The sequence below is a fragment of the Urtica dioica genome, chromosome 3 (assembly GCF_054948205.1).
Source record: "Urtica dioica subsp. dioica isolate 48M chromosome 3, U.dioica_male_clone48M_v1_H2, whole genome shotgun sequence".
In the NCBI taxonomy this organism is placed as follows: Eukaryota; Viridiplantae; Streptophyta; class Magnoliopsida; order Rosales; family Urticaceae; genus Urtica; species Urtica dioica.
In genome coordinates this window covers 46,975,009-47,047,097 of record NC_142758.1, presented here as the reverse complement: position 1 = coordinate 47,047,097, position 72,089 = coordinate 46,975,009, and the positions used below count along the sequence as shown (strand labels likewise).

Here is a 72,089-nt window from a genome sequence, read left to right as displayed (position 1 = left end):
AGGTATCTGAAAACAATCATTATTGAATAATTTACGAATTTTAAATATGATATCGTCAGTCATAAATTTCCAATGCTTTTCAAACAACTTGATAGGATCATTTACATTACAAAATAATAAAATCAAAACAAACAATTGTCTTAGTTGTGTTGATGTTGACATAAATGTAGCTTCAAAAATTGAATCGTCCCATTCTTTATCGTCACCTAATAATCCTAAAGCGTTGCATGTTGATTGAAATGTTGGATATTTAATATTGTCAATTGTTCGTAACGATTCAAAGCTAGTACGTAGCACCTTTTTTATGATTTAGTAGTAATCTTAAATAATACAATTCTCCTGAATTCGGATAAACGTAATATGTTCGTCCAATTGTATGGCCAGAATGTCTTGGAGTCCATATTTTATCTTTTTTGTTCCAAACCCATTTCTTTGGAAATTCTGTATGCGTAAGTTCTCTAGCCTCATCATTAGATTTATTTATTTCCATCCATTCTGTTAAAGATGTTTTTTGAATCCCAGGTTGTTTTAAAATATTTTCAAGTTTCTGATTGGAATGGTACGTAATATTTTGTGTACATGGTAAATGAATTGATAACCTTTGAATAGCAGGTATTCTATGGTGTATAGGATATTCATATAGTCTCCATATAGCTTCATAAGGTGTTATATATCGACAATTAATATAATTTTTAATTTCATCGACTTCTGTAATATTTGCTTCATTAGAGTTTTCTGAGCATATATTATTTTCAAAAACGGCTCTTATACGATCAGGACCCTTTGTTAAGTATTTGAATAGGTATTTAATTAACATTGACTGTGAACAAATTTTAGTGTTTATATGAGCACAAAACTTGAGGCAAAGTTCTCTATTATAAGGTACAACAAATCTATTATCTAATTTGATATGTTCTTTTTCTGAATATAGATTTGTATCTCTGCGTTTATAATTAATAATGCCATTCTCATCAATTGTTGTTTCATTTCTAATTTGTTTAGGGAATCTTTTAGAACATGTTGAATTCTTCATACATGCAGCATTTGTTTTTGCAAGACCACATGGTCCATGTATCATAAATTCAGTGACGATATTGTATCCTAATGAGTCATCTGTTGGATTTGGTATCTCGGTTGAAATGATTTTATCTATTTGTAATGGATCATGTATTTTATTTTCGGGATGTAACCAAAATAAGAAATGACAATGTGGCAAGCCTCTTTTTTGGAATTCCACAACGTATAAATCAGCAATAACCGGTCCAAATATATTTCCCAATTTTATGGTTTGAAGTATTAAATTTAATTTCATTTTAAAAACTCTTGTTGTAATATCAGGCCTATCTTCTGGTTTCTGGCCTGGAATTTTAGATAACGCTCTTGTGATTTCTGACCATTTTGGATTACATGTAAATGTTATAAATAAATCAGGATTTCCATATTCTCTACAAATTGCCATCGCATCTTGATAATTTTGTATCATATATCTAGGACTTCCGGTGTGACTTGATGGAAGAATAATTCTTTTTCCTATTGTATTTGCATCAGTCTCTCCCCTATTAATAGCATCTTGTATACCTTGATATATTTCGGACCTTAAAGTTTTTTGGTTTCTTCTTACGAAATCTAATCGATCTTCTTCTACAGAGGCGTATGCATCAACTAAATACTGTTGAAACAATCTACCACTTCTCAATAAAGTATTTTTTGAATTAGAGCGTTCTTGTAATTGGTAGCAATAAAATGCTCGCATAGGAATTCTTTTCCTGGATGGTTGTTTCTTCAAATGGTCAGTATTCCATTTTAAATCTGGAGTGTAGCCGTCTTCCCCATAAGGAAATAGTAATGGATATTGCATCGCCATATATGAAGGGTGTAATTTTGTAATCCGTTGTAAAGTATTTGATTTTGTTTCTACTATTATATCTTTTCCTTTTTCATATTCTCCAATGTCACCAACTATTAATCCACCAATGTCACTTGATGTTGGTAAATCATATTGATTCGAATCAGAGTTTCTACGACCTAAAAGTCTCAGTCTTATACATGGAAGATTGGTTTCTTTAAATCTATCTCTTATTATTCTAAAGATTTGTACTAATATATTTTTTTCATCCAACATATTTACTAACTTTGTAATAATTGATTCAGTAATAGATCTTGAAGAATCATCAAATGTTAATGTTGACATTCTGTTTTGGATTTCATTTTCTGTATCGTGTATATATAGTTGTGCAAATCTCGGACGATTGTCATCAGTAGGTAGTAAAGATCCTAGTAGATGATACACTTGACCAGAGATTTTAAAAATGTATGGGCCTTGAGTATTGTTTATATTTAAATCTATGTTTGCTCCAAAAGATGTAAAAGCCAACATTGAATTCAATGTACGGATATTTTTTTTTTATAGTAAATACTCTCTGATCCACCATAGTAATCTAACAAAGTATCTAATATCGGAGGACTGTCTTTTGGTAATGGTAATTTCACTTTCCCGTTTTGACAACATAAATTATATTTTGGTGTACAATTATCGTTTACGCTTTCATTTAACCAAAAATAGGCCCCGCAATACTGACAACGATATTTACAATCACCCAAATCTAAGTATAAGTCTTCTTGTGATGGTACTTCTTTTGTTATTGTTTGCATATTAGAAATCAACGACAATCTTGTTTGACTGCGAGTGGGTAGAGTTGAAGTTCCGGAAGTACAGTCTGAATTTTCATTGTGTTGGTATTTAGTATTCTTTGGAATATGCTTCCTCATATTATTAAATTTCGGGGTTTTGTTTTTTACGGTATCGGAATGATCCAGAAAAGGATGTGTACGTTTTCTACCCATGACTTATAAGTACAAAGAAAACAACATGAGATAATGATTAGTTGAAGAACTTAAAATAAACAAAATCATATTATAAAACGAAATGAAGTCAATTTATCTTCTTATAAAAAAGAATTAAAATTTGTTACACACTTAAGCATCATGCATACATAGCTTAAACATGATTATTTATTACACACAATAAGTAATCTTAATTAGTTAAATATAATAGTTACAAATGAACCTAATATCTTAGTATATACAGTGACCCAATGTAATTTTTTAGTAATTATATTTATTTATTAGTTAAAGTATATATATTTTGTAGTTAATTATATGGAAAATGATAAGTAAAACAGTTTAATCTAAAACAATAGTATTAGGATATAATTTCAAACTAACACATGAATATAAATAAAAACTTACGTGAATGACGTATAGTTTTATTGAAGTAATCAGCACTCTACCGACGACCACACTAAAGGCCACTATCTGAAAAAAAAAAAGTAGTAATGATATATATGTAATTAACTCCGGGGAAAAAAAGGGGTTTAAAGATTACACATTAGCAATATACTGACTTCGCTAAATCACAATTGAAAGAATAGATTCCCAAAAGGCCCTTATTATCTCATTTCCTAGAGCCTTCAAAGATACACAAAAAAAAAAAAAAAAAAAAAAAAAAAAAAAAAACCCGCACACACACAATAAGTATATACAATTTCAAATAATAAAAAAAAATCTTAATATACTTAAAAATGAATATTAATTATATGTATATTCATATATATATATATATATATATATATTATACATAGACATAGATAGTTTATATGTGATCAAATTACTTTTGGACTACTATTTAAAAAAATAAACTTTTAGACTATATCTATTGTTTGCGTAATTTAAGGGGGGGTTTTTTTTTCCCCTTTTTTTGACGTAGATAATTCTTGCATGATCGTGTAAGTATTGTTTGGTTTTAACAAATTATTTTCGCGTTCATGAGGGTACTTTAATAACGTAGCTAACCCTTCTCGTAGTATATTTTAATTATTTCCTACAAATTCATTTTACCCCATGAAATTTAAACCATGCTATCATTTGATTAAAGAAACTGAGTTTTATCATAGCACTAAAACATCAAATAAAATAATTTTGGGTTTCTAAAGTCAATATCCCCTTATTATAACGATACTTTTAAGAATTATAACAAAATTATTTAAATTTGGTAGTTTGAATAAAGCGCTGATAATGCATATGTAACTGATCTTGTTGAGAACTAATTATATGATCAACAAATATAACACAGTAGCAATATAGTGACTTTGTTAAATTAACAGAAGAATAAATAAATAAATAAAAAACAATCCTCATGCAAATAACAAAGCCAAAATAAATGTATATAATTTTGACTATTAATTTGTTGAAGAAATAAGCACCGTTAGACCGACGACGAAACTAAAGCTATCTGAAAAGAAAATAGCACCATAAATAAGCACTCAAGATATACATTACATACTTCATACTTCTCCTTCTCGTATATGGCAGGATATTTTTTTAATTTCATAAAAGTAATATCTAAACCCTTATTAAAAAAATGTTGACGTTTTTTAAAAAAAATTCATAACATTGATATATTCATATGATTGATATATTTACTGATAAATTTACTGACTGACGACCACCGAACCATTTGAACTTGGTACTTGGTATAATTCCATTTTTTAGCAGGCTGAAATATTATGCACAACCTATGCATAATATAGACATACATACCATCTCCTGAAGGGGGAAAAAACCCATTTTTTGTGTGACAACTTTGATTTCAGAAGACAACGAAACTGAATGTCAAATATTTATGTACAGCCCATATATCATATCGACATATATACTAACTCCTGAAAAAAATAAGATAAAGCTCACATCTTGAAGAAAAAAACCATAAATATAACATCATATTAACCTACAAAGTTGGATAATCGGAAGTGTTTTCCTTTTCTTCAGAAAGTTTTTTTGTTTTTTCTTGGTGCGTGTGTTATCAAATATTTTTTAATTGTTATGAATATATATTGTATTTTGAAAAAAGTGATGATACTCATCATCCAAATGATGGCATCTGCGGATAATAATCGCTGATAAAAATAAGTGTAAACTGTGCTTAAAATTCTTTGTGGTGAGACCTACAGATTTTCTTTAATTTTTTCTCTCTGTGCATTAGCCGGATGATGAAAATCATCTCATTTCGAAAAATGTTTACAATTTAGAACATAAAAGTGAACTCCAACGATGGATCAACGCTCTCCGAGTACTCGTTATCTTCCACGTTCTACCCAAAACAAAACAACACAACCACTCACACTGAGCTCCCTGATGTTCATGAAATTTTCAGTTTAACATTCCTAAAGTGCTGCTAAAAAAGAAACGACGGGCAGGAAAAGTAAAATTCAAAACGATCATAAACAAATATGCGAAACCACCAAAGCTTATAAAAAAAAGTGATTCAACTCTTTTTTAGAGTATCATCAGATTAAAGCTCAGCACTGAACAACTAAATATCAATACAGATACATAAGATTAAGCAGCAAACGAAGAGAAAAACAACCGCAAAGGCTCTTTTTTTGTGTGTGTGTGTGTGTGCGCGCGCGCGCGCAAAGGTTTAGTTTTCATGGCTCTGAAAAGATAAGGATTCCAAGATTAAATTCCCTTGCCATTGCTCAACAAAAGCAGCCATGAACTTGGCTGCCTCTGCCAATGTTTGCTAAGAAAGGACAGCCTTATTAAAATAACACAGAGAAGTCAAGCCATGCAAAAATTAACTTCTACAATCTTATCTTGCCAAGTTCTTATCGCCAAATTCAAAAGGAAAGAACAGCTTTGTTCTAAACTGAATCAAAATAATGGCATGAGTCTTTGTTAATACCACAAAACCTGCGACGATCCTAATTCGTTTCCAATTTTCGGTGAAATCAAGAAATTCCAAACAAAACAAATCCAATTCAGAATTTCGAGTGCTAAACAACACCAATCTAGCTGAATCAATTTCACTAAAATTATCAAGGATATCAAAAACTCCCAATTTTACAATCTCAAACCCTAATTCCTCAATTCCAATCCGGGTAAGAGATTTTCACCTTGTTTTTGTGGAATTGAACTCTCCAACACTCTCTCTCTCGTTCACCGGCGGTCGTTCTCGATCGGCGGCTCGCGGCGGCCGTTCTTCTCAGCCAGAGCGCGGGCTATGGGTCGGTGATTTCGTGGTAGCGCGAGTAAGAAGAAGAAGGTAGGACATGGAAGAGATGATTGATGATGGTGGTGGAGTTGTTTTTGTGGATTGTTGTTTTTGATCGCCGACTATTGTTGTTGTTCGCTTTTTTTTTTTCCCTGTTCTTTCTTTTTTTTCACTATTGTTGTTTTCTGTTCTTTCTTTCTTTGGTTTATTTTTTTTTTCGGCTTGTGGTTGTAGAATTAGCAGCACAATAAAGAGATAAGGATGACCAAACAAAATGGTGGGAGTGGAGATAATCATATACGGCAAGTAAGGTTGTGTTTGGTATTTAACTCAAAAAGTTTTTGTTTTCTATTTCTTAATTTTTGTAGTTGTACTGAAAAATTATTTTGGAGTTGTTTTCAAAAAACTGTTTGGTACAGTTTTCATTTTTGTTTTTGAGAAAGTGAAAAAACTGAAAAAAGTGTTTGGTACAGTTTTCATTTTTGTTTTTGAAGAAATGAAAAGAGAAGATGAGGAGAAGGAGGAGAGAAGAGAAGAAATTTTTTTTCCAAAAACACATTTTATTTGTTTTCAGTTTTCTTTACTTTTTTACAAAACAACTTCAAAATTTTTTGAAAATTTTTTCCAAAAAATTAAAACAAACACATTTTCACTTTTTGTTTTCAAAATTTTCAACTAAAAAACTCAAAAATTGTTTTTGAGATAAGAACCAAACATGACCTAAGAGTCTAACATAACACTGTTTTTTTTTTTATTATTCAGATTAAAAAAAAACTTTATTCACTGATGGGTTATTAAACTTTCTACAGTGATAGTGTACTCTCTTTTAGTATATATAGAATAGAATGATCAAGTTTCTTGTTCTTATCCGGACTGAAATAATGTTATTGAAGTCTCATGAGCCATGATCAAGTTTCTTGCGCGCGCGCGCGTATATATATATATATATATATATATATATATATATATATATATATATATATATATATATATATATATATATAATATTTGATAAAGCAGAAAAAAAACATATTTTCAATTTCTATTTTAATGGCATCGTTTGGCATAACTTTCTTTTAAAAAAAAAAACGCTTTCAGAGTTTTTTTTTAAACTGACAGGTGTTTGGTAGGCTGTTTATAAAACAGTTGTTGCTGGTAACAAAAACTGATTTTGCGTTTGGTAAAATAAATATATTATAATAAAAGGACTAAAATAGACATAAATTAAATATTTAACAGTGCTATGGATAATCACGTGAGGATATTAAAGTTATTTTATATCAAATACAAAAACGCTTTTTCTAAAAGCTAAGATTCGTAGCTTTTGTGACTCATGTACAATTTTTAAAATCGTTTTTGAATTTTTTTCCAAAAACTGTTTTACCAAATAGTAAGATTGCAGTTTGGTTTTTGCTAACAGCAAAAACAGACTTAAAAAAGCTGTGCCAAACACGCCCATCATTAGAAAAGTTTCATAATCAAGTTTCTTGCTCTTATCCCAAACGAAAATACGTAAACGTGGCCTAATAATGAACTAGCATGGTGCGATTAGTTTTGGATTTTCTTGCTCTAAATCATCGTTGCTGTGTGAGTCACATTGCCATTATGTACGAACGCAAGAAAATCAACGTCTTATTCTGTACATTTAATCATAAAAGGAAAGAAGAAAAAAAGAGGAAGCTTTTTATGATTATATGTATATTGTATTTCACGTCTTATTCTGTACATATTTCTACTTCAAACAAGTTAATCAAATATTGTATTTCATTTTTAGACGCATTCCGCTCATGTATCATTCAATTTTTCAAATTAAAGCCGAGAAGAAAAGGTCAAGAAAACGACGGTCACTGGTGATCTTGATAACATTTATTTTGTGGGATTTCGACAGACTTGCTTCGTATCTTTAAATGGTATTTTGTCTCATCTAATGTTTATTACTATTATCCACATTTAATATTGAATAATATGCAAATGTTTAATTGTTTCGTAAGTACTTGAGCTGTTATTTTGGATGAAAAAACATATGGCAGCCACATGAGCTATTTCATGTCATCTCAAGTTCACGTTAGTATATACGAAAACTAAGATGTGTAGACAGAAACGAAGATTCTTCATCATTTTTTCTTGTTCCCAGCTCAAAGTTTAGTGCAACTATTAAAATGCTGAAAAGTGTTAAAAGTATTTTTTTAGTTTTTAATTATTATTTTAAATTATTTTGTATTATAAAATGATATAGTTAATGTTTAATTAAATTTTAAAATATTAATATTTCATGTATAAATTTGAGCTTGCGACATGTTTTTTTTTCATCCAACAAATACTTACGGCGCAGCTGTAATATAACACGAGTTATTTTTTCCGCCAACTAATATCGCAAATAACTTCAACTTGTGATTCCAACAGCTTGTTTTGTAGACGATCGAAATTGCAAATAAAATTTGAAATAGAACAGGGTGATCATTCTGTTATTACAATAAATTAATGAATAAAATAAAAAGGAAATTACAAAATTGCAGCATTAAATGTGAATCTGGCTGATAAAATATCCCCCCATCCGAAAAAATAGCTTGTATTATGTTTTATACACAACCCACACAAATCTTTCTTTGATCATAATAAGAAGAAAAAAACAAAGGAAAAAGGAAAGAAGAAGCTTTTGCCACAATGTGGATGATTCTTCTGCTTTCCTTACTTCCAATTCTTCTATGTAACCCTAATACTCACACTCCACTGGTTTTCTCAAAATAATCTCCCTAGAATTTATTGTTCTCTTCCGCCACAGGCTTGCCAGAGAAGAATTTGACCACATATTGTAGTCTTAATATGTAGTTGGGCTGTCTGAAAGAAATAAACATGTGTGATTTGTTAATTATGTTATGATGATATATCTTTATTTTTATTCACCACAAATAGTATTATTAATTCTGAACGTGAAATTTTTGTCAAATTCCTATTAATCTCCAAACTAACTTCATCTTGTGACCATACAAATCATTTATTGGTTGGATAATATTATATGCCTCCAACCAAAAAAATAAAAAAAATAAAAAAAAGCAAAGCTACAATGTGGGCTATTTTTCTTCTTTCCCTACTTCCAATACTTCTAATCTTTCTACTACAGAATAAGGTTGCAACAAAGAAGAATGATGAGATCAAGCCTATGAGTGAGCTTCCTGGTCCGCCGAGGATTCCGATCATAGGCAATCTTCACCAACTCGGCTCACTCCCTCACAGATCTCTATGGAGTCTCTCTCAAAAATACGGCCCGGTAATGCTCCTCCAGCTCGGGAACGTGCCCCTTATCGTAATTTCCTCTGCCGAGGCTGCGATGGAAGTTTTGAAGACCCACGGCGCCGAATGCTGTAGCAGACCTTCCCTCACTGGCCCGGCAAAACTCAGCTACAACAACAGAGACATTGGCTTCTCGCCTTACGTGGAACACTGGAGAGAAGTGAGAAAAGTGTGTGCTTTAAAGCTCTTTACCTCAAAAACCGTCACTTCTTTCCGGTCCATGAGAGAGGACGAGGTCCGGTCTCTGATGGACTCGCTTCACCAGTCCTCACTGTCTTCGAGCCCCGTTGATATGGGCGAAAAGATGATGGCTTTGTCTGCGAGCATAACTTTCAGGACCGCCTTTGGGAAGCTCTTCTCCGGGAGCGGTCTAGACAGCAAAAGCTTTCAAGAAATTGTTCACCGTGCGGTAAAGGCCTTGGGAAGCTTTTCAGCCTCCGATTTCTTTCGTTCCACAGGCTGGATTATAGATAGACTCTCGAGTCTCCATGCAAGTCTCGAGAGAAGTTTTTCTGAGTTGGACAGTTTCTATGAACGAGTGATCGACGAACACCTCAGTCGGACGATGCCAGAAGAGCAGGAAGATTTGGTCGATTTGTTGTTGAAGACGGAGAGAGAGCAATCTGAGATTGGTCAAGAGGTTGTATTCACAAGAGACACAACGAAGGCCATCATAATGGTACATATGCTACAAAACTCAGATGACTTGTTTATAAGTTTATGATTGATATTTTTTCGTTGTCCGATAGATGTATCTTGGTGTTTAATTTTATGATTGTTAACCTCTAAAGAGTAGGGCTAGGAATGCTATGCGTAAGAGATTTTAAAGCTAATGTGCGGGTCAACGAATTGGTAGTTTGTTTGTATAGAAAAAAATAGCCTGTTCGAAAAGATACAAGGGAAAAATGAAAAATATCTATTACCTTCTTGGTCTTCTTTGAATTTAGGAAAATTTAAGGGAACTTAGATTGAGGTGTGTATAAACTAAGTGATTCCATTTTCTTTTAAAAATAGTGAGGAAAATCAGAATTCATGAGATTTCACATGTGCAGTGAAATTACAAAAAAAAAAAAATGTAATAAGATGGTTGTTCAATTTATAGGTTAAATAAGTAGTTGAAAAACTAATTACTTATGGAAACACGCTCTTTGTCTTCTTTGAATTGAGGAAATTTAAGGGAGAGATTGAGGGGTGTATAACCAAGTGATTCTATTTTCTTTTAAAAATACCGAGGAAATCAAAATTCATGAAATTTCACGTGTAGTGAAACTACTAAAAATATAATGATATGGTTGTTCAATTTATAAGCTAAATAACTAGTTGAAAACCTAACTACTTATGAAAGATAAATAAACTAAGCAATCGACAAAGTAAAAAAAAACAATAAATGGACAAAGAATTGGTAATGCACTTCAACCTAAATAATTTTCATATTCTCTGCACCAAGTTCCTTTTGATCTCTGTCATTTGTGATCTTGAATAATCTTCTTATTCTCTTCTGAAAGTTACCCCCTCTTATGTTCAGAAAGTTCAGTGAAGATTGTTGTCCATGATTAAGACATGCGATTCGGCTTGTTCACGAATTTGCCAACTTTTTTTGGCCAAGATAACAATTTTCTCAGACATATATTTATCTTTCTCGAAATCACTCGTGATTTCCTCTTTGAGTCCTATACTTCTAACTTTCTTCTCTTGGTCATCATTGTGAAGCTTCATTTCAAACTTTTTCAAAGATACATCTAGCCTCTTTTCCTTCACATCATGTGCATTCACTATAGTATAGAGGGCGATGTTGGATCTTTAATCCAATATGTTGGATCCTTAATCCAACGTTAGACTTATATGTTAAATAATTATGTGTTGTGAGCTGTCAATAAAGATGGCCCGTTAAAAGTGATCTAATTTGGTGTACGGTTATTGGGCTTTAATGTATCTAACAGGCTGTGGGCCTTTAATGTGTAGACAACTCATTATGGGCTTCTATTTCAGTGATAAGTTGAAATAGGAAGCCCACTAGGTAACCTAGGGTTTCTCTATAAATACGGCTGGTCCCCAGGTCACACGTAACATTCTTGTCATTCTTGATATCCCGTCGTCAGAGTGAGCCAGAGAGAACTGAAGGGACTCTCAAATAAATACGTGTTGATCTGGAAGATCAACCGTCATGGATTCATCAGGTACGCTTCCGCTATTGTTTTATGCTTTCTTAATTATTCAACATGATTCGGTCATGGAATTAGGTGATGGTTTTCACCCATGATATTCGGATCTAACAATTGGTATTAGAGCCAATCATGTTTGAATTCTTAAGAATTTTTGGGTTAGTCCGTTTCTTTGAAAATTGGGATATTTGATTATCTGTCGAACTGTGCAAAAGTATTACGGTTTACATAGATTCAGCCTTTGATTTATTTATGTCTCTGGTCATCGCATATATACATACAGATCTGTTTTATTTTACAATTCATCATATGCATATATGCATGTATATGTATCGGATTCAATTTATTATATATATATTAATGGGGTGGCATATTGTGCCCTTTACTTTATTACACGAATATTGTTTCGTTCAATGGTATCAGACGAATATCAATAGTAAAGGTTTCTGTATAAAGTTTTTGGCATATTGTTCATCATTGATATTGAAAATTGCTTTTGTCAGACCATTGTTGTTTCTTATGCGTTATATGGATTCGTAACTTTTGGTATATAAGAATATTCCTTTTTGTTTTATTAGGCAGTTTGCTGCATATAAAAGCATACGTATATATGTGTGAATAGGTTTCAGACTCTTGTTTATAAGTTTTGCAAATTAAAGTTCGTTCAGTATTTCAGATTGGCGGCCATATTTGGTCATCACAGATGAAAACCTAGATGAAAACCTGCAAAGTTTGGATTTTGGCCTATAGTTTATTTTTGTTTGGGCTGTGTTTTCAGCCCACATAAAAAAAAAATTTAAATTCAAATCATGGTATTATTTAGTATATATATTTTAAAATAAATCAATTAAAGCAACATGTCACCAAAGTGGCCTCTCTTGTGGAAATTATTTATTTTTAAAATATAAAAAGTTTTATACTTGTAATTATTGTGAATATTTATCGGCCCAAAGGAAGGTAAATGTTTAACGTGATTGCATGTATGTTTGCGCTAATGAATACGTGATGATTCTTCGGTTTTACATGTGAATATTAGATCGGCCCAAAGGAAGATCTATTATTTGATATGTTCATTATTATCAGTATTTCATTAGTGCACCAAGATATCACTTACAAATCATTATTCTTGTCCAAAGACATAATATTGATGGAGTGCACGATATCTTGAGATGGGTTTTACCATATTTGAATTTGAATTTTGAGTTTCGGTTTAGGATTTTTCTCTAAGCATGTTTTGTTTGTTTATTGTTCTTTGCATCAGTTACGACTCCTGGAAATATTTCTGCCAACATCAATTCAATTCCTTTGCTGAATAGCTCCAACTTCAAGTCATGGAAGGAGAACTTGTTAATTGTTCTCGGGGTCATGGATCTTGACCTGGCGAGAGCCGGCCCTCACCTCCACGGCCGCCTCAGAGCCGGCCCTCGTCTCCATGGCCGGCTCAGAGCCGGCCCTCGGCCAAGGGGACGCCCGAAATACCCCTTGGTTGCCTATAAATACTTGGGTCCCTCCCCTGGTCCAGGTAATCCGAATTTGAGTACTGAAACGCTGTCGAACTCATACCTCGCTCGTTTCTCTCAAGTCTCGGCCTCTAAACACCTAACTCTCTACAATCTACCTCAACCCTACTAATGTTGAGCGTCGGAGAGGTAAACAGAGGCAACCCCTCTGTTTCCCCTTTGTAGTTCATCGTTACCTTCTCTTGCAGGATGAACGACGGACGAAGCAAACACCAATCACAGCTAAGGGAAGACTCGGGATACCGAGTCCGACACGCTCAAGCCCGAACGCGACCACTTGGTCCGTTGGGTCGAACCGTTTGGGGCTTCTAAATAGTTGTCCGAAAAACAGCGACAACAAAGAACGAGACAAGTTTTACGAAAATTGTCAAAATGGTTTTTCTGTCCTTTTGGACATAGGACGAAATGAATGTCAATAAATTTTTTGACAAGGTCATTTGCTGACAAATGAAACTTAAAACACTCAGCCATTAATAGTTTATTGGGCCTTGAGGATTACTTTCATTTCATAGAATTTTACTTGAAAATTCTTAATGGGCTTTTTCTTATGTTGTCATGAACAAATGAAGAAACATCTAGAAGCTCCTTCTAGAAGCTCAAATTTCATCAAACCCAAGGACAATAAGGCTGAATTTCGTTCATGCCATAGTGGGAAAGAGAGTTTATTTTGTGCATTAATGTATGAAGATACTTGCCAAAAGAAAAAAGAGGAAACAAATTTCCTCTAGAAGGAAAGTGCAATTTCGGCCAACTAAGAGAGAAAGCAAATGAGGAAACAAATCCAAAGGCTTCTAGAAGCTCATTTGGACGTGCAAGGGGTATGAGGAAACTACATTTTGAAGGTAATCCTCCTCCTATAAATACCCCACCTCATTCCTCTCATTTCATTCATTCCACATAAGTTAGAGATTGAGAGACTCTCTCTCTAGACCGTGTGGCCGATTTCTCCTCTCTCTCTCTCTAGTTATTTTTTGTTTTTGTTTTGGCACCTAGGTCCTCATTTGACCTAGTGTTTAGCTCTGCGACTTTGAGACTTGTTCTTAATTCGTTGTGTTTAAAAGTGCCCACACACTAATTCCTTTTCTCTCGAGTGATTTAGTGATAGAAACTTTCGTGGTTGCTCGAGTTGCCGAGGAAGAAAGAGAGACGTGATGCGAGGGGAGACGAACGTTGCAACCTTATTCCAAAAGCTTCTCAACGTTCAAGCGTCTAAAAGGTTAGTAAACTTCTATGCTCATATAAGTTTTTATTTACATGTGCTTGCTCTTTGTCTAGGTTAGTAAAAACTGTTTTACTTGAAAAAGAAAATTTTTAAAATTCCGCCGCTTAACGAAGCGTTAAACTTTTTCTTAAACCCTAGATCAATTTCAACAAATGGTATCAGAGCTATGGTCAAAGATATGCATGTACATGTAATTAAAATTATGAGCTTGAAAATCGTTTTCGAAAGTTTACTAATTTTGTGACAAGTTAGAATTGTTTTCTTAGCTTTTTTTTAATTTATTGCTCTTGCCTTTAAATTAAAAATCATGTTGATTTTCTATGAGTTTGGGATGTTATTAAAACACATTAGAATCAGTTCTAAAAGTTTTTAATTTTTTATATTGAAAAACGTGTTATAAAAGTTTGAGAAAATTTCGAGTAAATTTTGTGACTAGTTTTCTTGTCTTACTAGTTTCTTTTATTTACTTGAATCGTTTTATGCATGTTGTTATTTCTTTTATACCATGTTATTACCTCGCTAATAAAACACAAATAAAAGCTTTAACAACTTCATAAAACGTTCTGTTACACTCGATTCTTTTTCGCACCTTAAAAGACCGAACTTTAATTATTTCATTTTCTTTGAGCTGGAGTAAAACCCGCAGTAAAAGTGGCATAACTCTCTGCTCAGAAATCGAAATTTAATGATTCTTGAATCATATTAAAGGTCTGTCTGTCCTGTTTCCAATGCCACCGGTTTTGGGTCAAAAGGACATCGGAGCCGCCAGTTATGGCGATATTACTCCGAGATGCGCGGCTGTGCTGAAACTCCAGTTTTTAGAACTCTGGATTTTCACCCCACTACCATGAGTTATAGAACTCTAATGAGAAAAATTTCTTGAGCAAAAATGTTTTTCATAAGATTGTAAACATGATGTGTAAGATTAAAATGTTTTGATTTTTGAAAGTTTAATTGAAATTGAATTTTTACAAAACTAGTTTGAATCTTGAAAAACCGTTTTCGTTTTCAAACTTGAAAATATTTTGTCATCCAAATCAAATAAGTTTTCAAAATGTTTTCAAAACTATATATTTATCACATATGTTCAAAATCTATATGCTCTTGAAAATTTGAGTGGGAGATCTCCTTGTAGACAAGCCGAAAAATAAAAAGATGTGTAATCTAAACTTTCAAGTGTTCGAGTGAGTTGAAGTTCACACTTCCCTCACGCACTTTCCCGAAATAGAAAATAGGAAAAGATCTGAGTATGTCCCTTGTGCTTTTATGCACTAATACTGCTCTGAACATGAAAATCTAGGATTCTTTTCTAGTTGTCCGCTCTATCGCTCTATAACTAGGAAAACCGTTTCCGAACTTATAAGAGGCGATGTACCAACTCCAAAAACTAAGTGGGAGAGTTATACTTGTTGTTTGTAACCCACGATCCCCAACACTAATGAAAAGTACGATACATGATAATTAACCCATAAGGAGTAATTTACCCAACAATTGGCATCATAGCGATAGTAATTTACTCAGATTAACATGTAATTCACTTAAAAATACTATAAAAAAACACTTGAGAATTCATGACTCTCAAGTCCGAATATAGGTGATTAACATGTATAAAACGCCCCTATTATGGCATGCAGGAATGTAAACCAGGTGATACTCCTGTGGCTAAGGGAGACAAATTCAGTCTCAATCAGTGCCCTAAGAATGATTATGAAGAAAAGGAAATGCAGACGATTCCCTATGCTTCGGCAGTAGGAAGTCTAATGTATGCTCAGGTTTGTACGCGTCCGGATATTGCATACATTACAGGGATGTTAGGCAGATATTTAAGCAACCCAGGGATGGACCATTGGAAATCAGCTAAACGAGTCCTGCGGTACTTACAAAGAACAAAAGACTACATGCTCACATATCGGAGGTCAGATAAGATCGAGATCATCGGGTATACTGACTCTGATTTTGCTGGATGCCAAGACAGTATGAAATCTACATCAGGCTATATTTATTTGTTGGCTGGAGGTGCTATCTCTTGGAAGAGTGCTAAACAGTCTCTTATAGCATCTTCCACCATGGCAGCAGAATTTGTAGCTTGTTATGAGGCGTCCAATCAGGGGATATGGTTGCGAAATTTTGTCACTGGGCTGCGTATAGTAGATGGTGTTGATAGACCACTCCGGTTATTTTGTGACAATAAACCTGCCGTACTAATTCCAACAACAACAGGAACTCTACGAAGTCGAAGCACATCGACATCAAGTTCTTAGTTGTGAAAGAAAGAATTCAGAGTAGACAGTTGTCTATCGAGCACATCGGAACAAACTCCATGATTGCGGATCCACTTACTAACTACCACCCAAAGTGTTTCATGAGCACACTGCTCATATGGGTGTTATTTCAGCTCAGGATATTCAGTTCTAGTGGGAGTTTGTTGTTTTGCTATTTTTAGTGCTTTTATGTTATAGACATATTTTATTTATGATTATTGAGGTTTTCTGCAGAAATTAAGTTTTGGTTTATTTAGACTCTGTTTTTCTAGTATATGGTTTGATCTCACTAAGGTTTAAGGAGGACCAAATGGAAATAGACATGTTGATGTCACATAACATGAAATTTCCATACTACACATCCACTTCATGATCCATGTCGTTCAGTTGTATCGATATACGTGACCATTGATGGGTATAACTACGATAGATGTAGCTAATGTTGCTTTGATCCTATGTTGATATGATTGATGGACCGGATTGGTTATGAGATACATTTTTGGTTATGACAGTAAAGTTGAGCTCATTCGGTTATTTTTGCAATACATAATTATAAGGTTAAACATATAGCCCAAGTGGGAGATTGTTGGATCTTTAATCCAATATGTTGGATCCTTAATCCAACGTTGGGCTTATATGTTAAATAATTATGTGTTGTGAACTGTCAATAAAGATGGCCCGTTAAAAGTGATCTAATTTGGTGTACGGTTATTGGGCTTTAATGTATCTAACAGGCTGTGAGTCTTTAATGTGTAGACAGCTCATTATGAGCTTCTATTTCAGTGATGGGTTGAAATAGGAAGCCCACTAGGGTAACCTAGGGTTTCTCTATAAATACGGCTGGTCCCCAGGTCACACGTAACATTCTTGTCATTCTTGATATCCCGTCGTCAGAGTGAGCCAGAGAGAACTGAAGGGACTCTCAAAGAAATACGTGTTGATCTGGAAGACCAACCGTCATGGATTCATCAGGTACGCTTCCGCTATTGTTTTATGCTTTCTTAATTATTCAACATGATTCGGTCATCGAATTAGGTGATGGTTTTCACCCGTGATATTCGGATCTAACAGACGATGTTATAGTTCGGTGGTGGAAAGTTATTCACTATAATAATCAGAGGTAAGAACTCATATTTGCAAACTCCCTCTCTAACTGGCATCTCTAATATTAATCTCTGATGGACTGCAATCTAAGCTCTATTTAAATCAGAGATCCATCCCTCTTCCACATGATCTTCTCCCAAAGTTTGTCTCGGTGAAATAAACACAAACATTTATTACTTTAAAGTCTCTGCAAGTACTAAACGCACATAGATTAAAAGAAATTCTTTAACTCGTTGTTGATGAAACTAAAAGATAATCCGAAATATTACCATAAAGACTAGACGATTTTTGTTAAATCTAATAACAGAATCTTTTGCGAATGAGTACACCAAGAAACCAACTCCTATCTCCAAATATCTCGGAACATAAAACAATATATTTTTAGTTCGATTCGTGTGGGAAAGAACACGTTGATCTAATAACCCGATTGTGAACAAGTAGTTGAGCAAAGTCCTCAACTACACAATAGATTCCAAACTAGTAAAAGCATGCAACAAAGGACTTAACATGTAATATTTATTTTTCGTACTCCGTACATATGTGTTCCACTTTTCTTCCGTAACTTATTGAAATTTTAATATCAATTAATAATGCCACACAAGTTGTTGCAACATGTCGTGTTACACAACGGTAAAATTGTAATTTGATATGCAAATTGATAAACACGTAATAAGATCGAATCTGGTGGGATTTGTTCACACCAACTAAAATGTTTCCAGTATGATCTATGACATTTTGAACAACTTGAACACTTTTTGTACTATAAAAATAAGACCATTCAACGTAACAACACTCATAATTTATCATAGTTTTATAAATTAATTTTTCTTGACACATCAAAACAAGAATCGGATATTGTTGGGACTACAATTTTTTCCTCAAAAACTTCAAACATTTTTTTAAATGTGTCTTGGGATATTCATTTTTCTTGGAAATTTTGTTTTCTTCAGTAAAATATAGATATCAAACTAAGCCGATAAGGAAATGAATTAGCTTATTCAGATTGTTTAATTCACATGTATTTGATTATCTAGGACATATTCACGGCTGGAGTGGACACTAGCGCCATTGTTTTGACTTGGGCAATGGCAGAACTCGTTCGGAATCCACGAGCTATGAAGAAAGCAAAAGACGAAGCTAGAAGTCACGCTTCTTTCCAAGAGAAACTAGCGATGAGTGAGAACGATATTCACCAACTCCAGTATCTTAAGTTGGTCGTGAAAGAGACTTTGAGGCTGCACCCTCCCGCCCCGCTGCTTCTCCCAAGAGAAATACTATCTCAATTCACTCTTTCCGGTTATGAAGTGTTCCCTAAAACGCTTATTCAAGTCAATGTTTGGGCGATAGAACGAGACCCTAATTATTGGGACAATCCGGATGATTTCTTTCCGGAGAGATTTGCCAATAGTTCCATTGACTTCAAAGGCAAACATTTTGAGCTCTTGCCATTTGGATCCGGCCGAAGAAGCTGCCCCGGGATTCAAATGGGGATGGCCACGGTGGAACTCGCGCTTGCGAATCTCCTGTGTTGCTTCGATTGGAAGTTGCCCGATGGAATGAAAGGCACCTCCATCAACATGGAAGAGGACGCTGGGCTTGTAGTGTCTATGAAATCCTCTCCGAAACTTGTTCCAATCCGCTACCAATTTCCATTAGATCAACAGTACTTTGGCGTAACCACGTAAAATACTTGTTGTATATGTATATGCGTGTTAAATGTTATTAATGACATTTTTTTCTTTGAGTGTTCATATGTTTGTACAAGTACAATAAACGATTGTATCAATAATAATTATTATTATTATTAGGGTTCATTAAGAAAATAGACAACTTAAACGTTTGATATTGCTAAATAGCCAACATTTGGTAACTTAGGTAAATAGCTATTTTTATGTATTTATAGACGTAAATCTTAGATAAATAGCCACCTTCATATATTAGACCACGTCATTATTTACGGTTATTTATCTAAGATTTACCAAACATTGACTTTTTAACAATGTCAAACGTTTAAATTGACTATTTTTCCTAATTTTTTGTTAGTATTATTATATATAAATGTGTGGGAAAAGACACTAGGTAATAAAATTTTGCGTAATAGATTATGAAATCGGCTCCTTAACTTGTTCCCAATTATCATCTACCATTTCATTAGATCAAGACTGAGTAGGTGTCCTAAACAGAGAAGGAACTCCCCTTTTTTTTTTTTTTTCCTTCACTTTTTATGTGTTAGTGCTAAGTGAGGTCAATCGCTAACATGAAGTTTAAGAAAACCAGGTTTGATACAAAATCAATTAACTTATGTTAATTTAATTAAATAGAAGTTCATCTCTTATCATTTAAATGTTTACTCTTAATTTTACAAATTTTTATAGTTTTAGCCTAATATTATATCATTTTTTCAGTTATGCCCCTGAATAATTTTTCTTTCTTACACACCCCTTACAAATATTTTTTATTTGAAAATATGGTGATGAAAAGGATAGTGTTCAAAGGAATAGATCACAAGCCGTAGATATTGTAAGTAGGGTGTTTATAGAAGGAGAAACACAAATAAATAGCTAGAATTTGAGTAACCATTTTAATAAATAACAATCCCCAAAACTAACAATGTTAAATTTATTCAATTATAAATTATGTCAATATATGAAGAAAAAAGAAATATAGTAAAGAAAAATATAACATAATGCGACAAATTAACATATCGTGGCTACTACATAATTAACCTTAGACGTACGAAACATGGAAAGAAGCGACAAAATTTTGTTCAAACATTGGGATTGATATATAAAAAAAAAGTCAGCATAATAATTGAAATAATTAATTGTCTTTTAATTTTATAAAGATAGGCTTATATATTATATATATATATATATTTTCATATAGGTGGTAAATAGTTATAATATAAAGGGTTATTGGCGGCATAAATACCACAACTTTTTTATTTTATACACTTTTATACCACAACTTTTTTTTCGGCGGCAAAAATACATAACGTTAGGTTTTATGACCACCATTATTCTCATTCCGTTAGAATAACACATAAACCTTGGCATAAATACCACAACTTTTCAATTTTATGGGTTATTGACGGCATAAATACCACAACTTTTCTATTTTATACACTTTTATACCAAAAGTTTTATAGAAAAATAATTAATAGACTGTGAGCTAATTGTGGGGGCAGAGTTCGACCTCATAAAATAATTTGATATTGGACTGCCAAAGTCCAACACTCATCAAAGCCCATTTCGATAAAAAAATAATTTAAATAATTAATAAACGGCAATTATTAATTGATTGTTATTAATCATTGTCGTACGAATTTAATAACTCACTTGGGCCCGACCCAAGTCTATTTTACGAGCTCACAATGTGACTACCAAGGTCGTGACGAAGTTGAAGTCAACATAGGAGAAGTGATATCGCCTTGAAATACGGAGAATTGACGATTTCTACCGTATGTTCGTGACGCCTTGAAATGTTTTAGCATATTATAATGATAATAACAAGTAAAATTTGTAGAGGTTAATTTGTGTTATCAAGATTTGTAAACAATGGACACCAAAGAAACCGGCAATTAAGAAAAAGCCCTTAAAAATCATAAACGAATAATAAAATGTAAAAATTTATTTTGTACATTGATTAGACTTTCATAGGTAAATAAGACTTGCGTGCGCTTTCCAATGAAATATGGAGACACATATAAGGTGAAGGAAAATAAATATCAAAGAGAAACTAATAAAGAAAATATAAAACTAACATACACTCAAAATAATGTATGTTATTGATATAGGCTACGTTTGTTTGGGATTAAAAAGCTTTGTTTTTGTTTTTAGAAAAAACAAAACTGTTTATCCGGTGATTGGCAAAACTGTTTATCTGGTGATTGGCAAAACTGTTTTTACAAAAAATTTCAAAAACGTTTTTAGATTTTGTACATGAGATAGAAAAGCTAGGATTCTTAACTTTTAGAAAAAGTGTTTTTAAGTTTGCTATATAAATTACTGTAATATCATCGTAAAAAATATTATTATATATGTTAGGCCGTCTTTTCCAAGCGACAAGCGCCAAGCGCAAGCGACAAGCGCCAAGCGACAAGCGACGAGCGACAAGCGACGAGCGACAAGCGACAAGCGCCAAGCACCGATTTTTTTCCTATAAATAGTTCATTCATTCTCAACTCAAAACTCAATTCACTCTCAAGTCATTCTCTCGACTCAAAATCCTCTCTCGACTCAAAATCCTCTCTCGACTCTCAAGCCATTCTCTCGACTCAAAATCCTCTCTCGACTCAAAATCCTCTCTCGACTCTCAAGTCATTCTCTCGACTCAAAATCCTCTCTCGACTCAAAATCCTCTCTCGACTCAAAATCCTCTCTCGACTCTCAAGTCATTCTCTCAGCCAAATACTCTCCCAACTTCAAAATTATCCCGGATCATAAACAAAGACCGAGAGCCACCTCTCGACGGGAGGAAGAAAAACAAAAATCCAAGAATCCACTCACATAGCAAACACACTCGCCCTGAACTACGTCATGACCTGATCCCGCAAAGCGGGTACGTAGGCAGCTCACGAAGAGCACGGTCACACCCCCCATTCACCCTACTCGCTCCTCAAAAAACACAAATCCTCTTGAGAGCCGAGGAACCGACTCGACGAAAAAGAAAAAGAGAAACGTTGAAGATCTGATTACCCAACAAAGACAGCAAATAGAAGACGAAGAATCCAACAATAACAACAAAGAAGGCAACGAGAAGATATTCTCTAATCCGAAGGACTCTCAGGAGGACAGCAAGTCGTCACGATCCTTTTTAAGAACCGAAGAAACGTGACTCCGGCAACACAAGATCGAGACACGTCGCAAGCTCGTACCCCGACACGTGTCCCGCAAATGTTATCCGAGAAATCGCATTAACAATATATATGTATATAAATAAGCATATCAATAATTATTATTTAATTATTAAGAACATAACTATTTTAGTTTTTTTACTATAATATATTTATTTTACCAAACGCTAAATCAGTTTTTGTTACCATAAACAACTGTTTTATAAACAATTTACCAAACACTTTGTCATTTTTTGAAAAAAACAGTTTTTTTATTAAAGCACTTTTTTTAAAAACAAAGCTATGTTAAACGGGTCCATAGTATAATATAGCATTAGTAATTATGATTATAAAATAACATAAAAAAAATCGCACAAAATATATTGATGAGAGAGAGAGGAAAAAAACAATATATATATAAAAAAATACAAAATAGATTGGGAAAAAACTAAAAAAAAAACAAGAAAAAAAACGAACCAATGAAATATGGACACATATAAGGTGAATTGAAATAAATATCAAAGAGAAAAAGAAAGATAATCTAATAAAGAAAATATAAAACTAATATACACTCAAAATAATGTATGTTATTGATATAGTATAATATAGTATCAGTAATTATGATTATAAAATATAAAAAATCATACAAAATATATTGATGAGAGAGGGAGGAAAAAAAACAATATGCATAAATTTTTTTTTTATAAAATAGATTGGGAAAAAAAAAACCCCCCAAAAAGGCAAAGGCAAAGGCAAAAAGAAAAAAGAAAAGGAAAAAAAAAAACCCAACCGGCAAAAGCAAAGAAAAGAAAAAAAAAAAAAAACCGCCACGTGTCGCCGCCTGACGACGCCACGTGGCGGCGTGTGGATGAAAGTTGAAAATGCTCTCCTCTTTATTATCTATGTTATAGATAGATATATATATATATATAGATAGATAGGTGCGACAGTGTCGCACCTAATAGTTTTAGGGTATTTTAAATACCCGAGCGTCTTCTTCCTCGCCCAAACCGCCTCTCTCTCTCTCTATCTAACTCTCTCTCTCTCTCTCTCTCTCTCTCTCTCTCTCTCTCTCTCTCTCTCCGACGCTCGTTCTTCTTCCTCCGCCGTGACCTCCCCCGCCGCCGTGACCTCCCCGCCACCGTGACCCCTTCGTCGTCCTCCTCCAAGGTACGTCTCTCTCTCTCTCTCTATCTATCTATCTCTCTCTCTCTTATTTTCTGTCTCTCCGACTTGCAGGTCGTTCCCCGCGCCGCCCGTGACCACCTCGGCTCAGCCCGGTCGTCCCCCGCCGCCCGTGACCTCCCCGCGCCGCCCGTGACCTCCCCGCGCCGCCCGTGACCTCCCCGCCGCCCGTGCGCCTCTCTGCCGCCGTGACCTCCCCGGCACCGTGACGTACGTCTCTCTCTCTCTCTCTCTCTCTCTCTCTCTCTCTCTCTCTCTTATTTCTGTGTTTCTCCGACCTGCAGGTCGTCCCCCGCCGCCGTGACCACCTCGGCTCAGCCCGGTCGTCCCCCGCCGCCGTGACCACCTCGGCTCAGCCCGGTCGTCCCCCGCCGCCCGTGACCATCCCTCGACTCAGCCCGGTCCTCCCCCCGTACCCACTGCCACCCTAACAGCCCTCGGCCCACCCGCTGCCGCCCAAATAGCCCCGGCCTCGCGTTTAGCTCGTCGCCTCGTCGTCGCCTCGGAAAAGGTTAGATTAGAAATGGATTGAAATTATTCGTTTGGAATGGATAAATGTTTAGTTAATTAGTAATTTTGAAATGGATTGAAATTAATTAGTAATATATATGAAAATAGTAATATGTTTGATTAGAAATGGATTGAAATTATGTGTTTGAAGTGGATAAATGTTTAGTTAATTAGTAATTTTGAAATGGATTGAAATTAATTAGTAATATATATGAAAATAGTAATATGTTTAGTTAATTAATTAATTAGTATTGAAATTGAATTTGAAATGGATATATGTTTAAATTAGAATATTGAGTTAAATGGTTGAAATTAAAATGAGTAAATGTTGAAATTGGAATGTTGAGTTAAATTGTTATATGTTGAAATTAGAAAGTTGAATTGGAATATTGAAATGGATATTCGTCTGTTAATTAGTTAATTAGTATCATATGTAGTTAGATTAATTACTAATATATTTCAAAATGATTAGTAACATGTTACATTTAATGTAATTATTGAAATGTTCTAATTACCTAATAAGTTTAAATTATAACGAATTCTAACCATTTTTTCAAATTAATATATATTTTTCACAATTTCTCTTTCACTCTCACTAATTCGATCTCGAATATTTCAAATGTTAACGAGTCACTCTCAATTTCCTAACAATTCATCACTCTCAATTTCATAACAATTCACTTTAAATTTCAAATATTCACTCTCAATTTTACCTCTCAGTAAAGTTGAATTGAAATGTTTAATTTAGTTTAGTTTTAGATTATCGTAATTATTTGAATTGAAATTGAAATTGAAATGTTTATGAATTCTAAAGTTGTCGGTGAAGTTCAAGTGCGGGAACTTAATGTTTTCACTCTCAATTTTATTTTGAAGGATCAAGTCACCGCTCAGACGTTAGATATTTTGCGGCAAGCGGAGGAGCAAAACGTCGTGATCTCCCAAGAAGCTGCGGAGATGTACGCGATGCGCGATGTTATGGGAGTGCGCAGAGACTGGGAAGTCGGTTTAGGGCCTTCGATCCCAAGGTCATCGTTGGGTGTTGCCCAAACGCTAGATGGAGGCTCGTCAAGTTCGTCATCTCAGACCGATCCATTGATTGCCGAGATGCGAGCTCAGATGGATGCCCAACAAGCCGAGCTGCAAGTGATGCGGCAACAGATCGCCTTCCTCAGCCAGCAGCACAACCAGCCTCCCACGACTCCTCAACCTCCGCCGCATCGCAACCAGGTGGGACGGATCAGCAGACACCAGGTTCCACGCCGGGTTCTACGCCTGGTTCTATGGATTACTTGCGAGACCGTCCTTACGGAAGCGGCGGAACGAGCGGCAGCGCGTCAGGCAGCGGTGGACGAGGACGCGGAAGCGGTTCTCGAAGTTCTGGCAACTTATTCGGTAGAGGAAATTCTACTATCGATAAGTTTTATAGGAAAAAAAATTAGGAATTCATTTTTTTCGCTTTTTTTGGAAAGAATTTATATTTTTAATTAAGAATTCTATTTTCAGAATATTATTTCTAATTCATTTAGAATTTTGTTAATTAATTTTTATTTAATTTTAAATGAATTTTAATTTACTTTTTTAATTTTGTATTTTTTTTAATTAAAAAAACATATTCGGTGCGACGATGTCGCACCGAATATAATGGCGACATTGTCGCACCTGATATGAATTTACCCGCCAATGTTATTAAATTTGGCAGGAAAATAGGTGCGATATTAGGTGCAATATGTCGCACCTGAAAGTGTCGCACCTAAAGGTGTACTTATTCGGTGCGACATGTCGCACCTAATACCTTCTGCGACGGGTTATCCGGTGCGACAGCGCGTCGCACCTAATAACCTTTTAGGTGCGACATTTTAAGCTTTGGGTGCAACATTCGTCGCACCGGATAACGTTTTTTGTCCTAGTGAACAAATTTCACTCCATATATTAGGCTACGTCATTATTTATCTAAAATTTATCGAACATTGGCTATTTAACAATGTCAAACGTTTAAATTGACTATTTTCTTAAATTTAAATTTTTATTAATTGCATCTTTGTAGAATTCCCACATTTATCTCCTATTTTCCAAAAGCTTCTATCTTGTTTTGTATACGACCACACAAATCATTATTCGTAGGATATCATAAGATCTGCCTCCAACCAAGAAAAAAAAAAAAAAAAGCAAAGCTAGGATGTGGGTGATTCTTCTGCTTTCCCTTCTTCCAGTACTCTTAATCTTTCTACTGCGGAACAACGTTGCAACAAAGAAGAATGATGAGATCAAGCCTATGAGCGAGCTTCCCGGTCCGCCGAGGATTCCGATCATAGGCAATCTTCACCAACTCGGCTCACTCCCTCACAGATCTCTACGGAGTCTCTCTCAAAAATACGGCCCGGTAATGCTCCTTCAGCTCGGGAAAGTGCCCCTTATCGTAATTTCCTCCGCCGAGGCCGCCATGGAAGTCTTGAAGACTCACGACGCCGAGTGCTGTAGCAGACCTTCCCTCGTGGGCTCGGCAAAGCTCAGTTACAACAACAGAGACGTTAGCTTCTCGCCTTACGGGGAAAGCTGGAGGGAAGTGAGAAAAGTGTGCGTTTTGAAGCTCTTCACCGCGAAAACCGTCAGATCTTTTCGGTCCGTGAGAGAAGAAGAAGTTAAGTCTCTGATCGACTCGGTCCACCAGTCCTCGCTGTCTTCGAGACCGGTTGATATAAGCGCAAAGATGATGGCTTTGACCGCGAGCATTACGTTCAGGACCGCGTTCGGGAAGCTCTTCTCCGAGAGCGGTCTAGACAACGACAGCTTTCAGGAGATCGTTCATCGAGCCGAGAAGGTATTGGGAAGCTTTGCGGCCTCTGATTTCTTTCGCTGCACTTGGATCATAGACAGGCTGTCGGGTTTTCATGCGAGGCTCGATAGGAGTTTCTGCGAGTTGAACGGTTTCTTCGAACGGGTGATCGACGAACATCTCAGCCGGACGATGCCAGAAGATCAACAAGATCTGGTCGATTTGATGCTGAAAATGGAGGAAGAGCAATCTGAGTTTGGTCAAGATGTTATTTTCACGAGAGAAACAACGAAGGCACTCATAATGGTACACTCCAAACTCTGAACTAGACATATATATATATATATATATATATATATATATATATATATATATATATATATATATATATGCAGTTGTATTTGTAGTCTTTTTATTTATTTTTTCAAGGCCGGGACTAGAAATAAAATTAGGAAGGAGAGTTTATTTTAAATAAAAATGTATTTTAGCGTAGTAAAATGTATCATCCGAGTTGATTTATTTTTTCTTTGCATTGCGGAAAATTTGAGAGATAATTTGGGGGAGGAAATATATACAGTTTATTCGTAATTTCTTTCTTCAAAGTATATTTACTCACCACAGCACCAACTAGAAAATAGCATGACATCTAAGCTTTTCCTTCATATTTTCCAAACCACAATATTTGTTAATATTATTATGACCAAAAATAGTTTTTAAAATTTTAATTCTTTGGGGTATTATATGGATTTCTAGCTAAACATAAGAAATGGAATGATTTGACAAATTCAAATAATTTAATGGGCAATCTAGCTACGTAGCTGATCTCAAACTTAGAATTAAAGAAGTAGCCAACGTTTGGTTTATTTTATAATCTAACCGCCATTTACAAAAATAAACGTATAGAAAATATCGGTATTATCCTTATGTAGCAAAATCAAATAAATCAACTACTAGCTAACGTTCTAAGATTTGTTAATTAAAACTCAAACTAAATTAGTTAAATATTGTATAGTTCACGCTCACGATTAAAATTCAAAACTTTTAAAAGAAAATTCATTATGAAATATAATAAAAGAAATAAATAGAGTATTGATTAGAATCAATTGAAAAATCTGACATGATAATGAACAAAATAAACTAAAATTAACTAAAATAAAACATGATAAAAAATCTTTTTCGATATATTTCTAAAAGCTAATAAACCAAAATAAATCATTCGCTAACATGATAATGAACAAAATAAACCAAAATTAACCAACATCAAGAGAAAACGCGTAAAACAGTAGTTCAAAAATTTGAATTACTTAACGAATAAATATAAACCTGGTAACTAAAAGAATAAATTATAAATTTAGAAATAACAAATAATGATCAATTGCATTTTGAATAGTGTTTGCTACGTTCAAAATAAAAAACTATAACTAATCCCTAATTAAGGGGATTTATATATTAAATCATATCAAACGTGTGAATTAAAATAGATAGTCAATGGCACTCAATTCCACGGTTCAGAGCAACTATTAGACTATAAATTAGGAAAGAGAATAGTAAATAATAAATGTGTATAACGTGTATTAAAGATTTAGTATTCCGTTGCGTCAAAACGTTGGCTACGTAGGCATTTTCTACCGATTTTCAAACAAAGGATAATCACGTAATTTGTTATAATAAAGCCACATAATCAGTATTTTGTTGCGTCAAAACGTTGGCTGCGTAGGCATTAGTCTGTGCGATATTTGTAATTTAATTAACAAGTGTTTTTATTAACTAGGACATATTCTTGGCTGGAGTAGACACTGGTGCCATTGCATTAACTTGGGCAATGACGGAGCTCGCTCGAAACCCAAGAGTGATGAAGAAAGCAATAGACGAAGCAAGAAGGTTCGGTGCTTTCAAAGAAAAACTAGCCATTAGTGAAAACAATATTCACCAACTCCAATATCTTAAGATGGTTGTGAAAGAGACTCTTAGAATGCACCATCCGGTCCCACTCCTTCTCCCAAGAGAAACAATATCTGAATTCAATCTTTGTGGCCACAAAGTACCCCCGAAAACAATGATTCAAATCAATGTTTCGGCGATAGGACGAGACCCTAATTATTGGGATAGTCCAGAAGAGTTCTTTCCAGAGAGATTTGCAGATAGCTCCATCGACTACAAAGGTTTACACTTTGAGCTCCTACCATTTGGCTCCGGCCGTAGAAGCTGCCCTGGGATTCACATGGGAATATCTACCGTGGAGCTTGCACTTGCGAATCTCTTGTGTTGCTTTGATTGGAAGTTGCCCGACGGAACGGAGGAAACTGATATCAACATGGAAGAAGGGCCTGGCCTTGCAGTACATAAGAAGTTTGCTCTTGAACTTGTTCCAATCAGCTATCAAGAATGGGCTAAATATCAAGAGTCTACGACTTAATTAGCCCTGTTGAGCAATGAGAACTGACTCGTCACTTTATATATCTCACTTTTATATATTTGTACGTTTGTAAATATATGACGATTTTCGTGCCGCCCTTTTATTTATATATAAGGGGAAATGTTTATTTCATAATATGAAAGTAATGTAGTACTTTTTCTTAATACCAGAACAAGTGCTAAAATCTAACATATTTAATAAGTCTTCTCAAGGTATATGTAGTACATGATATGATTAAAAAAATATAGAACAAAAAGGATAAATTGGAATATAATAAGGGAAGTAAGGGCTTTGATGAGCAGGTTGTGCTTGAAATGATTAAAATTGAGAATATGCTGCTAGACAAGGATAGTGTTCGTAGGACAACATCAGTGGCTTGAGGTATTTATACTTCGTGTTCAAAGATAATGAATAAGAACAAAACTTAAAATAGAACTAGCATGGTTGTTTGGAAAATTTGTTGCTAAGCAATTACAAAAACTAAACTTTAATACCGTTACTAAAATTTAAAAAAAAATTTGTCAATTTTTTTAATTAATAAACTCCCAGCTTGGTATTATTTGAGGGTATATATTTGCCACACTTTAAGTTCATGTGGGTTAATTATTAGATGTAAAATATATAAAACGTTGACTATTTTTGCAAAACTTAAATTTCCTTAAGGCAATAATGCTACTCTCTGCCCATATATAAAAACCACACACATAAACATCCACAACACTAGTACACTGGTGATTGAAGCCACACATTGTTAGAGTAAACAACATGTAAACCGGAAATCACGCACACTACAACAAATACTGGCAACAGCCACAATTATTTTTTTTGGAAATAGTCACGACTTGTCGTGGCTAAATATTTTAGGCTACAGCCACAACATTTAAAGCTACAGCCACGACATGTCGTGGCTAATTCTAATTTCACCTTTTTCATTCACGCAGTCAATTCTTGGCGCTTAATATTTGGGGATTTTTCAATATCATTTCTTATCTCTTCCTTTCTTTCTCACTCGAGCCTGTCTTTCTTTCTATCTTGTCCTCTCTCTCTCTCTCTCTCTCTCTCTCTCTTAAATCACCATAGCCACCACGATGACGACAACTTCGTCAAGTCACCGTAATGACCACCACCGCAACCACGCACCAGCATCGCGACCACGCAGCACCACCTTGACCTTGCACCACCACCTGACCAACACCACCATCATTAAACCCAAATCACCAGACCACCACCACCGTGAAAACCATCCAAATTAGTCCGACCACCGCTAAACACCACGACCGTCAAAAGCCCCAAATTTTGCAAAGCCCTGTAAATTTGACCACCCAAATAGAGGTATTCCGACCATCGCCGCTTCTCAGACGACCGCCGCTGCTTAGACCACCACCGCCAATCATTCAGGTCCTCTCTCTCTCTCTCTCTCTCTCTCTCTCTCTCTCTCTCTCTCTCTCTTCCTCTATCTTCCTCTATCGTCTCAGTCACACGTTCTCCGAAATCCGTCTCTCCCCCCGAGTCTGTCTATCTCCGTCTCTCCCTCTTAACCTCTGGTAAGTGTGTATGTGTGTGTGTTTTATTGTGTTGTGTCTCTAAGTGTGTGCTTGTGTGTGTGTGTAACTGTAAGATTGAAACTAAGGACAACAATGTAAACACGTCACTGTAGTTTTTGTTTCCTTACACCATAATTCATCAATGGTTAGCTTGATTGAAATACCATAAACTGGTACTTGATTGAATATAGGGCTGATTTTGTTACTCTTCTTTGTTATATATAGGGCTGTGTACAAAGGTTTTGCTTATTTCATACGTCTTCGGTTGTTTTTTGATGCACACAAGGTTTTTTGTGTGTGTGTGTGTGTGTGTGTGTTAAGATGACTTAAATTAGAATAATTAGAAGGATTATAGTGTACGTGAATGAAAAGACAATTTGCATAACCATCATACTTTCAATAGAATGTTTTTTCAAGTTTATAGGCCTTATAAAATGTGTAATGCAGTATTTCAAAGGCATTTTTTTTTTTTAAGTTTGTTATTAAATTTGTATTGGAGATGTTTGCCTTTAAGAATCGGTTTTGAATGTTCTTCCTCAAATGCTCTCTTCAGGTTATCATAATTCTTTGCTCGGAAAAATAGAGGCGACTAAAGAAGATAGGAAGAAAGGTGGTAAAGAAGGCAGGAAGAGGTTTTAAAAAATCTTTGGCGGAGGATAACCGCGACAATAGCCGCGACTTGTCGCGGCTAAATAACAGCCACGACAAGTCGTGGCTGTTGCTAAACAGCAACGGGGCAACAGCCACGACATTTGTCGTGGCTGTTGTCGCGGCTGATATGGCAACAGCCACGACTTTTGTCGCAGCTGTTTCCGGTTTTTATTGTAGTGGTAGCAAAACAGATCAAAAACGTAAACAAAGAAATAACTTCCTGCGCAAGCAATCGAGAGAGATTGAGCGCCAAGAACAGACGAAGAAAGAAAACGACGCAGAGGATTTTTCCTGGTTCGGATCAATGCGATCCTACTCCAGCTAGGGCACGAGAACTCAAACTCCACTATGCTTAGAAACAATTACACGCGAGAATCCACACAGAAACTGAATCTCAAAGAATAAACCCTGAGTCCGATCACAATCCGATCGTTCCTCAATACAACAATCACTCAAGTGTTTCCCTAAGAACTGAGATCCCAATCTCGTTCTTCTCTCTCTAGAAAACTCTCACAGGTGATTCTCTCTTATTCTCTCTCTGTTTATTTCTCGTGAATGTATCTGATAGCCATCCAAGTCTTCACCTTCTAGTACTTATAGCTCAGCACCAGATCCGAGACAGTTATTCCTAACTGCCTTGCTGACGTGGCTTCGACTTGAATCGTCCACGTGTGATGTGGCTTGACCATAGATCTCACAAATCTCCACCTTGGTCAATAACATCACTGTTGTATTGTTCTCTTGTTCCCGTGCCCTTTCTTGCTGATCTACTCCTTGATCAACTTCAGCAATTCAAGGGCTTCCTTGAACTTGCTGACTGGTACTGCCTTTGTGAAGATGTCCGCTGGGTTTATCTCAGTTGAGATCTTCTCGATGACGACCCGACCACTGTTTATCACATCCTTGATAAAATGTAGCCTCACATCAATGTGCTTTGTTCTCTCGTGAAAGACACTATTCTTGGATAAGTGTATAGCACTCTGTGAGTCACAATGCACAATAGTTTCACGATCACCCAGCCCTAACTCTTTCACAATGCCTTTTAGCCACATTGCCTCCTTGATAGCTTCTGTCAAGGCCATGTACTCAGCTTCTGTTGTTGACAAAGCTACTACATGTTGAAGAGATGCCTTCCAGCTCACGGTATTACCCCCAACTGTGAAAACATACCCTGAAAGTGATCTTCTTTTGTCCAGATCAGCTGCATAATCTGAATCAGAGTAGCCAACAACCTTGCTCACTTGATTCTCATCACCACTGAACACCATCTTCAAGTTGAGACTTCCCTTGATATACCTCACTAACCATTTAGCAGCTTGCCAGTGTTCTCTACTCGGTCTGCTCATGAATCTGCTAATTAGACTTACACCATGAGCAATGTCAGGCCTTGTGCTGATCATGCACGTACATACAACTCCCCACACAGTTCGAGTAGGGAATGTTCTTCATGTAGCTGTACTCTGTAGATTCTTCCCCTTCTTGAACTGACTTCAGTTTGAACTGAGCTCCAACAGGAGTTGTAACACTCTTTGAATCACTCAGACCAAACAAGTCAACTACCTTTCTGAGATATCCTTCTTGTGATAGAGTGAGCTTCCTCTGACTTCTGTTCCTCTTTATATCCATGCCCATAATTCTTGATGCTGGCCTTAGATCCTTCATCTCAAACTCAGACTTCAGTTGAGCCTTCATTTTCAGTAGCTCATCTTTATCTTTGCAGGCAATTAACATGTCATCTACATAGATCAGCAGATACATGTAGTTGCCACTTCTCAGCTTAGTAATATAGACACATGTATCATATTTACTCCTTGTGAATCCCTGATTCATCATAAACTCGTCAAATCTGAGATACCATTGTCTTGGGGATTGTTTGAGTCCATATAGAGACCTCTTCAGTAAGCAGACTTTAGATCCATTTGAGAAGCCCTCTGGTTGTTGCATAAACACCTCTTCATCTAGTGTCCCATGTAGAAAAGCTGTTTTTACATCCAGTTGCTCCAATTCAAGGTCTTGGATGGCTGTGGCTGAGAGCATGAGTATGATAGAAGTGTGTTTTACCACAGGTGAAAAGACCTCATGGTAATCAACACCCTCCACTTGAGAATACCCTTTTGCCACCAATCTAGCCTTATATATTGGCTTCTCAATTCCAGGAATACCAGGTTTCAGTTTGTAGACCCACTTGCAGCCTATGATTATTTTGTTTGTGGGTCTTTCCACGAAAGTCCAGGTCTGATTCTTCTTGAGAGACTCCATCTCTTCATTCATGGCCTTGAACCACATCTCCTTTTGATTGTTGTGTTGAGCTTCAGTGAAACTTTGAGGTTCTTTTTCAATTGTCTCTGCAATGTTGAGGGCAAAGGCAATGAGATCAGCTTCTGCAAATCTTGTAGGAGGTGTGATTCTTCTTCTGGTTCTATCTCTGGCTAGCAGATAATCACTGAGCTCTTCAGTGTCATTTTGGCATCTTTGGTCTTGAGCTTGAACTTGTTCATCTGTTTCCAAATTTTCCTGATCTTGAGCTTCCTCTGGAGGTTTAGCTCTACCTTGATCTTGAATACCTGGTAAATCTGGAATGACTTCTTGTACCTGTGGAGAGCTTTCATGTCTCTGATCAAGATGTGGGCTTGTTTGAGTTTCAGGGTTAGTGTTATAGAAAACAGTTTCATTAAAGACAACATCTCTACTGATAACAACTTTCTTGTCATCAACTAACCACACTCTAAAACCTTTGACACCATCAGGGTAACTTAGAAAGACACCTTTCTTAGCTCTAGGATTGAGCTTACCTTGACTTATATGAACATAGACAATGCAACCAAAGGGTCTAAGATGACTATACTCAGGTTTCTAACCAGACCACACTTCTTCAGGTACCTTAAAGTCTATGGAGGAGTTTGGAGACCTATTGATGAGATAACAGGCAGTGGCAGCAGCTTCAGCCCAAAAGGACTTTGGAAGGCCAGACTCAGATAACATGCACCTAACCTTATCTATAATGGTTCTATTGAATCTCTCAGCAACTCCATTCTGCTATGGGGTATAGGGACAGGTGTGTTTCCTGGATATACCCCATTTAGCACAGAAGCTGTCAAACTCAGAGTTGCAAAACTCTAACCCATTATCAGTCCTAAGGCGTTTCACTCTCCTATTTGTTTGGTTCTCAACTAGAGTCTTCCAGGTCACAAACTTCTCAAAAGATTCATCCTTTGTCCTAAGAAAGTATATCCAGACTTTCCTAGAACAATCATCAACAAAGGATATGAAATACTGACATTTTGATAAAGAAGTTGGTACCTGTGGAGAACCCCATAGGTTAGAGTGAATGTAATCAAGAGTCTCCTTAGACCTGTGAATTCCTTTCTGAAAGCTTTGCCTGTGAGTCTTGCCTAAAATGCAGCTTTCACAGAATTCCAATGCTGTCAGATTTGAGCTCTTGATTAACCCTTGCTTTGTCAATTCTTGAAGGCCTCTGATGCTCATATGTCCCAATGTTTTGTGCCAAAGGGCAGCATCTGATTGGTGCCTTGTGATTGACTCCACCTCTCCTGTTATGGTCTCTCCCTCAAGAACATACATACCATTTTCCAAGTTTCCTTTCAATGCTTGTAAGATGCCCTTGAAAATCTTGATGACTCCACCTTGAGCTTTGTATGAGTATCCTGCTTTATCAAGAAAACCAAGTGAGATTAAGTTCCGGCCTTTTGAGTTCAGGAATGCACCTCACTTCCTTCATGATTTTGATTGAGCCATCTGGTCTCTTGATTTTCACAGAACCAGCTCCATGGACATCACAGATGTGATTGTTTCCCATGAGCACTTTTCCATTGCTGGGTTGATAGTCAAAGAGCCATTCCCTCCTTGGAGTCATGTGGAAACTGCAACTCGAGTCTAAAATCCATTGATCTTTTGGATCATCATCAGAAACTGTCAGCACTTTTGCATAATCGAGTCCACTTGATACATTTGCTGACTCTTCTGATGTGGTTTTCTCTGGATTCTTCTTTATCTCTGGACATTGACACCTCCAATGACCTTCCTTGTTGCAGTTCCAGCAGACAGTCTTTGACTTGGACTTCGATCTTGATTTTGACTTCTTTCCCTTTCTCTTTTCTCAGTCCTCTCACGTTGAGTCCTTCAGCTCGAGCATTCTTGGGGTTGGCCTTGAGATCAAGCTCCTTAGAGTATGCTGCAGAAACAACCTCATCGAGAGTTAGTGTTTCTCTGCCATACTTGAGTGTATCACATAATTGTTCATAAGCTTTAAGAAGAGAATTGAGTAAGAAGATGGCTTGATCTTCGTCGTCAATCTTGACATCAAGTTCTCAAGATCGGAGATCCGAGCTTGGTGAACTCGTCCACATTTTCATCGATTGACTTCTGATCATTCATCATGAAGCTGTAGAACTTCTGCTTCAGATAGATCCTCGTGGGTAGAGTTTTCGTCATGTACAGTGACTCAAGCTTGAGCCACATTCCCACCGCCGATGCCTCTTTGACCACTTTTCTCAGGATTTGGTCACTGAGACTCAAAATGATCGCATTCTTGGCTTTCTTCATGATTTCTTGTTTTCGATCTGATGTCAGTGTTTGTGACATCTTGGATTCGCCTTTCAGAGCTTCGTCAAGCCCTAGGTTTCCGAGGTGCGCTTCCATCTTTATCTTCCATAAGATGAAATCATTCTTGCCATCAAACTTCTCGATATTGGACTTGGAGTTCGACATTGTTGAATCTTGATCAGGGATTCTTCAAGGTAAAATTCCAGGACCGTCGATGCGAAGAGAAAGCCTTAGATTTCTGAAACTAAGATGAGGAGGGAAGGCTCTGATAACAATTTGTTAGAGTAAACAACACGTAAACCAGAAATCACGCAGCAAAACAGATCAAAACGTAAACAAAGAAATAACTTCCTGCGCAAGCAATCGAGAGAGATTGAGCGCCAAGAGCAGACGAAGAAAGAAAACGACGCAGAGGATTTATCCTGGTTCGGAACAATGCGATCCTACTCCAGCTAGGGCACGAGAACTCAAACTCCACTATGCTCATAAACAATTACACGCGAGAATCCACACACAAAATGAATCTCAAAGAATAAACCCTGAGTCCGATCACAATCTGATCGTTCCTCAATGCAACAATCACTCAAGTGTTTCCCTAAGAACTGAGATCCCAATCTCGTTCTTCTCTCTCTAGAAAACTCTCACAGGTGATTCTCTCTTATTCTTTATCTGTTTGTTTCTCGTGAATGTATCTGATAGCCATCCAAGTCTTCACCTTCTAGTACTTATAGCTCAACACCAGATCCGAGACAGTTATTCCTAACTGCCTTGCTGACGTGGCTTCGACTTGAACCGTCCACGTGTGATGTGGCTTGACCATAGATCTCACACACACAAACAACCATAATCCAAACATAATCATCCACAACAACAATAGTGCATTGTGGTAATGGAAGCCACACAAACCTTAAATCAAACATAAACATCCACAACACTGTTACACTGGTGATTGAAGGCACACACAAACAACCATAATCCAAACATAATCATCCACAACTGTAGTACATTGTGGTAGTGGAAGCCACGCACAAACCATAAACATCCACAACACTATTATATTGGTAATGGAATAAGTAAAAATATACTATAGATCCAACGGTAGCTAGTAGGAATAAGTTTAAGTGCAAATTTCTTATACAATGAAAGCCCAATTTTCTCTTCCATGTCGATATCATGTTCCTTCATACCGTTAGGCAACTTCCAATCGAAGCAGGACAAGAGATTTGCCAGCGCAAGCTCAACCGTAGCCATTCCTATGAGAGTCCCGGGACAGCTTCTGCGGCCATATCCAAATGGCAAGATCTCGAAGGGGTTCCCTTTGTAGTCGACGGAATTTTTCGCAAACCTGTCTGGAAAGAATTCTTCTGGATTTTCCCAATATTTAGAGTCTCATCCCATCGCCCAAACATTTATTTGAATTAGTGATTTCGGGAGAATTTCATAGTCGAGGAGCTTGAATTGCGACATCGTTTCCCTCAGAATTGGGACAGGAGGGTGTAGCCTTAGAGTCTCATTAAGTACCATCTTGAGATATTGAAGTTGGTGAATATCGCTTTCACTCACTGCTAGTGTTCCTTTAGAAGCCATGTAGCTTCTAACTTTTGCTTTCTTCATCACTTTTGGGTTCCTAGCAAGCTCAGCCATTGCCCAAGTCAAGAAAACGGCACCAGTTTCTACTCCAGCTAATAATATATCCTAATTAATAAGACAAGTAGTTAAACAATTTCAATCGGTCAAATAATTATAGAAAATTTATAGAAAGTGTTTTTAAATAGTGTATTTTTTTTAAATAGGGGCTATTTTAAATCTTTTAAAAAATATTGTTTTTTTCAATTTGAGATTAATTTTCTTATAAACGAAATTATAAACAATAAAAAAAGTTATATAGTTCCCAAAACAATAAACAATTTTTCAAATTAAAGTATGTAAAAAAAATGATAATTTACAACTTGAAAAATACTATTTTCTACAAGAGAATTTCAAATTCTAAACCGCTTTTGTATTTGCTAGATTTATATTAATTAGGAAGTTCAAAGAGATTTAAAAAAAAAAAAAAACCTGTATTTATAACTATCAATTGGGTGGGCCACTCAGGTCGACCCTTTATTTTTGTTTTGGGTCGGCCCGTCACTCTTCTGAAAAAGTCCGGGTCCAACCAAGCCTGTTGAAAAGCCTATCCTGGGCTTCATGCTAACAGGCGTTCAAAAAAGCCCAACCCAGATCCGGCTCGGACACAATTTGAAATGACTTTTTTAAAATTTATATTTTTATATACACAATGTGTTTTCACGCTTGAATTAAAGATTATATATATATATATATATATATATATATATATATATATATATTAAAAATATAACTGTTCAAGAAAAGTTAATTTATTATTTTTGTAAAAGGGTCGGGTTTGTGCTTTTTTAGCCCCGGCCCGGTCCTCGATCCCGATGATCAAGGGTTTGGTCTAGAGTTAAGCCTAATTCTATTTCGTAGGCCCGGTCCGGCCTCCAATGAAGGAGTTTTGGTCGGGTCCAAGCGCAGAACTCCCTTGGGCTTCAAAGAAAGAGTTTTGATTGTATTGCTATTCTTAAGCACGGATGAAAATGATTATTCTAAAGAATAACTATTTGTGCATCTTAAATAGATGGAACCCCTCAATAATCAATATTATCTCTTCCCACCTCTTTTTGCTCTTTCAACTTCCTTTTAAAAAAAGAAAAATTATACGAGATAAGCCACTTCAAAAGTGGTAATTGCAATCTAGCCGACGTTTAAACAAACTTTCAAATATAGCCACAAGTGATGACGTGGCCTATATTAATCATGATGAAAATTACATCTTTGTCCATTTTAGAAAAATCAGCTAAAAAAAAGTTGCAGCCCACGTTTGGAATCATTTTTTACAGCCAACGTTTATTATTTTTGAGACTTTAATACACGTCTCTACTATTTGAATTTCTTTCCTTTTTTATAGTACACGTATTTTAACAACAAATTCTACCATTAAAGGACTAGATATGATTCTCTCTCTCTCTCTCTCTCTCTCTCTCTCTCTATCTCTCTCTCTCTCTCTCTCTCTCTCTTGAAAACAATGCGGCAATTCCAGAAGATTACGAAGCCCATGCTCGCCGCCGTCGAACAAGATTTTAGTTCCTTTATCTTCACCATCGGAGCCGCCCCAAGGAGCCGACCGGCGTCCTCCCTCCATGGCGACGTCCAGGCTGTCGCGTGTGCCGACTGGGACTCCAGCGGGCGTCGGATCTGGTGCGTGGGCACCGGAGTCGCGCGGGTCTGCAACGCCAGATGACGACCTCGCCGGAGCGTCTGCTGGGACTCCAGCCCGCGTCGGATCTGGTCCGCTGGCGTCGGGATTGCTCGGACCGACAGCGCCGGTGGGGGGCGAGGTCTTGGCGAGCGTCGAGGCGGGCTTGTGCGTGCTGGGACCGCTCGGATCTGGGGCGTCCGAACGCGCTAGCCGCGCGCCGGTGGGGGGCGAGGCCTTGGCGAGCGTCGAGGCTGGCTTGCGAGCACGGGGATTGGCCGGATCTGCAGCGTCGGGCGCCTCTCTCGCCTAAGAGGACCAGCTCGCCGGCGTTCATGGTGCTAGACGCTCCATTCTCCTTCGCGCGTCTGGTGGCTTAATTTCTGTTTATTTTGGTTTAATTTCTGTTTATTTATGTTAATTTCAGTAAATTTTTTAAATAGAAACGGAGCTGAATTGATCACAAGTCGAGCAACAAAAATGTCAGAGGTTGAGAGATTGATAATGGTGAAGATTTCATGGCCGGATGCAGTTGATTTTGGATGAATATTAATTCTGTTGAATATTTCTGTTTATTTTTGTAAATTTTTGTGTATATTCCTCCTCATCGTTTGAGGCTCAGACCCACCAAACTCAATCTCTCTCTACAACTTCCCCATATTCAAGTTTATGTGTAAATTTTCTGTTTATTTTGGTTTAATTTCTGTTTATTTATGTTAATTTTAGTAAAATTTTTAAATAGAAACGGAGCTGAATTGATCACAAGTCGAGCAACAAAAATGTCAAAGGTTGAGAGATTTGATAATGGTGAAGCTTTCATGGCCGGATGCAGTGATTTTGGAGATGTCGGTGTTTTTCGTGGGTCTCTTTGAAAGTGAAATGAAAAGTATGGAGAGAGAAAGATCTTTGAATATTAAATGATATCCTTTTTTAGATGGTTGTGAGATTGTACCCGATTGTGTAATCAAATGATAGGATTAAAAAATTCCCTTATAAAACTATTGCCTTTTAAACATATCTTTTGAATTTGGTCTTCTACAAACGTTGGCTACTACTTTTAAAAAGAAAGCATTATAATTACTTAGGGGTATTTCATTTATTTTGTACCCGTAAATTTCAAAAATTGGCTAGATTAAAAAATTAACCAAACGTTGGCTAGATCTCAAAAACCACGTTTCAATTTGGCTACGTGGCTAGTTTGCCCTTTAATTAATATACTAAATATCTTGAAGATGATCCTAATTCATTAACGACGAAACTTGAATTCAATGATCCATTAAGTCCCCGTAACAAGGATATTGGCCAAATAATCTCAATTGTGGTGGAGGAGAAGGCTCTATACTTCAGACAACAACCTACTTTTTTTTTAAGACCACCGATATTTGTGGTGCAAAAGTGAATTCACCATTCAAATAATGAAGAAGTCGTTTGCAAGCGGACCAATGATTTGTCGTTGGAGCTTGAAGGAACTTGTTGAGATTGTTCACCGCAAGGCAATCTCAGAATGAGTCATTATGAGGTGTTGGAAAGGCTCGACGGTCCTGCAATTAAAGCTGGCCATATGGAATCCGAGAAATGGGATCCCCTGGTCCCGTCCCATATTTTGCGGGAAATGGGACTCCGGAACCGTAAAAAAATGGTACCGGGAAATCCCGGAACCATTTTCCACGGTATCGGGAATTCCCGGTACCATATTTCGCGGTTCCGGGATTCCCACATTTCCCATATTTTTTTTTATTTTAATCATGAATACATTTAAAAATAAATAAAAATTCATATATTTTCAATTAAAAAAATACAATTTTAAAAATATGGTACTAAATGGTGCTAAACGGGGATCCCAATTCCGTCCAATTTCCCGGATGGTTCTGGGACAAAAGTTCCGGTACTACATTTCCTAATATGGTTTTTTCTCATTTCCCACATGGTACCAAAAATACGGGAAACGGAGTCCCGCGGGATCCCATATGGCCAGCTTTACCTGCAATAGAGCGAGGGATGTTCGAACAGCTCTGTGTCTCCTTTGTACAATAATTAATTGGTCCATTATGAAAGAAAGAAATAAATTCCTATTATTATAGTTTTTTTTTCATACTAACTTAAAAATGAAAAGGTATGTACTCTGTAGTGCCATATTTTGGACCTTTACTTTTCGTGGACCGGGCTTGAGCAGAAGCTGAGAGTGACCAAAAACCCATTTATGCAATGTATTTTAGGAATATAATGAAGCTGATGACTTTAAATAAATAAATAAATTATTATGAATAGAACTAATCTCAATATTTTGAAAAGAAATCTGCTCCATGTGACAAATCATATTCATATTTTATTTAGTTTAATGAATATATCTTTCATGTCAAATTTAAGATTATCATCAAAATCTAATGTTAGTTCCTACCTTCATTATAAATAGCCTTATTTATTTTAATTTAATTATTTTTTGTTGTTTAATTTCAACTTTTTATATTTCATTGATTTTACTATACTTTCAGCACAAATTGATTCTTATTCTATAAATTTTCATTCATGTTGTAATAGGTTTAAAATTAGATTATAAATACCTTTAGATGAAGTAAAAAAAAACTCTAAAAGTATGTCATATTTATCCTGACATTTATCATGACAAATGAAATATAATGAATACTTTAGATGATCAATTATCATCAATACACGACAAGCATCCCGGGGCATTTCGCTTGTAAAAGATAAATACATAAATTCTTAATTAGAAGAGTAAGACCCAATTCAATTGGCCCGTTAAAAAATTAATGAATTAATTCAGATAGGCTCAATCCAATTGGCTCATTAGATAATAAATAATTAATATCTAATTTAATTTTTTTTAATGTTGGGCCTAGCCCAAAACAATCTGAACCTATCCTTGCGTAGCTGGCAGGGAAGCGGGCCCGAAATAACCCAGTCGAGCCGCGACACTCCAAGGTGTGCTGTCGGCCATTTGTGTAATTGTCACACGGTGGGCCCAACTCCTCGTTTTTGTTCAACACGATGGACACACTGCCAATAGAAAGCCATAAGATATTTTACTCTTCAAATGCTACTTTTTTTTTGGTAATTTTAAAATAACGTCTCTCGTTAATAGTGGGCAATCTTTTGAGAATTCTTTCAACCGACCATATGATGCTTGATACTGAAAAAAACGTATTTACGGTTTCGTGATGTGACTTATTTTGGACCAATTTATTTACCAAATTAATGAAACCATTAAAGATGTAAATTAAAAGACAAAGAGTTGGTAATCCGGTTCGACAAATCGCACCTACAGTTGGAAGGATGTAATCCCACGGAAAAGAAAATTCATTATATGTAGAATAAGTACAACTTGTCCATTCTTAATGATCACCTTTCAGATGCTCTACTTCAAAACTACATCAATGAATTCCGATTCAGGCTCCCCTGAGACCGAGTCCCCTCACTTCCGCTATCAACCCCCCCCCCCCCCCCCCCCCCCCCCCCCCCCCCCCCCCCTATGAATTATAGAACGCTCTCTTAACAATCTTATAAATTCAAATTTTTCGACAACCAATTTAAATTTTACTGTTTAAAGGCTACTCCGTTTAAAAAATATTATGATATTTTTGCCTAATTTTTAGAATTCTTTCTACCGCATGATGTTTATCATACATTAAAATTATAATGTATCATATCCCATCGTATTACATCGTACGACATCGTATATTATCGTACGTTATAATTATAATGTACATTATAATTATAACGTACGATAATGTACGATGTCGTACGATGGTGTACGATAGGATGAGATACAATACATTATAATTTTAATGTACGATAAATTCATACAAATGAAATTACGTCATAATGTACGATAATATAAGATAGTGTACGATAATGTACGATAAAATTCATACTTTTTTTGGGCATTTTAAGTGGAAAAAAATCAAATATTCACATGAAACTTTGTTATTCTAGGTCATCATAGCTCGTCGGATTCTCTTGTTTCTCGTCCAATTTAGTTATATCTCGTTGGAATCGAGCGTGAAAGACCGAATGAGGGATTGAAAAGATAATGAGTGAAAGTGAAATAAGTTTATTTGTTTAAAAGGGTATTTGTGTCCGAAATTGGGATAAAAGTCATTTTTTAGATATTTTTAAAATATGAGATTTAATCTCGACATTTTGTAAATTTATAGGTCCATAAAATGAAATTTCTCTTTGAATAATGCGTATATATAACATAATTATATTAATTTTTTTAAGGTAATTTAGCAAAATAGCCAATTTAAACGTTGGGAATTGCTAAATAGCCAATATTTGGTAAATAACCAATTTTATATATTTACAAACGTGAATGTTAAGTAAATAGCCACTGCCATATTAAGCCACATCATCGTTTATGACTATTTACCTAATATTTATTAAGCATTGGTTATTTAACAGTATCAAACGTTTAAATTAGCTATTTTTTTAATTATTTGTTTTTTTTATTCAATGGATTGCAGTATAACTTCAACGTCTTCTTTAACAACTTTGCTGAAAATACGGTTATAGAGCGTATGATCAAGTTTCTTGTTCTTTTCCGGACTGAAATAATGTTATTGAAGTCTAATGAGTCATGATCAAGTTTCTTGCAAAAAAAAAAAAAAACAAACAAACAAACACACACACACACACACACATATATATATATATATATATATATATATATATATATAATATTTGATAAAGTAAAATAAAACATATTTGCAACTTCTATTTTAGTGTAATAATATTATAGAAGTTTCATAATCAAGTTTCTTGCTCTTATCCCAAACTAAATTGCGTAAACGTGGCCTAATAATGAGCTAGCGTGGTGCGATTAGTTTTGGATTTTCTTGCTCTAAATCATCGTTGCTATGTGAGTCACATTGCAATTATGTACGAACGCAAGAAAATCAACGTCTTATTTTGTACATTTAATCATAAAAAGGAAAGAAGAAAAAAGAGGACGCTTTTTATGATTACATATATATATATATATATTTTTTCAAAGCTACACTACGGTTAAACTTTATTTGTTATGAAGTTGCCGACATTTATCATATGCAGCTAAAATAGAACAAGCCAAATACTGTCACATATTAATTAGTTACAACTCGGGGAAATCATTTCAACATATTTCTACTTCAAACAAGTTAATCAAATATTGTATTTCATTTTTAGACGCATTCCGTACTCTGTATCATTCAATTTTTCAAATTAAAGCCGAGAAGAAAAGGTCAAGAAAACGACGGTCACTGGTGATCATGATAACATTTATTTTGTGGGATTTCGACAGACTTGCTTCGTATCTTTAAATGGTATTTTGTCTCATCTAATGTTTATTATCAAACTATTATCCAAATTTAATATTGAATAATATGCAAATGTTTCTTTGCTCGAAATCATGTTTTAATTGTGTTACGGGATAAATTAGTCAGACTCCGAGCAGGATAGTCGGACTACCGAGCAGCGAGAAGAATCCAGCACCGAGCTCAGGTTAAGTAAACCCAAGGGCCATCCATTGAAAAGGAACGAACCGTTCATAAGTTAAGAATGAAACCCACCGATCAGAACTTCGAAGAGAAGAGAAGAACGTGGGTCAAAGACTAGTCAAAATCAATAGAAAACATATTTCAAACTCTAAAACGCACACCTTGACGGTTCAGGAACCATACGAAGAGTATTAACCGTCCACCTCAGCGAGAGGCAGTTACCCAAAACCGTCCAGAACGTGGGATTGATCACCCCACGTTCCTCAGAATAACCGTCAAAGACACGACCACGAAGCTACACCAGACGAGTATAAATAGAAGACGCGGCACAGAACGAAGCACGGACTTTTTACACACTTTCTCTCACTTGAAATCTCTAGAAAATACTGCTCTCTTGTATTAGATTCGTCTGTATAAAGAGAAAGTCTTGCCTAAATCACCTCTGTACTCAGAGCCCTCGTACTCGGAGTCTGTGTATTTTCGTAAGATATTGTTGTACTAATTTTACAGGTCAACAAATTGTATCGTATTTTTTTTAGTTTTTAATAATTATTTTAAATTATTTTGTATTATAAAATGATATAATTACTGTTAAATTAAATTTTAAAATATTATTCCACATGTTTTTTTTTTCATCCAACAAGTACTTACGGCGCAGCTGTAATATAACACAAGTTTCGACATCCCGGGGGTTCCGGCCAGGATCCCTTAAATCGGAGGGAACCGGGATGGGAGTTGTAAAAACCGGTCCTGTGAACCAAACTCGATCGAATCCCGGTCGGATTGGACCGGCTCCCGTTTTTTGTTTAAAAGAGTTGGTCCTCATTCCGGGAAACCCTACTCTCCCGAGGAAGAAATTTTCGCTAACCCTCCCGACCGGATCCCGTTGCTGCTCGTCTTCGTTTACTCAAATCCCGACCAAATCCCGCGAATTCCTTCACTCCCGGTTTGCGTCCTGCCGGATCCCGCACAGCCGCCGCCGATTTTGTCCAGATCTCGGGGAACCCGAGAGGTATCATCCGAGCTTTTCATTTTTTAGGTTTTTTTTTCAATTTTTCTTATTAATTGATGATTATTGTGATGATATTGTTGAATTTTAATTAATTTCGAGATTAGTTGATTATTGTCATGATGAAATTGAATTAAAATGTTGATTACAATTAATTTGATGATTATTGGAATGGTTATGTTGATTTTGGTGATATGAATTGATGATTATTGTGATGATATTGTAGAATTTTGATTAATTTCGAGATTATTTGATTATTGTCATGATGCTGGTCTTGAAATGTTGAATTAATCTTCATTAGATTATGAATTGATGATTATTGTTATGATTAAGTTGAATTACTTGAAGTGTTGATTAAAATGAATTTGATATTTATTGTGATGGTTATATTGAATTGAAATTAATTTGATGATTGTTATGGTGATTTGTGAATATGTGGAATTGAAATGATTATGATTATGAAATATAGCGTCCGACCCGGCATACAAGTATTGCGAGCCCGTCGAAGGACGACCGAATGCAAGCAAATGCAAATTTTGCCGGTACATCATTAGCAGCGGTGGAATCACTCGTGTGAAAAATCACTTGGCGAACATAGAGAAGACAAAAAATGTGAAGATGTGCGACCACGTTCTTCATGAAGTACAGGAGGAAATGCAGAAGTTACTCTACGTATGCTCTCAAAAGAAGAAGGAACGTGAGAGTTTGTGTGAGTCGATGCGAGCAGACCTTCACAAAAGTCTAGGGGACTCTGACGAAGAAATAGACGAAGGTCGCGGTTAATTTTCGGGGTCCTCTGATCCAAGAAGATCGCACTCCGGGATCAAGAGGTTGGCCAAAGCTGTCGACCGATTCTTCATTCACGAGTGACGAGACACTCAACGTCGCAGATCTAGGCGACGCAGATTTCAACGCCCGAGACACTCTACTTATAATTAGTGTATTTTATCGTACGTGTTGTAATAATTTTATACTCTACTTATGGTATTTTTTGTTTAAGAACTCAATTTATGTTTGGTATGAACCTTTGTTTAAAGTATGAACTATGAAAACTATTTTTATTATTGTAAAATATTTGTCTGAATCCCCCTCGGGTTCCTACATTTTTTGTCGGGTTCCTCTCCGATAAACGGGTTCCTACCGGTACCGGTTTTTTTTTTTTTTTTTTCCCTGAATCTCCCTCGGTTTCTTCTTCGGTAAACGGTATCCCCAAAATTGGGGTCCCGGTACGGTAACGGTAACGGTACGGCGATCCTTGATTGCAACAGCTTGTTTTGTAGACGAACAGGGTGATCATTGTTTTATTACAATAAATTAAAGAATGAAATAAAAAGGAACAACAAAATTGCAGCATTAAGTGTGAATCTGGCTGATAAAATATCCCCCCATCCGAAAAATAGCTTGTATTCTGTTTTATACACAACCCACACAAATCTCTCTTTGATCATAATAAGAAGAAAAAAAACAAAGGAAAAGGAAAGAAGAAGCTTTTGCCACAATGTGGATGATTCTTCTGCTTTCCTTACTTCCAATTCTTCTAACCTTTCTGATACGAAGAAAGCTATTAAAGAAAGTGAAAGAGATACCAGGTCCGCCAAGGATTCCGATCACTGGCAATCTTCACCAACTCGGCTCACTCCCTCACAGATCTCTATGGAGTCTCTAAAAAATACGGCCCAGTAATGCTTCTCCGGCTCGGAAGAGTGCCCCTAATCGTAATTGCCTCTGCCGAGGCCGCAATGGAAGTCTTGAAGACCCATGACGCCAAATGTTGTAGTAGACCTTCCCTCACTGGAGGGAAGTGAGAAAGGTATGTGCTTTAAAGCTCTTTAGCTCGAAAATTTGTATAAAATACTTTTGAAAATAGAATTCTACGCATTCACACCCCCATGGCCACTAAATTTCTCTTCAAATAATGTTTATTTTATCTCTATGTAACCCTAATACTCACAGTCTAGTGGTTTTCTCAAATAATCTCCCTAGAAATTATTGTTCTCTTCCGCCACAGGATTGCCAGAGAAGAATTTGACCACATATTGTAGTCTTAATATGTAGTTGAGCTGTCTGAAAGAAATAAACATGTGTGATTTTTTAATTATGTTATGATGACATATCTTTATCTTTATTCACCGCAAATAGTATTATTAATTCTTAACGTGAAATTTTAGTCAAATTCCTATTAATCTCCAAACTAACTTCACCTTGTGACCACACAAATCATTTATTGGTTGGATAATATTATATGCCTCCAACCAAAAAAAGAAGAAAAAAAAAGAAGCAAAGCTACAATGTGGGCTATTTTTCTTCTTTCCCTACTTCCAATACTTCTAATCTTTCTACTACAGAATAAGGTTGCAACAAAGAAGAATGATGAGATCAAGCCTATGAGTGAGCTTCCCGGTCCGCCGAGGATTCCGATCATAGGCAATCTTCACCAACTCGGCTCACTCCCTCACAGATCTCTATGGAGTCTCTCTCAAAAATACGGCCCGGTAATGCTCCTCCAGCTCGGGAACGTGCCCCTTATCGTAATTTCCTCTGCCGAGGCTGCGATGGAAGTCTTGAAGACCCACGACGCCGAATGCTGTAGCAGACCTTCCCTCACTGGCTCGGCAAAACTCAGCTACAACAACAGAGACATTGGCTTCTCGCCTTACGGGGAACACTGGAGGGAAGTGAGAAAAGTGTGTGCTTTAAAGCTCTTTAGCTCGAAAACCGTCACTTCTTTCCGGTCTGTGAGAGAGGACGAGGTCCGGTCTCTGTTGGACTCGGTCCACCGTTCGTCGCTGTCTTCAAGCCCGGTTGATGTCAGCGAAAATATGATGGCTTTGACTGCCAGCATTACTTTCAGGACCGCCTTTGGGAAGCTCTTCTCCAGGAGCGGTCTAGACAGCAAAAGCTTTCAAGAAATTGTTCATCGTGTAGTAAAGGCCCTGGGAAGCTTTTCAGCCTCAGATTTCTTTCGTTCCACTGGCTGGATTATAGATAGACTCTCGGGTTTCCATTCGAGTGTCGAGAGGAGTATTTCGGAGTTGGACAGTTTCTTTGAACGAGTAATCGACGAACATCTCAGTGGGACGATGCCAGAAGAGCGGCAGGAAGATCTGGTTGATTTGTTGTTGAAGACGGAGAGAGAGCAATCTGAGATCGGTCAAGAGGTTATATTCACCAGAGAAACAACAAAGGCCATTATAATGGTAAATATGCTACAAAACTCAGATGACATGTTTCAAGTTTATAGCTAATATTGACATATATATATATATATAAAGTGTTTTAGTGAAATGTCGAGTTTGTACCATCTGTTTAATTAAAATGACCAAATTATATCATAAAATAAGTAAGTGTCACAAATATTTTTTCTATATAATTTTTTTTATTAATGTTAAGTTTAATATAAAAAAAATTGAACTTTTGAGTCCTGAATTGGATGCTCAAATCAGTGATAATGTTGACTATCAACTACAACTTTTACTCTTTTCCTCTTATGTATTTTCCATGATCTAGTGACTGCTGTTTTTTTTTTTTTTTTTTTTTTTTTTTTTTTCGTTTTTTAAGTATATATAGATCACGTATGAATAATGATTAAATTGGGTTTGCATATAGATATTAGAGTTAACATCAATGAAAAGTCAATAAAAAGAAGATTCGTAACACTATTATCTATTTTAGGATATAAATTTGTCATTTTGATCAAACAGAGGATACACACTTGACATTTTTTAAAACCAAAGGTTAAACTCGACATTTCACTAAAACATGAAGTATATATATATATATATATATATATATATATATATATATATATATATATATATATATATGTCATTTTCTCATATATTTTCGTTACAAGGTCTTATATTTTGGTTCATGGTGGCTTCACGGGATGGAACTTAATGGAAGGATGGAATTCCATGTCATGTTTGTGCCTCACGGAATTCCGTGTTCCGCGTGACTGACGGAAGTGGCAGAGGCGGAAGATTGCTTAATGGAAGTGGAATTTCCGTTAAGCTTAATGGAATTCCATATTTCCATTTGCTTTCATTAAGTAATTAAAAATAAATAAATAATCAAATTTAAATGGTATATAAAAGGGACTAAACTGTTAAAAATTTAAAAGAAGGTACAAATATGTAAATTAAATATCATCTCGTCTTTAATTTTTTTTTTTCTCATTGTGAAACCACGGTATTCCTTTGCCATAAGTGAAGCCTATGAATAAAACCTCCGTGGTAATGTCCACGTTTTAAAAAAAAACTACTTTAATATGTTTTTATTTTGATATGAAATTTGATATGTAATGTTTTTATTTTGTTTGTAGCAAATAAGTTATTAATAAACACGAAAAAACATTAGTTTATACAGTGACTAATGTAAGATTTTATAATTTATTTTGATATTTTAGTTTTTATTCACTTTTGATGTGAGATTTCTAATACATTAGGAGAAAAAACACTTTTAGAGAAGAAAAAAAAACATTCCTAATATACTATATCTTTAAAAAGTTATTAATAAAGATGAAATTCAATTTACATATTAGTACATTCTTTTAAAATTTTAACAGTTTAGTCCCTTTCATTTATCATTTAAATTTGATTTTTTATTTTTTTTAATTCCTTATTGGAAATTAATGGAAATATGGATTTCCATTAAGCTTAACGGAAATTCCATTTCCAATAAGTAATGGAAGGCACCAAAATTGGAAATGGAAATACCATTTCCAATAAGCAATGGAAGGTAGCTTATTGGAAATGGAATTTCCATTTCCTTCCAATAGCCAGGATGAATTTTGGTGTGTTTTAAAAAAATGGTTGTATCCGCTCAAAAAAAGGGGGTTCCATCCGCTCCGAAAAAAAGGTTGTACTTAAGTGTTTGTTGGCCCAAATTTTCTTAGACCCGTTAAAATTGGGCCGATTCCGCAATAAGCCAGGCCCGCCAGCCTCTTCCCTTTGCCACGCGCCTGCAACGCATTTTTCTTCTCGCCCATGTGGAGACTTCCCATCTGTGCCTTTCCCTCTCGCCCATGGAGATCTTCCCGCCAGCCATTTCAAGCCCAAATGGCTTTTCCTCCCACCAACCAGGCGCAGAGAAGTTTTCTTCTCGCCTTGCTGGGCCAAACTGAGTGGGTACCCCGCCCAGTGACTTTTCTTCCCGCTTGAACTCTCTCTCGCCCAAAAAAAGCTCCATGCGCACCCATTGATGAATTTCTTCTCGCCCAAGACCAAAGCAACCCGCCCAGATGCACTTTTTTCGCCATTCTACTCGCCCTTGACACATTTTGGGCTAGGTTTAAGCCAAATCTCGGTTAGCCCCCACCAAAATACCATAAACACTCAACACCAACTCAAAAATTCTATAAATACATCATCACTTCATCATTTCTCTCATAAGAAAGAAAAATCTTAAGAAAATTCATGCCAAATTTCTCTTTCATTTCTCTCTCTTGATTCTTCTCTCACAAAAATATTTTAGACCAAAAAACAAAGAGAAAAACTACTCCACTCACACAATATCACACAAAAAAAGAGAAACCTTCAACATCTCTAAGCTAAAAACACAAAAAGAGAAATAATCTACTTCTATTCTCTCTAGAATGGAGAAAAAAATGTTCTCTCTCTCTCTCACAAACAATGCTAACCAAGCCAAATTATATTATATCTCTAAAAGTGTCAAATAGTTTGAAAAACCGATTATCATGTTCTTCACTAATTAATAAGAGAAATATTTCACCCAACACTTCACATTTTCTCTTTTCTTATGAAACCGCTGCGACGAACTCACTTCCGGTGTGACGTTGTGCGAAGAGCGATCTCACTCCTGGCGTGGAGCCGAGAGAAGAGCGAACTCACTTTTGGCGCGAAGCAGAGTGAAGAGCGAACTAACTTTAGGCATGAAGTCGAGTGAAGAGCCACCACCACCACACCATAATCTCTCCTTAGAACTATGGATTGAGGGATATTTCGGGTCTAAGCCCCAAAGTGCTCTCTCTTTCTCGGCTTCAAAAGGAGTTTATTCTACCCTTCTTACTCATAATTTAAAGGTCTTCCGGAACTCACGCCTATTTGGGCTCTCGCCCTTATTTCTATTGTACTTCCTGAACCTTAAAAAGTAACTTTGGGCCTACCAAAACAAGACACGTGATCAAGTTCGCCAACACCACGTGTCTTTGAATGTTAATCGAACAAATGCATTTATAGTGTTTAATTTTAGAACTATTAACATTTAAAGCTAATATATTAAATAAGAAGTTGCGCTAGTCAATGAATTGGTAGATTGTTTATATAGATAAAATAAAAAAAGAGAGAGAAAAAATGTGAGGGGAAAAATTTAATTCCCTATCATGTCCTTTGTATATTAAAAATTGCGGAAAATTTGAGGGAGATTTTCTTTTCAAATAATGTTTTTATCTCTATGTAACCCTAATACTCACACTCTAGGGTTTTCCTCAAAATAATCTCCCTATAAATTATTGTTCTCTTCCGCCACAGGCTTGCCGGAGAAGTATTTGACCACATATTGTAGTCTTAATATGTAGCTAAGCTGTCTGAAAGAAATAAACATGTGTGATTTTTTAATTATGTTATGATGATATATCTTTATTTTTATTCACCACAAATAGTATTATTAATTCTGAACGTGAAATTTTTGTCAAATTCCTATTAATCTCCAAACTAACTTCACCTTGTGACCACACAAATCATTTATTGGTTGGATAATATTATATGCCTCCAACCAAAAAAAGAAAAAAAAAAAAAAAGCAAAGCTACAATTTGGGCTATTTTTCTTCTTTCCCTACTTCCAATACTTCTAATCTTTCTACTACAGAATAAGGTTGCAACAAAGAAGAATGATGAGATCAAGCCTATGAGTGAGCTTCCTGGTCCGCCGAGGATTCCGATCATAGGCAATCTTCACCAACTCGGCTCACTCCCTCACAGATCTCTATGGAGTCTCTCTCAAAAATACGGCCCGGTAATGCTCCTCCAGCTCGGGAACGTGCCCCTTATCGTAATTTCCTCTGCCGAGGCTGCGATGGAAGTCTTGAAGACCCACGGCGCCGAATGCTGTAGCAGACCTTCCCTCACTGGCCCGGCAAAACTCAGCTACAACAACAGAGACATTGGCTTCTCGCCTTACGGGGAACACTGGAGGGAAGTGAGAAAAGTGTGTGCTTTAAAGCTCTTTACCTCGAAAACCGTCACTTCTTTCCGGTCCGTGAGAGAGGACGAGGTCCGGTCTCTGATGGACTCGCTTCACCAGTCCTCACTGTCTTCGAGCCCCGTTGATATGGGCGAAAAGATGATGGCTTTGTCTGCGAGCATAACTTTCAGGACCGCGTTTGGGAAGCTCTTCTCCGGGAGCGGTCTAGACAGCAAAAGCTTTCAAGAAATTGTTCACCGTGCGGTAAAGGCCTTGGGAAGCTTTTCAGCCTCCGATTTCTTTCGTTCCACGGGCTGGATTATAGATAGACTCTCGGGTCTCCATGCAAGTCTCGAGAGAAGTTTTTCTGAGTTGGACAGTATCTATGAACGAGTGATCGACGAACACCTCAGTCGGACGATGCCAGAAGAGCAGGAAGATTTGGTCGATTTGTTGTTGAAGACGGAGAGAGAGCAATCTGAGATTGGTCAAGAGGTTGTATTCACAAGAGACACAACGAAGGCCATCATAATGGTACATATGCTACAAAACTCAGATGACTTGTTTATAAGTTTATGATTGATATTTTTTCGTTGTCCGATAGATGTATCTTGGTGTTTAATTTTATGATTGTTAACCTCTAAAGAGTAGGGCTAGGAATGCTATGCGTAAGAGATTTTAAAGCTAATGTGCGGGTCAACGAATTGGTAGTTTGTTTGTATAGAAAAAAATAGCCTGTTCGAAAAGATACAAGGGAAAAATGAAAAATATCTATTACCTTCTTGGTCATCTTTGAATTTAGGAAAATTTAAGGGAACTTAGATTGAGGTGTGTATAAACTAAGTGATTCCATTTTCTTTTAAAAATAGTGAGGAAAATCAGAATTCATGAGATTTCACATGTGCAGTGAAATTACAAAAAAAAAAAAATGTAATAAGATGGTTGTTCAATTTATAGGTTAAATAAGTAGTTGAAAAACTAATTACTTATGGAAACACGCTCTTTGTCTTCTTTGAATTGAGGAAATTTAAGGGAGAGATTGAGGGGTGTATAACCAAGTGATTCTATTTTCTTTTAAAAATACCGAGGAAATCAAAATTCATGAAATTTCACGTGTAGTGAAACTACTAAAAATATAATGATATGGTTGTTCAATTTATAAGCTAAATAACTAGTTGAAAACCTAACTACTTATGAAAGATAAATAAACTAAGCAATCGACAAAGTAAAAAAAAACAATAAATGGACAAAGAATTGGTAATGCACTTCAACCTAAATAATTTTCATATTCTCTGCACCAAGTTCCTTTTGATCTCTGTCATTTGTGATCTTGAATAATCTTCTTATTCTCTTCTGAAAGTTACCCCCTCTTATGTTCAGAAAGTTCAGTGAAGATTGTTGTCCATGATTAAGACATGCGATTCGGCTTGTTCACGAATTTGCCAACTTTTTTTGGCCAAGATAACAATTTTCTCAGACATATATTTATCTTTCTCGAAATCACTCGTGATTTCCTCTTTGAGTCCTATACTTCTAACTTTCTTCTCTTGGTCATCATCAGGAAAATAAAAAAGGATTGATGATCTTGTGATAGTATTTACGTGGCGTGGGGATAAAAGGAGAAAAAAAAAAAGGTTTATAGGTAGAAGAAATGAATTCGATCATTTCGAACCAACCTTTCTATTTATCTGCTGAAAACTGAGGTTCACAGTGAAGCAATTGCATCGTGTTTTTATAAGTTCTTTGTGAAGGAGATTAAATGTTTGTTGTGGTTCTGAACATGTTATTTTGGATAAGGAAATATCTTCGTTTTGTGCTCATTCATTCTTGCTTCTTTAATTTCGCAACTGAAAAGTAATCTGATGCTGCTATTTGATGATCAGGGTCTGGTGAATCTCGATCGCTAATGAGAGATATATCGAGTATTGTTACTGACAGACGAGATGAGTTCAACTCTCTAAAGCTGATGTTTATGTACAGAAATAGTGAGAAAATGCTGGCAAATGCTATTGGGGCTACGGATAATGAAATTACAATTTTATTTTACCATCATTCTGTGGCTTATAAGTATCGAGGAAGGCTTCGAGCACAAAGTGTTCTGTTTTCAATTCGTTCTCAGATTTCAGTTCCTCCCGGAGAGCTTCCTCTTAAGTTCCTGGGTAATCCAGCGGAGTTAAAGACGTTCCTTGATTCGACCGATAGGGCATTAATTGTCCTGGAATTTTGCGGATGGACTTCCAAGTTGCTGGCCAAAGGAAGGAATGATATTGGTGAAAGTGGCTTCGCAAAACAAGGTTTGTTAAGCTCTATTTATTCTAAGCAACATTCTTCGGCTCTTCTTGAATAGTTCAGTTGTGATCTACAAAGTACAAACCCATAAAACAGCTATAAGAAAATCCCCGAAGAGCATTTGTGAATCCAGTTTGATAAGTTGAAATAGGAAGCCCACTAGGTAACCTAGGGTTTCTCTATAAATACGGCTGGTCCCCAGGTCACACGTAACATTCTTGTCATTCTTGATATCCCGTCGTCAGAGTGAGCCAGAGAGAACTGAAGGGACTCTCAAATAAATACGTGTTGATCTGGAAGATCAACCGTCATGGATTCATCAGGTACGCTTCCGTTATTGTTTTATGCTTTCTTAATTATTCAACATGATTCGGTCATGGAATTAGGTGATGGTTTTCACCCATGATATTCGGATCTAACAATTGGTATCAGAGCCAATCATGTTTGAATTCTTAAGAATTTTTGGGTTAGTCCGTTTCTTTGAAAATTGGGATATTTGATTATCTGTCGAACTGTGCAAAAGTATTACGGTTTACATAGATTCAGCCTTTGATTTATTTATGTCTCTGGTCATCGCATATATACATACAGATCTGTTTTATTTTACAATTCATCATATGCATATATGCATGTATATGTATCGGATTCAATTTATTATATATATATATTAATGGGGTGGCATATTGTGCCCTTTACTTTATTACACGAATATTGTTTCGTTCAATGGTATCAGACGAATATCAATAGTAAAGGTTTCTGTATAAAGTTTTTGGCATATTGTTCATCATTGATATTGAAAATTGCTTTTGTCAGACCATTGTTGTTTCTTATGCGTTATATGGATTCGTAACTTTTGGTATATAAGAATATTCCTTTTTGTTTTATTAGGCAGTTTGCCTGCATATAAAAGCATACGTATATATGTGTGAATAGGTTTCAGACTCTTGTTTATAAGTTTTGCAAATTAAAGTTCGTTCAGTATTTCAGATTGGCGGCCATATTTGGTCATCACAGATGAAAACCTAGATGAAAACCTGCAAAGTTTGGATTTTGGCCTATAGTTTATTTTTGTTTGGGCTGTGTTTTCAGCCCACATAAAAAAAAAATTTAAATTCAAATCATGGTATTATTTAGTATATATATTTTAAAATAAATCAATTAAAGCAACATGTCACCAAAGTGGCCTCTCTTGTGGAAATTATTTATTTTTAAAATATAAAAAGTTTTATACTTGTAATTATTGTGAATATTTATCGGCCCAAAGGAAGGTAAATGTTTAACGTGATTGCATGTATGTTTGCGCTAATGAATACGTGATGATTCTTCGGTTTTACATGTGAATATTAGATCGGCCCAAAGGAAGATCTATTATTTGATATGTTCATTATTATCAGTATTTCATTAGTGCACCAAGATATCACTTACAAATCATTATTCTTGTCCAAAGACATAATATTGATGGAGTGCACGATATCTTGAGATGGGTTTTACCATATTTGAATTTGAATTTTGAGTTTCGGTTTAGGATTTTTCTCTAAGCATGTTTTGTTTGTTTATTGTTCTTTGCATCAGTTACGACTCCTGGAAATATTTCTGCCAACATCAATTCAATTCCTTTGCTGAATAGCTCCAACTTCAAGTCATGGAAGGAGAACTTGTTAATTGTTCTCGGGGTCATGGATCTTGACCTGGCGAGAGCCGGCCCTCACCTCCACGGCCGCCTCAGAGCCGGCCCTCGTCTCCATGGCCGGCTCAGAGCCGGCCCTCGGCCAAGGGGACGCCCGAAATACCCCTTAGTTGCCTATAAATACTTGGGTCCCTCCCCTGGTCCAGGTAATCCGAATTTGAGTACTGAAACGCTGTCGAACTCATACCTCGCTCGTTTCTCTCAAGTCTCGGCCTCTAAACACCTAACTCTCTACAATCTACCTCAACCCTACTAATGTTGAGCGTCGGAGAGGTAAACAGAGGCAACCCCTCTGTTTCCCCTTTGTAGTTCATCGTTACCTTCTCTTGCAGGACGAACGACGGACGAAGCAAACACCAATCACAGCTAAGGGAAGACTCGGGATACCGAGTCCGACACGCTCAAGCCCGAACGCGACCACTTGGTCCGTTGGGTCGAACCGTTTGGGGCTTCTAAATAGTTGTCCGAAAAACAGCGACAACAAAGAACGAGACAAGTTTTACGAAAATTGTCAAAATGGTTTTTCTGTCCTTTTGGACATAGGACGAAATGAATGTCAATAAATTTTTTGACAAGGTCATTTGATGACAAATGAAACTTAAAACACTCAGCCATTAATAGTTTATTGGGCCTTGAGGATTACTTTCATTTCATAGAATTTTACTTGAAAATTCTTAATGGGCTTTTTCTTATGTTGTCATGAACAAATGAAGAAACATCTAGAAGCTCCTTCTAGAAGCTCAAATTTCATCAAACCCAAGGACAATAAGGCTGAATTTCGTTCATGCCATAGTGGGAAAGAGAGTTTATTTTGTGCATTAATGTATGAAGATACTTGCCAAAAGAAAAAAGAGGAAACAAATTTCCTCTAGAAGGAAAGTGCAATTTCGGCCAACTAAGAGAGAAAGCAAATGAGGAAACAAATCCAAAGGCTTCTAGAAGCTCATTTGGACGTGCAAGGGGTATGAGGAAACTACATTTTGAAGGTAATCCTCCTCCTATAAATACCCCACCTCATTCCTCTCATTTCATTCATTCCACATAAGTTAGAGATTGAGAGACTCTCTCTCTAGACCGTGTGGCCGATTTCTCCTCTCTCTCTCTCTAGTTATTTTTTGTTTTTGTTTTGGCACTTAGGTCCTCATTTGACCTAGTGTTTAGCTCTGCGACTTTGAGACTTGTTCTTAATTCGTTGTGTTTAAAAGTGCCCACACACTAATTCCTTTTCTCTCGAGTGATTTAGTGATAGAAACTTTCGTGGTTGCTCGAGTTGCCGAGGAAGAAAGAGAGACGTGCTGCGAGGGGAGACGAACGTTGCAACCTTATTCCAAAAGCTTCTCAACGTTCAAGCGTCTAAAAGGTTAGTAAACTTCTATGCTCATATAAGTTTTTATTTACATGTGCTTGCTCTTTGTCTAGGTTAGTAAAAACTGTTTTACTTGAAAAAGAAAATTTTTAAAATTCCGCCGCTTAACGAAGCGTTAAACTTTTTCTTAAACCCTAGATCAATTTCAACAAATGGTATCAGAGCTATGGTCAAAGATATGCATGTACATGTAATTAAAATTATGAGCTTGAAAATCGTTTTCGAAAGTTTACTAATTTTGTGACAAGTTAGAATTGTTTTCTTAGCTTTTTTTTTTAATTTATTGCTCTTGCCTTTAAATTAAAAATCATGTTGATTTTCTATGAGTTTGGGATGTTATTAAAACACATTAGAATCAGTTCTAAAAGTTTTTAATTTTTTATATTGAAAAACGTGTTATAAAAGTTTGAGAAAATTTCGAGTAAATTTTGTGACTAGTTTTCTTGTCTTACTAGTTTCTTTTATTTACTTGAATCGTTTTATGCATGTTGTTATTTCTTTTATACCATGTTATTACCTCGCTAATAAAACACAAATAAAAGCTTTAACAACTTCATAAAACGTTCTGTTACACTCGATTCTTTTTCGCACCTTAAAAGACCGAACTTTAATTATTTCATTTTCTTTGAGCTGGAGTAAAACCCGCAGTAAAAGTGGCATAACTCTCTGCTCAGAAATCGAAATTTAATGATTCTTGAATCATATTAAAGGTCTGTCTGTCCTGTTTCCAATGCCACCGGTTTTGGGTCAAAAGGACATCGGAGCCGCCAGTTATGGCGATATTACTCCGAGATGCGCGGCTGTGCTGAAACTCCAGTTTTTAGAACTCCGGATTTTCACCCCACTACCATGAGTTATAGAACTCTAATGAGAAAAATTTCTTGAGCAAAAATGTTTTTCATAAGATTGTAAACATGATGTGTAAGATTAAAATGTTTTGATTTTTGAAAGTTTAATTGAAATTGAATTTTTACAAAACTAGTTTGAATCTTGAAAAACCGTTTTCGTTTTCAAACTTGAAAATATTTTGTCATCCAAATCAAATAAGTTTTCAAAATGTTTTCAAAACTATATATTTATCACATATGTTCAAAATCTATATGCTCTTGAAAATTTGAGTGGGAGATCTCCTTGTAGACAAGCCGAAAAATAAAAAGATGTGTAATCTAAACTTTCAAGTGTTCGAGTGAGTTGAAGTTCACACTTCCCTCACGCACTTTCCCGAAATAGAAAATAGGAAAAGATCCGAGTATGTCCCTTGTGCTTTTATGCACTAACACTGCTCTGAACATGAAAATCTAGGATTCTTTTCTAGTTGTCCGCTCTATCGCTCTATAACTAGGAAAACCGTTTCCGAACTTATAAGAGGCGATGTACCAACTCCAAAAACTAAGTGGGAGAGTTATACTTGTTGTTTGTAACCCACGATCCCCAACACTAATGAAAAGTACGATACATGATAATTAACCCATAAGGAGTAATTTACCCAACAATTGGCATCATAGCGATAGTAATTTACTCAGATTAACATGTAATTCACTTAAAAATACTATAAAAAAACACTTGAGAATTCATGACTCTCAAGTCCGAATATAGGTGATTAACATGTATAAAACGCCCCTATTATGGCATGCAGGAATGTAAACCAGGTGATACTCCTGTGGCTAAGGGAGACAAATTCAGTCTCAATCAGTGCCCTAAGAATGATTATGAAGAAAAGGAAATGCAGACGATTCCCTATGCTTCGGCAGTAGGAAGTCTAATGTATGCTCAGGTTTGTACGCGTCCGGATATTGCATACATTACAGGGATGTTAGGCAGATATTTAAGCAACCCAGGGATGGACCATTGGAAATCAGCTAAACGAGTCTTGCGGTACTTACAAAGAACAAAAGACTACATGCTCACATATCGGAGGTCAGATAAGATCGAGATCATCGGGTATACTGACTCTGATTTTGCTGGATGCCAAGACAGTATGAAATCTACATCAGGCTATATTTATTTGTTGGCTGGAGGTGCTATCTCTTGGAAGAGTGCTAAACAGTCTCTTATAGCATCTTCCACCATGGCAGCAGAATTTGTAGCTTGTTATGAGGCGTCCAATCAGGGGATATGGTTGCGAAATTTTGTCACTGGGCTGCGTATAGTAGATGGTGTTGATAGACCACTCCGGTTATTTTGTGACAATAAACCTGCCGTACTAATTCCAACAACAACAGGAACTCTACGAAGTCGAAGCACATCGACATCAAGTTCTTAGTTGTGAAAGAAAGAATTCAGAGTAGACAGTTGTCTATCGAGCACATCGGAACAAACTCCATGATTGCGGATCCACTTACTAACTACCACCCAAAGTGTTTCATGAGCACACTGCTCATATGGGTGTTATTTCAGCTCAGGATATTCAGTTCTAGTGGGAGTTTGTTGTTTTGCTATTTTTAGTGCTTTTATGTTATAGACATATTTTATTTATGATTATTGAGGTTTTCTGCAGAAATTAAGTTTTGGTTTATTTAGACTCTGTTTTTCTAGTATATGGTTTGATCTCACTAAGGTTTAAGGAGGACCAAATGGAAATAGACATGTTGATGTCACATAACATGAAATTTCCATACTACACATCCACTTCATGATCCATGTCGTTCAGTTGTATCGATATACGTGACCATTGATGGGTATAACTACGATAGATGTAGCTAATGTTGCTTTGATCCTATGTTGATATGATTGATGGACCGGATTGGTTATGAGATACATTTTTGGTTATGACAGTAAAGTTGAGCTCATTCGGTTATTTTTGCAATACATAATTATAAGGTTAAACATATAGCCCAAGTGGGAGATTGTTGGATCTTTAATCCAATATGTTGGATCCTTAATCCAACGTTGGGCTTATATGTTAAATAATTATGTGTTGTGAACTGTCAATAAAGATGGCCCGTTAAAAGTGATCTAATTTGGTGTACGGTTATTGGGCTTTAATGTATCTAACAGGCTGTGGGTCTTTAATGTGTAGACAGCTCATTATGAGCTTCTATTTCAGTGATGGGTTGAAATAGGAAGCCCACTAGGGTAACCTAGGGTTTCTCTATAAATACGGCTGGTCCCCAGGTCACACGTAACATTCTTGTCATTCTTGATATCCCGTCGTCAGAGTGAGCCAGAGAGAACTGAAGGGACTCTCAAAGAAATACGTGTTGATCTGGAAGACCAACCGTCATGGATTCATCAGGTACGCTTCCGCTATTGTTTTATGCTTTCTTAATTATTCAACATGATTCGGTCATCGAATTAGGTGATGGTTTTCACCCGTGATATTCGGATCTAACAGACGATGTTATAGTTCGGTGGTGGAAAGTTATTCACTATAATAATCAGAGGTAAGAACTCATATTTGCAAACTCCCTCTCTAACTGGCATCTCTAATATTAATCTCTGATGGACTGCAATCTAAGCTCTATTTAAATCAGAGATCCATCCCTCTTCCACATGATCTTCTCCCAAAGTTTGTCTCGGTGAAATAAACACAAACATTTATTACTTTAAAGTCTCTGCAAGTACTAAACGCACATAGATTAAAAGAAATTCTTTAACTCGTTGTTGATGAAACTAAAAGATAATCCGAAATATTACCATAAAGACTAGACGATTTTTGTTAAATCTAATAACAGAATCTTTTGCGAATGAGTACACCAAGAAACCAACTCCTATCTCCAAATATCTCGGAACATAAAACAATATATTTTTAGTTCGATTCGTGTGGGAAAGAACACGTTGATCTAATAACCCGATTGTGAACAAGTAGTTGAGCAAAGTCCTCAACTACACAATAGATTCCAAACTAGTAAAAGCATGCAACAAAGGACTTAACATGTAATATTTATTTTTCGTACTCCGTACATATGTGTTCCACTTTTCTTCCGTAACTTATTGAAATTTTAATATCAATTAATAATGCCACACAAGTTGTTGCAACACGTCGTGTTACACAACGGTAAAATTGTAATTTGATATGCAAATTGATAAACACGTAATAAGATCGAATCTGGTGGGATTTGTTCACACCAACTAAAATGTTTCCAGTATGATCTATGACATTTTGAACAACTTGAACACTTTTTGTACTATAAAAATAAGACCATTCAACGTAACAACACTCATAATTTATCATAGTTTTATAAATTAATTTTTCTTGACACATCAAAACAAGAATCGGATATTGTTGGGACTACAATTTTTTCCTCAAAAACTTCAAACATTTTTTTAAATGTGTCTTGGGATATTCATTTTTCTTGGAAATTTTGTTTTCTTCAGTAAAATATAGATATCAAACTAAGCCGATAAGGAAATGAATTAGCTTATTCAGATTGTTTAATTCACATGTATTTGATTATCTAGGACATATTCACGGCTGGAGTGGACACTAGCGCCATTGTTTTGACTTGGGCAATGGCAGAACTCGTTCGGAATCCACGAGCTATGAAGAAAGCAAAAGACGAAGCTAGAAGTCACGCTTCTTTCCAAGAGAAACTAGCGATGAGTGAGAACGATATTCACCAACTCCAGTATCTTAAGTTGGTCGTGAAAGAGACTTTGAGGCTGCACCCTCCCGCCCCGCTGCTTCTCCCAAGAGAAATACTATCTCAATTCACTCTTTCCGGTTATGAAGTGTTCCCTAAAATGCTTATTCAAGTCAATGTTTGGGCGATAGAACGAGACCCTAATTATTGGGACAATCCGGATGATTTCTTTCCGGAGAGATTTGCCAATAGTTCCATTGACTTCAAAGGCAAACATTTTGAGCTCTTGCCATTTGGATCCGGCCGAAGAAGCTGCCCCGGGATTCAAATGGGGATGGCCACGGTGGAACTCGCGCTTGCGAATCTCCTGTGTTGCTTCGATTGGAAGTTGCCCGATGGAATGAAAGGCACCTCCATCAACATGGAAGAGGACGCTGGGCTTGTAGTGTCTATGAAATCCTCTCCGAAACTTGTTCCAATCCGCTACCAATTTCCATTAGATCAACAGTACTTTGGCGTAACCACGTAAAATACTTGTTGTATATGTATATGCGTGTTAAATGTTATTAATGACATTTTTTTCTTTGAGTGTTCATATGTTTGTACAAGTACAATAAACGATTGTATCAATAATAATTATTATTATTATTAGGGTTCATTAAGAAAATAGACAACTTAAACGTTTGATATTGCTAAATAGCCAACATTTGGTAACTTAGGTAAATAGCTATTTTTATGTATTTATAGACGTAAATCTTAGATAAATAGCCACCTTCATATATTAGACCACGTCATTATTTACGGTTATTTATCTAAGATTTACCAAACATTGACTTTTTAACAATGTCAAACGTTTAAATTGACTATTTTTCCTAATTTTTTGTTAGTATTATTATATATAAATGTGTGGGAAAAGACACTAGGTAATAAAATTTTGCGTAATAGATTATGAAATCGGCTCCTTAACTTGTTCCCAATTATCATCTACCATTTCATTAGATCAAGACTGAGTAGGTGTCCTAAACAGAGAAGGAACTCCCCTTTTTTTTTTTTTCCTTCACTTTTTATGTGTTAGTGCTAAGTGAGGTCAATCGCTAACATGAAGTTTAAGAAAACCAGGTTTGATACAAAATCAATTAACTTATGTTAATTTAATTAAATAGAAGTTCATCTCTTATCATTTAAATGTTTACTCTTAATTTTACAAATTTTTATAGTTTTAGCCTAATATTATATCATTTTTTCAGTTATGCCCCTGAATAATTTTTCTTTCTTACACACCCCTTACAAATATTTTTTATTTGAAAATATGGTGATGAAAAGGATAGTGTTCAAAGGAATAGATCACAAGCCGTAGATATTGTAAGTAGGGTGTTTATAGAAGGAGAAACACAAATAAATAGCTAGAATTTGAGTAACCATTTTAATAAATAACAATCCCCAAAACTAACAATGTTAAATTTATTCAATTATAAATTATGTCAATATATGAAGAAAAAAGAAATATAGTAAAGAAAAATATAACATAATGCGACAAATTAACATATCGTGGCTACTACATAATTAACCTTAGACGTACGAAACATGGAAAGAAGCGACAAAATTTTGTTCAAACATTGGGATTGATATATAAAAAAAAAAGTCAGCATAATAATTGAAATAATTAATTGTCTTTTAATTTTATAAAGATAGGCTTATATATTATATATATATATATATTTTCATATAGGTGGTAAATAGTTATAATATAAAGGGTTATTGGCGGCATAAATACCACAACTTTTTTATTTTATACACTTTTATACCACAACTTTTTTTTCGGCGGCAAAAATACATAACGTTAGGTTTTATGACCACCATTATTCTCATTCCGTTAGAATAACACATAAACCTTGGCATAAATACCACAACTTTTCAATTTTATGGGTTATTGACGGCATAAATACCACAACTTTTCTATTTTATACACTTTTATACCAAAAGTTTTATAGAAAAATAATTAATAGACTGTGAGCTAATTGTGGGGGCAGAGTTCGACCTCATAAAATAATTTGATATTGGACCGCCAAAGTCCAACACTCATCAAAGCCCATTTCGATAATAAAATAATTTAAATAATTAATAAACGGCAATTATTAATTGATTGTTATTAATCATTGTCGTACGAATTTAATAACTCACTTGGGCCCGACCCAAGTCTATTTTACGAGCTCACAATGTGACTACCAAGGTCGTGACGAAGTTGAAGTCAACATAGGAGAAGTGATATCGCCTTGAAATACGGAGAATTGACGATTTCTACCGTATGTTCGTGACGCCTTGAAATGTTTTAGCATATTATAATGATAATAACAAGTAAAATTTGTAGAAGTTAATTTGTGTTATCAAGATTTGTAAACAATGGACACCAAAGAAACCGGCAATTAAGAAAAAGCCCTTAAAAATCATAAACGAATAATAAAATGTAAAAATTTATTTTGTACATTGATTAGACTTTCATAGGTAAATAAGACTTGCGTGCGCTTTCCAATGAAATATGGAGACACATATAAGGTGAAGGAAAATAAATATCAAAGAGAAACTAATAAAGAAAATATAAAACTAACATACACTCAAAATAATGTATGTTATTGATATAGGCTACGTTTGTTTGGGATTAAAAAGCTTTGTTTTTGTTTTTAGAAAAAACAAAACTGTTTATCCGGTGATTGGCAAAACTGTTTATCCGGTGATTGGCAAAACTGTTTTTACAAAAAATTTCAAAAACGTTTTTAGATTTTGTACATGAGATAGAAAAGCTAGGATTCTTAACTTTTAGAAAAAGTGTTTTTAAGTTTGCTATATAAATTACTGTAATATCATCGTAAAAAATATTATTATATATGTTAGGCCGTCTTTTCCTTATGGTAAAAAACGACGCCTCAATTGCAAAAACGACGTTACAATATAAAAGGGCAATTTAGTCAAATGCTAAAAATACGCATGACTAAAAAACCAAGCGCCAAGCGCCAAGCGACAAGCACCAAGCGCAAGCGACAAGCACCAAGCGCCAAGAGCAAGCGCCAAGCGGCAAGCATGCACCAAGCGACAAGCACCAAGAGCAAGCGCCAAGCGCCAAGCGACAAGCGCCAAGCGACAAGCACCAAGCGCAAGCGACAAGCACCAAGAGCAAGCGCCAAGCGCCAAGCGCCAAGCGACAAGCACCAAGCGCAAGCGACAAGCACCAAGAGCAAGCGCCAAGCGCCAAGCGCCAAGCGACAAGCACCAAGCGCAAGCGACAAGCACCAAGAGCAAGCGCCAAGCGCCAAGCGACAAGCACCAAGCGCAAGCGACAAGCACCAAGAGCAAGCGCCAAGCGCCAAGCAACAAGCGCCAAGCGACAAGCGCCAAGCGACAAGCGACGAGCGACAAGCGACAAGCGCCAAGCACCGATTTTTTTCCTATAAATAGTTCATTCATTCTCAACTCAAAACTCAATTCACTCTCAAGTCATTCTCTCGACTCAAAATCCTCTCTCGACTCAAAATCCTCTCTCGACTCTCAAGCCATTCTCTCGACTCAAAATCCTCTCTCGACTCAAAATCCTCTCTCGACTCTCAAGTCATTCTCTCGACTCAAAATCCTCTCTCGACTCAAAATCCTCTCTCGACTCTCAAGTCATTCTCTCAGCCAAATACTCTCCCAACTTCAAAATTATCCCGGATCATAAACAAAGACCGAGAGCCACCTCTCGACGGGAGGAAGAAAAACAAAAATCCAAGAATCCACTCACATAGCAAACACACTCGCCCTGAACTACGTCATGACCTGATCCCGCAAAGCGGGTACGTAGGCAGCTCACGAAGAGCACGGTCACACCCCCCATTCACCCTACTCGCTCCTCAAAAAACACAAATCCTCTTGAGAGCCGAGGAACCGACTCGACGAAAAAGAAAAAGAGAAACGTTGAAGATCTGATTACCCAACAAAGACAGCAAATAGAAGACGAAGAATCCAACAATAACAACAAAGAAGGCAACGAGAAGATATTCTCTAATCCGAAGGACTCTCAGGAGGACAGCAAGTCGTCACGATCCTTTTTAAGAACCGAAGAAACGTGACTCCGGCAACACAAGATCGAGACACGTCGCAAGCTCGTACCCCGACACGTGTCCCGCAAATGTTATCCGAGAAATCGCATTAACAATATATATGTATATAAATAAGCATATCAATAATTATTATTTAATTATTAAGAACATAACTATTTTAGTTTTTTTACTATAATATATTTATTTTACCAAACGCTAAATCAGTTTTTGTTACCATAAACAACTGTTTTATAAACAGTTTACCAAACACTTTGTCATTTTTTGAAAAAAACAGTTTTTTTATTAAAGCACTTTTTTTAAAAACAAAGCTATGTTAAACGGGTCCATAGTATAATATAGCATTAGTAATTATGATTATAAAATAACATAAAAAAAATCGCACAAAATATATTGATGAGAGAGAGAGGAAAAAAACAATATATATATATAAAAAAATACAAAATAGATTGGGAAAAAACTAAAAAAAAAACAAGAAAAAAAACGAACCAATGAAATATGGACACATATAAGGTGAATGGAAATAAATATCAAAGAGAAAAAGAAAGATAATCTAATAAAGAAAATATAAAACTAATATACACTCAAAATAATGTATGTTATTGATATAGTATAATATAGTATCAGTAATTATGATTATAAAATATAAAAAATCATACAAAATATATTGATGAGAGAGGGAGGAAAAAAAACAATATGCATAAATTTTTTTTTTATAAAATAGATTGGGAAAAAAAAAACCCCCCAAAAAGGCAAAGGCAAAGGCAAAAAGAAAAAAGAAAAGGAAAAAAAAAACCCAACCGGCAAAAGCAAAGAAAAGAAAAAAAAAAAAAAAAAAACCGCCACGTGGCGGCGTGTGGATGAAAGTTGAAAATGCTCTCCTCTTTATTATCTATGTTATAGATAGATATATATATATATATATATATATATATAGATAGCTTCTCACCTTACGGGGAAAGCTGGAGGGAAGTGAGAAAAGTGTGCGTTTTGAAGCTCTTCACCGCGAAAACCGTCAGATCTTTTCGGTCCGTGAGAGAAGAAGAAGTTAAGTCTCTGATCGACTCGGTCCACCAGTCCTCGCTGTCTTCGAGACCGGTTGATATAAGCGCAAAGATGATGGCTTTGACGGCGAGCATTACGTTCAGGACCGCGTTCGGGAAGCTCTTCTCCGAGAGCGGTCTAGACAACGACAGCTTTCAGGAGATCGTTCATCGAGCCGAGAAGGTATTGGGAAGCTTTGCGGCCTCTGATTTCTTTCGCTGCACTTGGATCATAGACAGGCTGTCGGGTTTTCATGCGAGGCTCGATAGGAGTTTCTGCGAGTTGAACGGTTTCTTCGAACGGGTGATCGACGAACATCTCAGCCGGACGATGCCAGAAGATCAACAAGATCTGGTCGATTTGATGCTGAAAATGGACCCTAAACCCTAAACCCTAAACCTTTATTTATTTTTTCAAGGCCGGGACTAGAAATAAAATTAGGAAGGAGAGTTTATTTTAAATAAAAATGTATTTTAGCGTAGTAAAATGTATCATCCGAGTTGATTTATTTTTTCTTTGCATTGCGGAAAATTTGAGAGATAATTTGGGGGAGGAAATATATACAGTTTATTCGTAATTTCTTTCTTCAAAGTATATTTACTCACCACAGCACCAACTAGAAAATAGCATGACATCTAAGCTTTTCCTTCATATTTTCCAAACCACAATATTTGTTAATATTATTATGACCAAAAATAGTTTTTAAAATTTTAATTCTTTGGGGTATTATATGGATTTCTAGCTAAACATAAGAAATGGAATGATTTGACAAATTCAAATAATTTAATGGGCAATCTAGCTACGTAGCTGATCTCAAACTTAGAATTAAAGAAGTAGCCAACGTTTGGTTTATTTTATAATCTAACCGCCATTTACAAAAATAAACGTATAGAAAATATCGGTATTATCCTTATGTAGCAAAATCAAATAAATCAACTACTAGCTAACGTTCTAAGATTTGTTAATTAAAACTCAAACTAAATTAGTTAAATATTGTATAGTTCACGCTCACGATTAAAATTCAAAACTTTTAAAAGAAAATTCATTATGAAATATAATAAAAGAAATAAATAGAGTATTGATTAGAATCAATTGAAAAATCTGACATGATAATGAACAAAATAAACTAAAATTAACTAAAATAAAACATGATAAAAAATCTTTTTCGATATATTTCTAAAAGCTAATAAACCAAAATAAATCATTCGCTAACATGATAATGAACAAAATAAACCAAAATTAACCAACATCAAGAGAAAACGCGTAAAACAGTAGTTCAAAAATTTGAATTACTTAACGAATAAATATAAACCTGGTAACTAAAAGAATAAATTATAAATTTAGAAATAACAAATAATGATCAATTGCATTTTGAATAGTGTTTGCTACGTTCAAAATAAAAAACTATAACTAATCCCTAATTAAGGGGATTTATATATTAAATCATATCAAACGTGTGAATTAAAATAGATAGTCAATGGCACTCAATTCCACGGTTCAGAGCAACTATTAGACTATAAATTAGGAAAGAGAATAGTAAATAATAAATGTGTATAACGTGTATTAAAGATTTAGTATTCCGTTGCGTCAAAACGTTGGCTACGTAGGCATTTTCTACCGATTTTCAAACAAAGGATAATCACGTAATTTGTTATAATAAAGCCACATAATCAGTATTTTGTTGCGTCAAAACGTTGGCTGCGTAGGCATTAGTCTGTGCGATATTTGTAATTTAATTAACAAGTGTTTTTATTAACTAGGACATATTCTTGGCTGGAGTAGACACTGGTGCCATTGCATTAACTTGGGCAATGACGGAGCTCGCTCGAAACCCAAGAGTGATGAAGAAAGCAATAGACGAAGCAAGAAGGTTCGGTGCTTTCAAAGAAAAACTAGCCATTAGTGAAAACAATATTCACCAACTCCAATATCTTAAGATGGTTGTGAAAGAGACTCTTAGAATGCACCATCCGGTCCCACTCCTTCTCCCAAGAGAAACAATATCTGAATTCAATCTTTGTGGCCACAAAGTACCCCCGAAAACAATGATTCAAATCAATGTTTCGGCGATAGGACGAGACCCTAATTATTGGGATAATCCAGAAGAGTTCTTTCCAGAGAGATTTGCAGATAGCTCCATCGACTACAAAGGTTTACACTTTGAGCTCCTACCATTTGGCTCCGGCCGTAGAAGCTGCCCTGGGATTCACATGGGAATATCTACCGTGGAGCTTGCACTTGCGAATCTCTTGTGTTGCTTTGATTGGAAGTTGCCCGACGGAACGGAGGAAACTGATATCAACATGGAAGAAGGGCCTGGCCTTGCAGTACATAAGAAGTTTGCTCTTGAACTTGTTCCAATCAGCTATCAAGAATGGGCTAAATATCAAGAGTCTACGACTTAATTAGCCCTGTTGAGCAATGAGAACTGACTCGTCACTTTATATATCTCACTTTTATATATTTGTACGTTTGTAAATATATGACGATTTTCGTGCCGCCCTTTTATTTATATATAAGGGGAAATGTTTATTTCATAATATGAAAGTAATGTAGTACTTTTTCTTAATACCAGAACAAGTGCTAAAATCTAACATATTTAATAAGTCTTCTCAAGGTATATGTAGTACATGATATGATTAAAAAAATATAGAACAAAAAGGATAAATTGGAATATAATAAGGGAAGTAAGGGCTTTGATGAGCAGGTTGTGCTTGAAATGATTAAAATTGAGAATATGCTGCTAGACAAGGATAGTGTTCGTAGGACAACATCAGTGGCTTGAGGTATTTATACTTCGTGTTCAAAGATAATGAATAAGAACAAAACTTAAAATAGAACTAGCATGGTTGTTTGGAAAATTTGTTGCTAAGCAATTACAAAAACTAAACTTTAATACCGTTACTAAAATTTAAAAAAAAATTTGTCAATTTTTTTAATTAATAAACTCCCAGCTTGGTATTATTTGAGGGTATATATTTGCCACACTTTAAGTTCATGTGGGTTAATTATTAGATGTAAAATATATAAAACGTTGACTATTTTTGCAAAACTTAAATTTCCTTAAGGCAATAATGCTACTCTCTGCCCATATATAAAAACCACACACATAAACATCCACAACACTAGTACACTGGTGATTGAAGCCACACATTGTTAGAGTAAACAACATGTAAACCGGAAATCACGCACACTACAACAAATACTGGCAACAGCCACAATTATTTTTTTTGGAAATAGTCACGACTTGTCGTGGCTAAATATTTTAGGCTACAGCCACAACATTTAAAGCTACAGCCACGACATGTCGTGGCTAATTCTAATTTCACCTTTTTCATTCACGCAGTCAATTCTTGGCGCTTAATATTTGGGGATTTTTCAATATCATTTCTTATCTCTTCCTTTCTTTCTCACTCGAGCCTGTCTTTCTTTCTATCTTGTCCTCTCTCTCTCTCTCTCTCTCTCTCTCTCTCTTAAATCACCATAGCCACCACGATGACGACAACTTCGTCAAGTCACCGTAATGACCACCACCGCAACCACGCACCAGCATCGCGACCACGCAGCACCACCTTGACCTTGCACCACCACCTGACCAACACCACCATCATTAAACCCAAATCACCAGACCACCACCACCGTGAAAACCATCCAAATTAGTCCGACCACCGCTAAACACCACGACCGTCAAAAGCCCCAAATTTTGCAAAGCCCTGTAAATTTGACCACCCAAATAGAGGTATTCCGACCATCGCCGCTTCTCAGACGACCGCCGCTGCTTAGACCACCACCGCCAATCATTCAGGTCCTCTCTCTCTCTCTCTCTCTCTCTCTCTCTCTCTCTCTCTCTCTTCCTCTATCTTCCTCTATCGTCTCAGTCACACGTTCTCCGAAATCCGTCTCTCCCCCCGAGTCTGTCTATCTCCGTCTCTCCCTCTTAACCTCTGGTAAGTGTGTATGTGTGTGTGTTTTATTGTGTTGTGTCTCTAAGTGTGTGCTTGTGTGTGTGTGTAACTGTAAGATTGAAACTAAGGACAACAATGTAAACACGTCACTGTAGTTTTTGTTTCCTTACACCATAATTCATCAATGGTTAGCTTGATTGAA

At 36.0% G+C, this 72,089-nt stretch overlaps 4 protein-coding genes, 1 long non-coding RNA gene and 2 pseudogenes across 5 annotated transcripts in view; 4 read left to right on the top strand and 3 right to left on the bottom strand.

The window, feature by feature from the left end:
* Positions 1-6,310, bottom strand: part of LOC149403223 (uncharacterized) — a 9,001-nt gene extending 2,691 nt beyond the window's left edge. The window contains exons 1-2 of the long non-coding RNA XR_016296020.1: positions 5,955-6,310; positions 3,250-3,315 (exon numbers count right to left, since the gene is read on the bottom strand). This is a non-coding gene — a long non-coding RNA (uncharacterized LOC149403223). The remainder of the gene's footprint in view (positions 1-3,249; positions 3,316-5,954) is intronic.
* On the bottom strand, positions 284-2,844 carry LOC149403224 (uncharacterized). Its single transcript, XM_089608749.1, is given in 2 exon segments — positions 284-2,413; positions 2,416-2,844. Coding segments are annotated over 2 exon segments (2,559 nt in total).
* Positions 6,311-9,057: 2,747 nt separating the features above from the next.
* LOC149403222 (cytochrome P450 71B34-like) lies at positions 9,058-19,334 on the top strand. Its single transcript, XM_089609801.1, has 2 exons — positions 9,058-10,022; positions 18,647-19,334. Exons 1-2 carry the CDS (start codon positions 9,069-9,071, stop codon positions 19,295-19,297), a joined length of 1,605 nt encoding a protein of 534 aa, XP_089465927.1. The 5' UTR covers positions 9,058-9,068; the 3' UTR covers positions 19,298-19,334.
* Positions 19,335-26,151: 6,817 nt separating this feature from the next.
* On the top strand, positions 26,152-29,494 carry LOC149403221 (cytochrome P450 71B34-like). Its single transcript, XM_089608152.1, has 2 exons — positions 26,152-27,220; positions 28,686-29,494. The coding sequence occupies exons 1-2, from the start codon at positions 26,318-26,320 to the stop codon at positions 29,328-29,330; spliced, it is 1,548 nt and encodes a 515-aa protein (XP_089464278.1). The 5' UTR covers positions 26,152-26,317; the 3' UTR covers positions 29,331-29,494.
* Positions 29,495-37,141: 7,647 nt separating this feature from the next.
* Positions 37,142-38,931, bottom strand: LOC149403220 (cytochrome P450 71B24-like; annotated as a pseudogene).
* Positions 38,932-48,005: 9,074 nt separating this feature from the next.
* Positions 48,006-63,416, top strand: LOC149403219 (cytochrome P450 71B34-like). Its single transcript, XM_089609138.1, has 3 exons — positions 48,006-49,042; positions 52,671-53,519; positions 62,729-63,416. Exons 1-3 carry the CDS (start codon positions 48,134-48,136, stop codon positions 63,377-63,379), a joined length of 2,409 nt encoding a protein of 802 aa, XP_089465264.1. The 5' UTR covers positions 48,006-48,133; the 3' UTR covers positions 63,380-63,416.
* A 3,835-nt stretch (positions 63,417-67,251) lies between these two features.
* Positions 67,252-70,551, top strand: LOC149403218 (cytochrome P450 71B35 pseudogene; annotated as a pseudogene).
* The last annotated feature ends 1,538 nt before the right edge of the window (positions 70,552-72,089 follow it).

Coding starts and splice junctions, on each gene's coding strand:
- LOC149403222 (XM_089609801.1), top strand. CDS start 9,069: ATGCCTCCAACCAAAAAAATAAAAAAAATAAAAAAAAGCAAAGCTACA. Junction 10,023..18,646: donor CAACGAAGGCCATCATAATG/GTACATATGCTA, acceptor TTGATTATCTAG/GACATATTCACGGCTGGAGT.
- LOC149403219 (XM_089609138.1), top strand. CDS start 48,134: ATGTGGGCTATTTTTCTTCTTTCCCTACTTCCAATACTTCTAATCTTT. Junction 49,043..52,670: donor CAACAAAGGCCATTATAATG/GTAAATATGCTA, acceptor TTTCTACTACAG/AATAAGGTTGCAACAAAGAA. Junction 53,520..62,728: donor CAACGAAGGCCATCATAATG/GTACATATGCTA, acceptor TTGATTATCTAG/GACATATTCACGGCTGGAGT.
- LOC149403221 (XM_089608152.1), top strand. CDS start 26,318: ATGTGGGTGATTCTTCTGCTTTCCCTTCTTCCAGTACTCTTAATCTTT. Junction 27,221..28,685: donor CAACGAAGGCACTCATAATG/GTACACTCCAAA, acceptor TTTATTAACTAG/GACATATTCTTGGCTGGAGT.